The sequence below is a fragment of the Chiloscyllium plagiosum genome, unplaced genomic scaffold, assembly GCF_037043375.1.
Source record: "Chiloscyllium plagiosum isolate Xiang-an unplaced genomic scaffold, Cpla_swu_hap1 HiC_scaffold_2, whole genome shotgun sequence".
Taxonomy (NCBI): Eukaryota; Metazoa; Chordata; class Chondrichthyes; order Orectolobiformes; family Hemiscylliidae; genus Chiloscyllium; species Chiloscyllium plagiosum.
This window is the reverse complement of record NW_028270140.1, coordinates 43,758,883-43,830,971: the sequence shown is the minus strand read 5'-3', so window position 1 is coordinate 43,830,971 and position 72,089 is coordinate 43,758,883. Positions and strand designations below refer to the sequence as shown.

Genomic DNA, 72,089 nt, shown 5'->3' with positions numbered 1-72,089 from the left:
CCCACACTCACACATGCACCCCCTCACAGACTTAAGACACTCTGCACTCGCTACACACACACACATACACTTTCTCACACTCACAACCCCCAACCCAGACTGACACACACACACACACACACAGACAAAGACCCACATACACACATATATTTTGTGGGGTGAATTTGTACTTGTAGGGTTACATTTTACTTTGCTCAAACACTGCATGCATTCATGTAGAACTCTGAGCTCAAAGACTGCATGAATTTATGTAAAACTCCGTTATCTCACTTTTTAGATTGGAATCAATCTAAACATCATGGCATAGACAGAGAACACACGGGGCCAACACCTTCAACATATTGTCTAGCTATCACCATTGTTAACAGCTAACCCGAGAATGCAACTTTTTAAAAAAAAAGGTTTTGTGATTTACACATGAAAGAAGTGAAACTATCACTGTATTCTAACAGATGAAAGGCTTAACAGACAATCAATTTTTCAATGTATAATTTCAGTTATATCACACTGTAAATTTTTGCTATAAATTCTGTGTGTTAGGATTGAGCCCTCCACTACCACCTGACGAAGGAGTGACACTCCGAAAGCTAGTGTGCTTCCAATTAAACCTGTTGGACTATAACCTTTTGTCATGTGATTTTTAAATTTGTACACCCCAGTCCAACACCAGCATCTCCAAATCATGAATTCTTTGAGGATGTGACAAAACACATTGATGAAGTTAGAGCAGTAGATGTGGTGTACATGGATTTTAGCAAGGTGTTTAATAAGGTTCCCCATGAAAGGCTCATTCACAAAGTAAGGTGACATGGGATACAGGGAAATATGGCTGTCTGGATACAGAATTGGCTGACCCATAGAAGACAGAGGGTGGTGGTAGATGGAAAGTACTCAGCATGGTGCTTGGTGACCAGTGGTGTTCTGCAGGCATCGGTTCTGGGACCTCTGCTCTTTGTGATTTTTATAAATGACTTGGATGAGGAAGTGGAAGAGTGGGTTAGTAAGTGTGTTGATGACACAAAGGTTGATGGAGTGGTGGAGTGTGGGGGGCTGTTGTAGGTTGCAACAGGACATTGACAGGATGCAAAACTGGGCTGATAGGCGGCAGATGAAGTTCAACTTGGAAAAGTGTGAAATGATTCATTTTGCAAGGTCGAATTTGAGTACAGGTTACAGGGTTAAAGGCAGGATTCTTGGCAGTGTGGAGGAACAGAGGGATCTTGGGGTCCATGTCCATAGATCCCTCAAAGTGGCCACCCAAGTTGAAAGGGTTGTTAAAAAGACGTATGGTGTGTTGGCTTTCATTAGCGGGGGATTGATTTTAAGAGCCCTGAGGTTATGCTGCAGCTCTATAGAGGTCTATAGAGTTCTGGTCACCTCATAGGAAGAACGTGGAAGTTTTAAAGAGGGTGCAGAGGAGACTTACCAGGATGCTGCCTGAACTGGAAGGCATGTCTTATGAAGAAAGGTTGAGGGAGCTAGGGCTTTTCTCACTGGAGCAAAGAAGGATGCGAGGTGACTTGATAGAGTTATTCAGAATGATGAGAGGCATCGAAAGAGTGAATAGTGAGCAACTTTTTCCAAGGTCAGAAATGGCTATCACAAGGGGCCATAATTTTAAGGTGATTAGAGGAAGGTTTAGGAAAGATGTCAGAGGTCAGTTCTTTACACAGAGAATGGTGGGTGCATTGAATGCACTGCCAGCAGTGGTTGTAGAGTCAGATACATTAGGAACATTTAAGCGACTCCTATATAGGCACAGGGATGATAGTAAAATGAAAAGTATGTAGGATAGTTTGATCTTAGAGTAGGATAAAAGGTCAGCACAACATCGAGGGCCAAAGGGCCTGTACAGTGCCATGTTCTATATTCTATGTTCTATGTTGTGTAGTATTATCACCATGCTAAATGTAGTAAACTTCAAATAGATTCAGTATTTCAAAACTGGGCATCAATGAGGCACTGTGGGCCATCAGCAGCAGCAGAATTGTACTCCAATGCAATCAAAACCTTATGGCCTGGCATATCCTTCACTCTCTCAGTACCATCAAGCCAAGAGAGTCACCCTGCTACAATGAAGAGTACTGGAGGGAATGGTAGAAGCAACACCAGGCATACCTAAAAATGAGCTGTCAACCTGATGAAACTACAAAACAAGACTATTTGTGTGCCAAACAGCATAAGCAGCAAGTTTGCGACAGAGCTAATTAATTCCACAATCAGTGGATCAGTTCTGCAGCCCTGCAACATCCTGTTGTGAATGGTGGTGAACAATAAAAAAAAAACCTCTGGAGGAGAAGCTGCACAACTATCTCCATCTTCAATAATTGAGGCACCTAGCACATAGGTACAAAAGATAAGATTGAAGCTTATACAACAATCTTCAGCCAGAAGTGCTGAGTGGATGATCCATCTTGGCCTCCTTCTGAGTTCTCTGACATCACAGATGCTAGTCTTCAGGAAATTCAGTTTACTCCATGTGATATCAAGAAGTGGCATTGGATCAGTAAAGGCTACAGACCCTAACAACATTCTGGAAACAGTACCTAAAGCTTGTGCTTCAGAACTTGCCACACTTCTTGCCTAGCTGTTCCACGAATCCAATTTTGTTAGGACTCTTCCATGCCACATTCAGACAAATGCAGCCTTGATGTAAACTCATGTCTATAATAATGCTGACAAGAAAGTACAAGAAATCCAATCTGGCCAATTAGTAAAATGATAGGGTGTGTCATCACAGTGTTATAAAGCAACCCTTGTTTTGTAACAACCTGCTCTCTGATATTCAGTTTAGATTCCTGTAGGGCCATTCAGTTGTTGACCTCATTACTACCTTGGTTCAGACATGGACAAAATAGCTGAATTTCAGAGGTGACTTTACATCAAGGCCGCATTTGACTGAATGTGGCATGAAAGAGACCATCCGCTCTGCGACTCCCTCATCAGGTCCCCCCCCCCCCCACTAGCCCACACCCCACTTCTGGCACCTTTCCCTGCCACCGCAGGAAGTGCAAAACCCGCGCCAACACTACTACCCTCACCTCCATCCAAGGCCCCAAGGGATCCTTCCACATCTGTCAGAAATTTACCTGTACCTCTACCAATGTCATCTTCTGCATCCTTTGCACCAATGTGTCTCCTCCACATCAGGGTGACAGCATGCCTTCTTGCACCCACCAATCCCACCACCCCATGGCTGAACATTTCAACTTCCCCTCCCACTCTGTCAAGGACATGCAGGTCCTGGGCCTCCTCCACTGCCAATCCGTTACCACCCGATGCCTGGAGGAAGAACACCTCATATTCCACCTTGGGACCCTGCAACTATATGGGATAAATTAAGATTTTTAATAGCTTCTTCATTTCCCCTCCCCCCACAATATCCCAGTCCCAAGCCTCCAACTCTGCACCGCCCTCCAGACCTGTCCATCACTCCCCCTTCTGACCTATCACCTTCTCCCTCACCTTCATGCTCCTATCGCTTTCTCAGCTACCTTCTCACAAACCCCACCCCCTTCCATTTATCTCTCAGCCCCGACCCTCAAGCTTCATTCCTGATGAAGGGCTTATGTTTGAAACATTGATTCTCCTGCTCCTCTGATGCTGCCTGACATGCTGTACTTTTCCATCACCGCACTCTTGACCATGAAAGAGTCCTAGCAAAATTGAAGTCAGTGAGAATTGGAAGAAAACTCTTCATTGACTGGAGTGACATCTGGAACAAAGGAAGATGGCTTTGATCATGACAGACCAGTCTTCTAAACTTCGAGAAATCTCTTCAAGTTTCCTGATCATTGCGTCCTCGGCTTAACTATCTTCAGCTGCTTCACAAATGACCTTCCTCTATTATAAGTTCAAAGGTATTTTGCTGATGTTTGCAACTCTTCCGATACTGAAACAGTCACATCCAAGTACAGCAAATCCTGGACAATAGTCAGGTTTGGTGGACAAATATGCCATACAAGTACTAGGCAATGACCATCTCCAACAAGAGCGAATTGAATTATTGCCCCTTGTCAGTCACGACATTACCATCACTACATTTCTCATTATTAACATCCTGGGTGTTATCATTGGCCAGAAATTGAAATGGACTAGCCATGTAAATACTGTGGCTACAAGTGTGAGTCAGATGCTTGGAATCCTGCAATGTATAACTCATTCTTAATTCCTCAGAGCCTGTCCAACATCTACAAGGCACAAGTCACACGAGTGCTGGAATACGTCCCACTTGCCTGGATGGTTACAACTCCAATAACGTACAAGAAGCTCAACACCATCCAGAGCAAAATAACTTACTAAATTGGTACCACCCCCACAAGCATCCATTCCCTCAGTAACTGTGCACAATTTTAGGTATCTGCTGATAATGTTGAAAATACCTTTGTGAACTCCAAATTGTGTACATTTGTCACAAGAGCACAGGAACACTTTCAAAATCTCATAGCCAGTGAGTTATGAACCAAGAAAAAGAGAAAGAAACAAACAAAAAAGAAAAAAAGAGACAAGTAAAGTTAAAGGTGAGAAAGACAATGAGAAGATAAAAAGCTGAGGAGACTGCACTAGTATTTCTTGACTGTCTTTTGTGACCCATATAATGAACACTACCTTTAAATAGATTTATCCTTTTAGCAATGAGGTGATGTCTTCAGACTTTCACTTAGGAATAAAAGTTTCATACTTCATCATGACAATTTGTCACAGTTCTGTGATAACACAAGAAATACAATCAGGGTGAGGAAGTTCTGAGTATTCACATCACTTCAAGGTTAATTTCAGGCCAAGCAAATCAAACATTTTGTGCAAAGAAGCAGGGAAAAATATCCTTAATCAGTTTTCTACTCTATTTAAACTATAAAGCAATAATAAAAAAGGAAGTAGCTTGAGCACAGAAAGGGCTGGTTTTGCAAACCTTTGCTCTCGAACATGGAGCCTTGCTCGACAGGAATGCAGTTTGAGTAACACTCGTAGTGTTCTTGGTATTCCCAAAATTGGTCACTCGCCAGGTTCTCCAGTTCAAGGTCCCCACAGAATAAAGCTCCAAGTTGGGAGCCAGCCAGAGGGTGAAATATTCCCAGCATCTGAAAGTCATGCATAATGGTGAGAAATTTGGGAAAATATGGCAAGAATGAAAAATTAAGATTCTTGGCATCAAGAAAAAGAAGATTCTGAATTTCTACTTTAGCCTTCAATGGTTAGATGAGGCTCTTGCTGAAAACCAGAGAAGGCTCTCACCTAATGCTCTTGTTATTTCCCAAATTCACCTACTTTATACACAAACTGCTATTTTCACAGGTACAGATGAAAAACTAGATTACAGTTCCCAACATGAAAGTAAGAATGGCAACTAAAGAAAGAAAGTAGAGCTAACCTTTTGAGTCCATTGACTTCATCAATACTTCCTGCTTCCTTGGGAAAGCAACCAACATAATCAAAGGCCTCTCCCTCCCTAGTTATATTCTCTTCCACCCTCTTCTATTGGGGAGAAAATATAAAAGTTTGAATACACTACAAACAAATTCAAGAACAGCTTCTTCCCCGCTGTTATCAGGCTTGTGAACGGACTTCTCAAATGTTAATTCTCATCTCGCGCCTTCTGTACCCTCACTGTGGCTGTAAAACTGTATTCTGCACTCTGTTCTGCCACCCTGATGCACTTTATATGGTATGATCTACCTGTATAGTACGCAAAACAACATTTTTCGCCTTATATCAGTACATGTGACACCAATAAATCAAACACAAACTCAAACCCTTCTTCAGAATTGTTAGTAGCTGGAAAATATGGTATATGTGCTGAAGACATGGGGTGGAGGAAGGGGTGTGGAAGGAGTGAGTGGATAAAGGAGATGGAGAGAGAGAGAGAACATCTGTTAGGCAGACAAAGAGACAGACAATGCCAATTTGTGCTCTCAAATTCAACCCTGACTTTGTAATCATGCCTGCTAACAAGGGTGGCAGCACAAGGAAATTGTTGTCTTGTGTATTGACCTTTACATTACAAAAGCTAAGCACCAGCTTCCTATCTCCCCTGACAACCACAGAACATCTGGCTATTGTGTCCACAACGGTCATTAATCTCATCTTATCTGGGGATTGGTCCAATGCAACTTCCAAGCTCATAGTCCACACAATGGCCTCTTCTACCTCCTCCTAAACATCCACAAACAGGATTGCCTGGGCAGACCCAATGTTTTTGCTTGTTCCTGCTCCATGAAATTTATCTCTCCCTATCTGGACTCCATTGTTTTCTCCCCTTGTGCAGTTCTTTCTCACTTGCATCTGCAATTCTTCTGATGCTTTATATCAGTTTCAGAATTTCCGGTTCGTGGGCAGCAGCTGCCTCCACTTCACAACGGATCTGTATTCCCTTTACACGCACATCCCCCATCAGGATGGTCTTAGGGCTCTCTGCTTCTTCCTGGAAAAAAGTCTCCATTCACCACCACCCTCCTTCCACTTGGCTGAGCTCATCCTCATTGACGTCAACTCCTCTTTACCTCCTCTCATTTTCTTCAAAACAAAGGTGTGGCCATGGGCCCCAATTATAACTGGTTGTCCTTGTTCCGATCTTACTCAGTCACTCCCCACAATTCTTTTTCCAGTGCATCGATTACATTATTGGTGCTGATTCCCTCGCTCATTCGGAATTGGAAAAATTTCTCGATTGTTTCCAATTTCTACCCTGCTCTCACCTTTAGCTGGTTCATCTCAGACTCTTCTCTTCTCTTTCTTTCTGTTTCTGTTTCTGCAGTTAGGTGGGGCATGGATATCCATTGCAAACCCACCAACTCCCACAGATACCTCGACTATACAGCCTCATACCCAGCTCCTTTTTCTCCCAGTTTCTCTGTCTCTGTTGCATCTGATGATGCCACCTTCTGCAGGGGGCCTCAGAAATGACCACTTTATTCTGCACTCAATGATTCACCACGACCATGAATTGCAATGCCCTTAATCATGTTTGAACCATTTCTTGCACTTCTACCCTCACCCTTCCTCTTTCGTCCCACAATATAGATAGGGCAGTCCTCACTTTAAACCCCACCAGCATCTACATACAAAAAGCATAAGGTGCCATTTGTGCCAGCTCCAATGGGATACCACACCAGATACATATTCCCTTCCCCGTCCTTGTCAGCATTCCAGGACACACCTCCTCACACCTATGTTCTGTCTGCAAAAATGATCCTGTGATTCCAGTTGCCTGCCTCTTCAATACATCCCCATGTTCCCTCACCAACATCTCTGTCTCCGACTTGCTGCAGTGCTCCAGTGTGCCTCAGCACAAGCTAGAAGAACAGCATCTCAGCATCTCATTTTCTGCTTGGCGACCCCACAGTCTTCAGGAGTCAATATTGAGTTGAATAATTTTAGAGACTGAACATGTCCTTCCATGTCCTTTACTACCCCCACACTCCAGGCCCTATCATGACATGGACAACTTTTTGCACAAAGAGTGTGGTGCTGGAAAAGCACAGCTGGTCAGGCAGTATCTGAGGAGCAGGAGAGTCAACGTTTTGAGCGTAAGCTCTTCATCATTCCAGCACCACACTTTTTGACTCTGATCTCCACCACCTGCAGTCCTCACTTTCTCTAATTTTTTGCACAGCCAACTTATTGTCATCTACTGATGGTCCCCATTATCATATATTCTTTCTCCCTGACATACCATCATCTATCCCTTTGCCTGCCGAACTCTTTCTCCTTCGGGATTCCATCTCAGCTTATCCGCTAACTCTTAGCTACTTTCAGTTTGAAGAAGGGACACTGGACTTGAAACGTGAACTCTTGTTTTCTCTCCATAGATGCTACCAGACCTGCTGAGTTTCTCCAGCAATTTCTTTTTGTGTTTCAGATTGCTAGCATCCAAGATTCTTTGTTTTATGAAAGTAAGAGTTGTAACTTGGTGGCTGGTGTGTACTCGAGGTATTTATCTTGGTCAGGACCCTCTGTCCTTGGACATCAGAGTCAGCAAAGCACCAGCCTTACTACATCATCATGGCACATCTCTGACTAACTTATAATACAATTCAACACTTCAATACTGCATTCTGGAGTTCACTGACACCTTATATTGCAATGATGCTGCCAGGCTGCTTCGCGCACAGGAACATGCATCTATCTTATGCACTGGATAAGGATCCATCTCAGGACTCTTGATTTGCTTTCTTAGCATTCACTTATATTGTGCTAACTTGGACACGAAATTCTTTGCTATGCTTTTTAATGCACTGTTATTTCATTCAAAGTACACAGGCTGACAGTACTTCCATCTTAACTTGCCTTTTAGTGCGGACAGAAAATCAGACAACTTGTCATGTTTACCAACACTAAACAGACAAGGAGGTGGACATATTGCTGTATAGCTCCATACTATGTCAATGTCAAACCTGCAGCACGTGCCCACTACTTACATTGCAAACACACTGTATATGTTTCAACCACATGGCTATGTCTCAAAGTCCAAGGTGAGTGGTGCTTAATCCAGCCAAGGGGGCTATTTTAGTCAGCAGGCGCTGCCACAGTTAGTTAGATTTTCTGATCTCAGCCCAGGGCATGGCACCACAGATAGTCAAGCACTTGGTGAGATCAGGGTCCAGGGATCTGTGTCCTTAGGTATTAGGCCAAATCAGTCCTGGGGGTTGAGTCCAAACAATGCGGGGTTTATGGGTAAACCAGTCAAGGAACTGCATAGAAACTGCAGAGAGCCGGTCCAACCTCAGTTGGGGATGTCCTCTCATGTCAATCCTGCAATGGGCCACGGTCAATTCCTCAGAGCTGCACACATCAAGGAGGGTTTCCTGGGAGTGGGATGTTAGGAAAGTGCAGTCATATTTCCAAGAATTTAGGGAAGTCAAGTGTGAGAATTGGAAGCAGCATGCTGGGATGCTGAGAAGGGAATCACTATGAAGTAGGGCTGGGGCAGCAACTCTATATATAAAGGCAGAAGCCAACATAACAATTGGAGGGCACACGGTCATTTGGGAGGGGAGAATATTTATTGAAGGTCACCATCAACTTAGAGGAACAGTACTATGTGGTACGCCTAGGTTTCAGAGTTAAATTAGAGACCTCAATAGTTGAGGAAAAGAGTTGTCTGGAAATGTGGGAGTTCAAAGCTGATGAGGTTGACAGGGACTGCAAGGCAAGAGCAACATTAAATGGTTGGGGGGGGGGGGGCGGTGGGGGACATCCAGTATAACTGGTGGAGACTGCTGTTTCACTCTCTGGGGCTCACACTGGAAAGCCTTATGTTCTCAATTCTCAACTGTGCAATGCAAATGAAAAATAGCTGACTGCACATACAGAGTGAATGAACTAAACTATGTTTGTTTTGGTTGGTCTGCAGGAGTGTTTCCATTTGTGGGTGATATGAGGCCCTTCAAGGGCAAATTGCAATAAACAGGCTGTCAGAGAATTGAAGTTCAACACATCTACATTCACAAAACACTGTATGTGCAGCTCATGCATTGGCCAATTATGTATGTTACAAAATCCTGGGCTATAAGCAACTGAAGGATGAAATAAATTAAAATAAAAAAAAACAAGAACAACCTTAGCACTATAAGGATAGCAAGGATGTAAAGTTTTATAAAAAAAAACCATAGTGTGGAAGATTATTGAGAGTCTATACACACACATTATGACAGATGTCCAGGAGCAATAAATGGAAGATACAAAGTATTGCACTGCCCCCTTCCTCACCCACCGTTATTGAGAAACTGCTGAGACCTGTCTTCAGCTGAGAAATGCATCTATTAGCTATGAAGGGGAGAAAACCGCAAGGTTTAGGTCAGTATCTTTGAGATAACAGATAGATGAAGCCCAGAGTATAATGAAGTCTTTATGGCACCCAATGGGTAACAAAGGAGGACCTGTGCACAGTTTGGGCAGATAATTCAAACTGTTTGGAGCCAGCCAGCAGGCCCTTTGGAGACAAACTAGGGCACATCACCAGGGTAACCTGAAGTCAGGATTGGGATTGAACCTTCTGACCAATTAGGACATTACATGTCATTTTGTAATAGTTAATGAGAAAGTTAGGCACTTATCCTGATGAAGGATGGAACTACAATATGGTACTATTAGGAAAATATGTCAACCTTTTATTATCTTGAGGGAGTATATATTTAGTTTTGAATGAATTTATCCCACTTAACTGTTATAAGATTGTGTTTTGGGTTAAGGCTTAAATAAAACAAAGAACCTGGAAATTTGAAACAAAAATAGAAATTGCTGGAGACCCTTAAAGGTCACTGGATTTAAATATTAACTCTGTTCTCTCTACAGATACTGCAAAACCTGCTGAATTTCTTCAGCAATTTCTGTTTTTGCTTTGTTTAAGTCTGTCTGAATTGTGAACAATCATACTCAAACACTAAGTGAGCAGTTAGAATATGCGACATATACTATAAAGCTAGTGATGAGTAGGTTGTTTGTCTGAAATGGTGTGTAACTGTATTTTGTGTATAAAGACCATGCATATGTGCATGTGTAACTCAATGGACAGTCTTTGAACTGCTCCCTGCATGCATGTGAATAAACCATATGTATCTTGGATTTGGACTGCTCAGTGACACTTCTATTATTTAATATTATTTCATTGATCATCACAAATTAATCCTAGTATTCCCTGTGAAACCTTTAAAGCGTCATGCATGATCTACAGTTCGCAAACACCTTCCAAGGCATCATAGGCTGCCCAAGGGTATGGAGTTTCTTTTCTCTTACATTGCACCAGATGTCAGAAAACATATAGTTATATGAAATGTTTCATTTCTTGGGTGATGTAGTGATTGGGATGGGACAAGGTTTCAGTAATCCTTTGGCATTTATCATCTCTGACTACATGTGCACAACATGGCTAGTGCTCCACACATCTGAATAAAGTCTAATGATTAGATTCCTACAGTGTGGACACAAGCCCTTCGATCCAACAAGTCCACACCAACCCTCCAAAGAGTAACCCACCCAGACCCATTTCCCTCTCACTAATGCACCTAACACTATTGGCAATTTAGCATGGCCAATTCACCTAGCCTGCACATCTTTGGACTGTGGGAGAAACCGGAGCACCTGGAGGAAACCCATGCAGACACAGGAAGAATGTGCAAACTCCACACAGACAGTTACCCAACTCTGGAATTGAATTTGGGATCCTGGTGCTGTGAGGCAACAGTGCTAACCATTAAGCTACTGTGCCATCCATATGTCAAGGCATCCAGTTAGGGGCATCCCAGTGCCCTTTTCAGGAACTTTTTTGTTTCTGAAATTCTCCAGTGGGATAATGGGAACAATCCCCAATCCAGCAATATCAGGTACTATCATTGGTCTGGTAGCTGTGCAGCAAGCCCAACACCATTCACTACTGGCTTCCAAACAGTCTCTACATGAAGGAGGTCCAGCTGAAGTTCCCCTCAGGATGTAAAGGAGGTACAGGAGGCTCAGAGTCTGTTGTCCTCACTGTCATTTCCTGTAGATGAGTGAGGCACAGGATTGCAACATTCTGCGGATATTCTAGGCCACTACCACTTAGGAGTTGATAGCTATCCAATTCCAGTGGCTGTCAAGGTGGCACTTAATTTTTATATTACTGATTGCTTTTAAAGATCCAATGGGAACTTGTGTGGGACCTTTCAATCCTCAACCCATAAATGTATCAAGGCTGTTTCCAATGCAATTTGTGCAGGATGACACTGCTTCAGTTCATTTCCCTGTGATGAGGTCAGTGCTGTAGCCCGGGCAGTATGGTTTGCTAATAGCTAGCTTCCGCTAAGTGCAGGGTGCTATAGACTGTAAACATGTCCCATTGAGAGTGCTATATTATTAAAATCAGCTTATATTATATTAGTACAAAAGAGCAGCAACTGGTCAATGTGCAAGTCTCCTGTGATCATCATGACCACATTTTGAAGTCTGTCCCAGACTTGGGCAGATGGCGTCGGGGGGTGTTTGTGGCTGGAGGGTGCAGACATGCATAGATTGTCCCTGCCAGATGCAGGCTTTGACTCAGCCTCAACTACAAGAGGCTGGGACTCACAGGCTGGATCAAAGTGAAAGGACCAGCACCACGGAGTCTCCTGGGAGGAAACTTTTGGGGGGTAGGGCCCTGTGCGTGGTTCATCTTCTACCTGGGTGTTTACATTGTCTCCTTGAGGGCGAAAGGTGCCAGGAATGTGGTTGAGGTCCCTTATGTCCGTCTCACCTTGCTGTTGATGCAGAGCCCCAGTGATTACAGCAATGGAATTCAGATCTGTCTGCATCTCCTTCAGCCACTGATTATTCTGCTGGGCATGGCCACTGCCAACTTTTCATGGAGACATTAAGGTGTCTCACATCAGAGTCATCATGGTACTTGACGCCTCTAATCTTCAGTACAGTTTCCCAAGGGTCTCAGACAAACCTGCCTGTGCCATTGTGATCAGCTGTACATTTGCACAAAGTTACTAATGGCTGACACCAAGGGGTCCTCTCCTCCTGGGGCTGAGCAATGCTTGGAATGTCAATGACTGGGGCATTTCTCCCTTGGCCTGCTGCAGTGATGTGCTGAGCAAAATGTGCTCCAGAGTTGAATCTGACTAATGTTCCCACTGAGGTGAAAGTATCTGAGCTAATGGAGAGTACAGGAGAGAATCTTGATGGCGCATCCTCTGAAGAATCTTTCCAGCCATATTGTGGTTCATGTTCTTCTGTGATGAGAGAAAAGGAGTGATTGAGTGAGATGCAAGTAGCTGGTATAACTGATAGTGTTGGTGCAGATTGTGGGGAGGGGTGAAACAGAGGAATGGGAGATGGCGAGGCGTTCAGTGTGATTCAGAAACAAGAAGGGCATGAAGTATTAATAGTTCAGGAGCACTGGGTGGGTGAGAGTCATTGAGGAAAGATGTTGTATGTAATAATGAGAATGGTAAACCATGAGCCTTGAAAAGGTTGGCTGCAGTGTGATTGCAAAGTATCAGAAGTAAGATGGTGGCACTTAAACTTGCAGAGTACAAAACATCATGCACATTCTAGTGGAATTGATGCACACCCTCCATCAAATGTGGCATCCACATTTACTTCCTGGCAAGTTTGGACCATGCTGCCAGGATCTGATGCTGTGGTCTCCTGAAGAAAGACATCCCTCTTCTCCTCCTCCATCCACCAGAAACTCCTTGTCCATGTAGGCAAAATGGGGTATAAATTTGCCCCTCTTAGAAGAGCAATGTGAAGTACTGAACCTGACGTATAGTGGTGAAAATAGTGTACAACTGGGGTTTAAATATGATGGGTGCCTGCAGGTTGAATTCCAGAAAGTGCCGGTACTGGTGAGCACTACCACTGCTGCTCAGTGTAAAATTACATGGAGAGGTGCCTTGGGGCCAGATGCCGTACTTAGTGAGGTGGAAACTAATGTGAGAAAAATCACCAGGGTAATTCAAAACGCCCAAAATTAACACAAACTAGGAGAAAATTCAGCCGGAGTTCCTATTTGAGGCTGCCAGATCACTGTGGGTTTGTCTTGTCAGATGGAATGGCTGTATATGGCTTCTCTTCAATGATATTCATTTCCTCAACCGATCCCCATTGTGCACTATGGGTACTATTTGTATCAAATTTTTGAATGTTTTAATTTAGCAATCACATATGTATTCAAAGTGGAAAGGAAATTTGAATACCTTGGTTCATTCTATTTACATGTATTGTGGTTTGTTGAGGATGAGAAATGAGAAAAAAACCCACTTGCTCTGTTCCAAATTACAGAAAATATCTGCATCGCTGGTCCAGTGGGATATGTGTGCACAAATCATAAATTGGTGTGACAGATAAGCAGCCAAGTCAATTAGAGTCATTCTGACAATTTCAGAAAAAAGAGGTGACGGTTTTTCACATTAATGCTATGCTTCAGCATTCTGACTACTCAGTAATCCTGTGAGGCTTGCTCTGCCTGTCCTCTGTTATTTTCACTTTCCTTAATACACATCTCTGCTGGCTTGTGTGGAGACAAACACTGGCACCAAGTGGATAGCTAAATGCACATCTTTCTCATGCCAGTGGATTTAATAAAGGAAAAGCTGGAAGGATTTCTGCAGACAAGAAGTAAAAAGATACTTGTAGTTACATACACTTTACATGATGTGCATGTCTGCTTAAAAAAAAGATCACAAAGAAAAACATACGGGGAAGCACTGATTTTGTGCATTCATAACAGGAATGAGCTTGAGCTAACAAAATGAATGCGTGAATGAGTTAGGATTTTACAAGCATTCAAGAACATTTATTTAAAAGTATATTATTTCACGACAGATGTTCAATGTTATTCTGGATCCGTGCATTGGTGCGTTGGTCCATATTTTCAAATGAATAGATTGAAAACAGCTGAGGCAAAGACCACACACCTTTGCGCTGAATATGGACAAAACATAGAGAAAGGAGCTGAATTCCCCTCCACAGTCCAAAGATTTGCAGGTTAGGTGAATCGGCCATTCTAAATTGCCCATAATGTTAGGTGCATTAGTCAGAGGGAAATGGGTATGGGTGGGTTACTCTTCGGAAGGTCGGTGTGGACTTGTTGGGCTGAAGGGCCTGTTCCCACACTGTAGGAAATCTAATCTCATCGAAACTTCAGAGAGGAGGTGAGAGTGACTGCCCTTGGTAGCAAGTTCACATTCGTCTGAATGTGGCATCAAGCAGGCCTAGGAAAACTGAAGTCAATGGACATCAGGGCAAAATTTCTTCATTGGTGTCACATCTGGTAAAAAAAGATGGTTGTACTGTTGGAGGTCAGTCATATCAGTTCCAGGGCATCTCTACAGAAGTTCCACAGGGTAGTGCCCTAAGCCCAATCACCTTCACATGACCTACCTTCAATGACCTACCTTCCAACAGAAGGTCAGAAGTGGGGATTTTAGTTGATGATTGCACAATGTTCAGCACCATACATGACTCTTTAGCTACTAAAGCTGACCATTTCCATCACATTTCAAATGTTTGTGTATTGAAATACCTCGGTTCAGTAATGACATAAATATACAGATAAAGTAGAGGTGCAGTAGGCAATCAGGTCAATGAGAATTGACAGAAATAAGTACTTAATGCCCTCTGACAATCCCAAAATACAAGGTCCACACAATTAAAAAGGCCATTTATTTCCAAAACAGTATATCAGCGACCCATTTTTCCCCCATGGACAGCCCCATAATAGATAAGCTGTTGGTGGAAATTGTGACTGCCCGATCATTCGAAATCTTCAAGATCCATCTTTGGAATATATCCACTTGAAAATTAGCACCATGAGGTCAAGTGTCTTATGTCTGACGTAGACATATTCATCTGTGATAGTGATATAGCTAAAGCAGATGCAAGAAGACATGTTGGTCTTTATTGTAAGACAATTAGAGTATAAGGATTATATAAGGATTGGTGAGTACCATGCACACTTTTGATCTCCATATGTGAAAAAGAGCATACTTGCTGTGGAGGCAGTCTGACGAGGGGTCACTGGGAAGTATCACCCTATCAGGAAAACCTGATTGCAACAGATTTCCATTCTCTAGCACTATTAGAATAAGAAGTGATCCAACTGAAACAGACAAGATTCTCAAGGGACTGCACAGGGTTGATGCTGAAAGGCTGTTTCCCTTAGCCAGGGAATCTAGAAACTGGTGTAAAGTCATAGCACAAGAGGTAAACCATTTATGACAGATAAGGATAGATGGATACACTTGGGCTTGTATCATGGGATTCTTTACCTTAGATGATTGCGATGCTTCATTGTTGAATGTTTTCAAAGTTGAAATAAATAGTTTTCAATCATCTGGGAATAAGTGAAATGGGGAGCAGGCAAGCAAGTGTCATTCAGGCAAAGATCAACCATGATACGTACTTAATAAAAGAGCAAGCTCAAGGGTCAGTATAGTCTACTCCTGCTGTTATTTCCTGTATTCTTGTTTTCTTATCCTTTGTTTATTCTCCTTTTTAACTTCTCAACACATGAATTGAAAATTCATTGAATAACATAATATTTTGTTAATATTGGTAGTAGTAATATAAAATCTGCATTTAAAAACATATTTTCCGTCAGGGCTGAATGTAACTGGCTCTCAATGTCCATGTTATATGCCAGAATAAGTAGACCACGTGAAACAGGCATTAGCAGGTAATACGTGAAATTCTATGCAAGTTGCATTAGATACAATTGTGTGCGCTAATTAAAATCTCACACTCCAGGCCCCTCAGGAAACGACATGATTTATGAATACAAAGGGGAGTCAACAAATTATGGTCCTGTGCCATTTCCTGTGCCCCCAGAGATCAAATCTGGATGGTGACTGTGAAACAGAAGAATGAAAGCTGAATGGTGCAGAAGTAACAGTCCTTTCTAGTTGAAGGAAAAGTTTTGGTATTTCTGCATTTGTGATGTTCACATTTACCAATAAGATTTATGTTTAAATAAAAGGGCGATTTCTCTATGAAATAAGACTTTCAGATAACTTTACAAAAGGTAACATTTGTTCAAATATTTAATATATGTACATGCAAATATTGTGGCTTTTCAATAACATCAATTACTCCTTTTTTTCTCTGTTGACAGTACTATACACTCAGATTTTAATTTTGTATGAGCTCCTGACCAAACAAAGACATTTGACATTGAAAAACTGGCCTTAGTGAATTTGTGCGGAACATACCTGCAACCTGAGGATTGTAGTTAAAAAAAAGTCTGTAGATAAATTGGGAGCAATAAACCAATGTACATGGAACCCAGAATCTTAATAGAGCATAAGTTCATCTCAGTGTGGTATTGCAACATATGTCTGGAAACTCCCAGGTTTGATCGTTAGCATTTGCTGATTTAATCTGTTTGAATGAGGTTCTTGTAAACAACAGTTCAAGTGTGTCTCATGATATTAGAGACAGATCCAATGTTGGTAAGAGTAGAATAATCTGATACGAAAATATGTTGCTGGAAAAGCGCAGCAGGTCAGGCAGCATCCAAGGAGCAGGAGAATCGACGTTTCGGGCATGAACTCTTCTTCAGGAAGAAGGGCTCATGCCCGAAACGTCGATTCTCCTGCTCCTTGGGTGCTGCCTGACCTGCTGCGCTTTTCCAGCAACACATTTTCAGCTCTGATCTCCAGCATCTGCAGTCCTCACTTTCTTCTAGAAGAATCTAACAGTTAATTTAGAGGAAGGTTCTGAACATGTTCACTCACACATGGAGTTTTGAAAATGAAACTTTTATTGATGTTTGACGTCCATTGTCTCAGTGAGTCATAATGTATTCTATACAGTTTCACAAGTTTCTAGCAAATATCTGCTGCACTCATGGTTACAATAGTGTGGAATTGTAAACACATTTGGACCTACCAAGCTTCTAATGTGATTTCATTGGGAAGCTGAATTTGTAAAAGCAGCAGTGGTTCTACAAAATGCAAACAAACAAGCAATTCAATGGCACAAATAAAGTTACAAAGCATGAATTGCACACAACACCTGGATCAAAGGGGCATATACATATGCAGCCCACAAAGCTTCCACCCCAAAAATTTGTCAATTAAGTTTGCATGAAGCCAATATCTTAATCCAAGTTAATTGACTCGAACAGATCATTAGATGTAAAATTTCTTGCTGTAGGATTGATAGCGTGAGTTAGAGAAGAATGACAATTGCTACAACATAATTTGCCATCAGAACTTTCTATTTGCTTTTTGTTGTATTTATCCCTATTAATCTGGCAATATTTGAATCAAGTATAATGCTAATCAAATAATAGCAGGCACTCAAACCACTAAGTGCTGTACTCCAATAATATTCAATTTTTAAACAAGAATAAGTCAAATCTGTTGCTTTTGGATTTGTGGCAAATTGGTTTTACCCTAACTCTATTGAAAAAAAAATCTAGAGAGGGCAATGATATCTGTTCCATTAGCATTTCAAACGAGCATACAGCCTTGTTTAAATTTAATGATCACTGGCATCATACAAGCTCCAAGGTTGCAATTCACTTTCACTGAGTATCTGTAAAGTCCACAGGTTTGGATGACTCTCATTTTCATTACCTTTTAAGTTTGGAAAATCATGCAAGGAAAAACAATTATTCCGCATCAGAGAATGTATTTGGTGGGATGTGATTTTGAAATAAAGGTTGAAGATAGAGTCCTAATGTGCCAATTACACACACAAGCACAAATATCCACAAAAACAGACGATCGATTACCATAGCAACATACTTCCAGTCTTCAATGACCTGAAAAATAAAGAATAATTAATGTAGAAATGCAGTTCACTATAATGTTGAAAAAATATTACTAATAATTTACTGATAGTGAAATTTTTCCTTGGTCCTTTTTATAGCAGTGATGTCCACCCCAAAATCCAGACTTTCCACTCATTATTATCTGTCATGTTTGAAAAACCATGTTGAGGAGAAGCCGATGTAGGACTGGGGTAGACAAAGTTAAAAATCACACAACACCAGGTTTTAGTCCAACAGGTTTATTTGGAAGCACAAGCTTTCGGAGTGCTGCTCCTTCATCAGGTAGCTGTGGAACAGGATCATAAGACATGGAATTTATAGCAAAAGATTACAGTGTCATGCAACTGCAATAATATATTGAACACACCTAGATTGCTGTTAAGTTTTACATCTTTCAGCATGGATTGCAGGTTTCAGTTCATTAATATGTAAATCCCAGAATTTCCTTTAAGTCACATTCTTAAGATAACCTAAGATTTTATTTTAAAAAAGTGACATCTCAGCTCAGACAATGCATTAAAGGTGTGAGGTTAGAGTCTGTCTGTATATTAATCTTGTGTCAGACTGGTTCTATTTCCAAATTAGGAATTTATAAAATATTACATGGATTGGCTGCCTGCTGATTCTGTGCTTTTTGCGCAAAATAGAATGTATCGGCAAATATAATTCTGCAAATGCTAATTCACCCCACACACTTGTATGAATGTGTGTGTGCATGACAGAGAGAGAGTGTGAGTGAGTACATGTGGTAAGGCACGGATAAGGAAAATTTTACATCCTACTGGAATTACCCCCTCAGTTTATTATGTAATCCCAATTTCTTAATGTGTTATTTGCTATCTATTACTCCAAGTAAATTACACCAATACCAGTTGTTAGATCGCAAACAATCAGAAATTCCAGCCCAGTATTAAAATGTGTGCTGCTATTTTTGATGAAAAATTAAATGGTGGCTCACTATGCTCTCGCAGGGATATGTAAAAGACTCTTAGTCCTACTTTGTAGAAGAGCAGGGTGAGTCATCACTAGTGTCCTGCTTAAAACATTTATCTTTGAACAAAATCACTTGAGCAGATTTTTTTGGTCGCTATCACCATGTTTTTTGTGGGTTCTTGCTGTGCACAAACTGCTGTGCTAACTTCTTTACATTTTCAAAAATATTTACACTTCAAAGCACTCCTTTGGTCGTAAGATCCTGTGGACATAAAAATTGCTTTCAAATGCATCTTACTTCTTTCTTAAGTAAAGAATTACAATTTAAATGAATTTTTTCAAAATTTAAAATGGGATACTGATGTAATTATCCTTTTTATATGTCACTTATTAATTTATATGCAATTTTTAATGAACGAGAAAAAGTACTCTCAATGAATTTCTGAACGGGCAATAACATTTGAATTAAATTGATATGACTCCTCAGAGACTTACATTATTCAGGGCTAGGATTCCTTTAAGTACAACTTACTTATTTTTTGCATCTTACTTTGTTGCACTGGTCAGGGTACAATGTGCATGCAGACATCATTTAAAGAAGAGGATTTAACTCAGGTTTCATGTGCATGCAGACATCATTTAAAGAAGAGGATTTAACTCAGGTTTCATGTGCATGCAGACATCATTTAAAGAAAAGGATCTGACTCAGGCTCAGGATTTTTATTATCATATTTAAAAGATTTCTGCATTTGTTGCAGGTGTTACAATTAGACCTCAGATGAGGCTCCCCAATTTAAGATCCTGGATGAGGAAAATGACAAGCACCCCTTTTCTATTCATGCACCCCAATAGTTGGCTGCAAGAATGTTGATTTACAAGTATTTTGCTCCCTTCTCAATACCTTTTTTCCAGATTCAAATGAACTTATGTTTTAGTCAGGCTTTCTTGAATTAACAAAAGCAGTGGATTTATTCATTCCTACTTCCATACTAACAGAACACACATAAACTGAGATTAGAGATACAAAGTGAGTCGAAAAAAAAGATAAAAGTTTAAAAAAATAGATTTGCGGATCAGTCTCTGAATTGTTCACAGAGTGTACAGTTCAACATTGTGACCATTACAATGGAGGTTATCAGTAGCAATGACAATGTTGGTTGAACAATTTATTTGAATAATTTATCTTGGTTTGGAGGCTGGTGAAGTTCCTTTGTCTTGATGGCTCTTTTTTAACTGGTTTGCAGCACTCAGAATATATGAGGATCGTTACCTGTAACTTAGGGGTAACTAGGCAATAATTCTTTTATGGTGACCTTCACAGCATGCTAAAGCTCAGACTCAATCTGGTATACACACAAATACTCAGTCACATTAGTCTACCCCTCTAGAGTTGCAAATGTCTTTGTAAACCCTACTGTTGTGTATTCTTCCAGAGGGAAATACAAAAAAGTGCCTCCAGTTGTTGCGCGGGGGATTGTCATCTTTGTCATCACAGGAAATCACTGCCAGTTTCGAGTTTCTTTGACATATTCAAGTCTCATCAGTCCTACAGAATGTTTATTACATCTGCAGTAATCTTATCTCTGTGGAATCTTCTTAATAACACATTTTGGAATTGAGAGCTAAAAAAATGCTAGTAGTGTTTTTGGATTCCAGCCCATCACTGTAACCTAAGGAATCGCTCTTCAACACTCAAGAGGAGTGTGGCCTCATGTGGTACTGGGCTTCTTTGTGCCAATTCTGTATCACAAAGTCATGTAAGCCATCCAGAGTTTTCCCTTACAAACACAATGGTATAATAGAACATTTTTTTCTATCACTATGTGTCTGCCTAACTAAGTTCCACTGAACTTCAGTCCGCTGTCATAACCTACTGTCTGTTCCATCCGAAATTTCGAAGATAAGATCAGTCATGTGACGGGTTTAGCTTGTGAAACCAGCCAGGAAAATGAAACTGTTCCAAAGTGAGTTCTGGATTTATGATGACCTTTGACAAAGTGGTCATAAACTAAAGTATGCCAGGAAAGGAAAGCCACCTTGACTAAAATGATGCCAATAAGCATCATACAGAACTCAAATAGGCTTCAGCTGCCCACAGACAGTCTGCAAACAAACCTGATAGTTGCAGACCCTGCAATACACACTTGAAGTTGGATTTGAATGGGGCAATGGGACAACTGGCAGCATTGAGTCATTCGCTAGGCACCCTTATTTGGAGGACGTTATGTGCACCCAATACCTAACATAATGCACACCTAAGGGCTACCCTGCCCTCAACATGCCATCACTTGTTTGGGTTTGATCGATCAGGGTAATTGAACTTGATCAATCCATTGGCAGATCCTCAAGACCCTCCCAAAAGGGTGTGAAGTCTTTGAAGGATAAGAATCACTGCAAAACCCTGCTCAGTGTGGTAATTCAAGAATAACACCTGAAAGAGAAGACATCCCTGAGATCCTTGGAAGAAAACCAGATGACATCACCATGGGGAGCCGGCCAAGCTCTCATGTGGTACTATACGATCATACAAAGTGAAGCTAAAGCATCAGGTAGTTTGTAGTGTTTATTGTTAATTTATAGTATACTTTATTGTTCTAATATTATTTGTGTCAAATAAACAAATATTATTGTTTTACTATTATTAAGAATCAACTCACAATTCTTTGCTATGTATAAGAGTTCAAATAAACTGTGTGGCAGACATAGCACCTTCAAAATGCTCTAATATTCCTGCAGCTATGAAACATTCATTGCGTTGATTATATGCCTTGGCAAATTATGCTGGGGGGGGGGGTCCTGTTCAAGGTCCTCAAATGAATGCATGGTCACTCTCCATGGTCTGCATAGCATGGGACTATTTCCAGATACAATTCGGCTTTTGGGAGGCTGTAGATGGGGATCTAGACGAGGATCTGAATGAAACAGGCACCAACATCTGCTGTCCAGAACTCCCGCAACATTATGGGGTTTAGAGCTTTATAGGACTGTGAAAGAAATGGTGAAGTGGAAATAAAAAGACAGCCAATAAAATAGGAATATTAAGCCGCCTGGGAACTAATGAAAACCTGTATTCTAAGCAAAGATTGAAAAAGGTTGTCCAAATACAGGTGATTAGTTATCTCATCGTTTATGTGAATAACCGATACACCACTACAGAGTGAGAACCTCCAGGAAATTCTGGTGGCACTGAATTGACTTTTGGTTTCACCTCACACACCATGATATTGAACATTCATAAACAATGCGACTGAAATATCACTTGAGCTCTGAGGACAGAACCCCAACTCAACCAACCAGAAAACATCCTGCTGCGCACTTAGGATATAAATTAAAAATGGCATAGAAATTGGCAATTTGGAAAAAAAAGGCACAACGACAAGAAAAAAAGATGAATAGAGAATATAGTGAGGTGAGACTGACAGCTCTTGACATCAAGCCGCATTTGTCTCAGTATGGCATCAAAGAACCTTACAAAACTGGACCCATGGAAATCACAGACAAACTCTCTGCTGCATAGAGTCTGGAATATACGAAGTTGGTTTTGGTTGTTGGCTGTTGGTTGTCAGGCAACTCAGTTCCAGGATATCACTGCAGGAGTTCATCAGGGTGGTGTCCTAGACCTAACCATTTTCAGCTGCTTCATCAAATACCTTCCATCAAAAAGTCGGAAGTGGAGATGTTTGCCTCTGATTGCACAATGTTCAGCACCACTCATGATTCCTCAGACACTGAAGCAGCCCATGTTTAAATGCAACAAGACCTGGTTAATATCTAACCTTGGGTGACAGGTGGCAAGTAACATTCACACCACACAAATACCAGGCACTGACCAGCTCTAATAACAGACAATCTAAACACCAATCCTTGAAAAGTTCAAGGGTGTTACCATCACTATATATCCCACTATCAATATCAATTGACCAGAAACGGAACTGGACTGGTTATATCTGTACAGTGGCCACAAGAGCAGGTCTGAAGTCAGGAATACTGCAACAAGTATCTCACCTCCTGACTCACCAAAGCCTGTCCACCATCTCGGCAGCTATTTGGATGAGTTGCCTCTGCAGGCACCTCAGCCATTTTATAAAGCCAAAGGCTAGGTTGCTTAAATTAAGGCACAAATCAGCACTGTGATGGAATACTCCCCACTTGCCTGGATGAGTCCAACAGCACTGAAGAAGCTTGACACTACCCAGGACAAAGCATCTACTTGATTGGCACCCTATCCACAAATATTCACTCCCTCCACCACTGCACATTCAGTAGCTGCAATGTGTAGAAGATGCACTGCAGAAATCTGCCAAGATCCTTGGACAAAATCTTATAAACTAAGACCACTTCCATCCAGAAGGATAAGGTCAGCAGATACATGGGAACACTGCTACTCGCAAGTTTCCTCCAAGCCACTCTCCACCCTGATTTAGACATATATTGTCATCCCTTCTCTGTTGCTGGGTCAAAATCCTGGAATTTCATCCCAAAAGGCATGTAGGTCAACCCACAGCAGGACTGGAGCTGTTCAAGGAGGCAGTGACGACCACTTTGCCAAGAGCAACTAGGGATGGCCAATAAAATTCTGACCAGCCAATGGTGCCCATCGCCAATGAGTGAAAAAAGTTGTCAAAACAAAATTGTTTCGACAACTTGGGCTGCCAAACATTTAAAATAAAACATTTCTCTTTAGTGCGTGCAGGACCTCATTGCACAGAGCTGGTTACCACCTAAAACAGCCATTAATATTCACAAATGGTGTCGCTGGAGTGTTTTAGGAGGCTGCAATGAATTTAGATTGCCCTGATTGGAGAAAATAGCCAGCAGCAGATAAATATTGTAGATTACATTACATTACATTACATTACATTATGATTAGATTACATTACATTACAGTGTGGAAACAGGCCCTTCGGCCCAACAAGTCCACACCGACCCGCCGAAGCGAAACCCACCCATACCCCTACATTTACCCCTTACCTAACACTACGGGCAATTTAGCATGGCCAATTCACCTGACCCTGCACATCTTTTGGACTGTGGGAGGAAACCGGAGCACCCGGAGGAAACCCACGCAGACACGGGGAGAACGTGCAAACACCACACAGTCAGTCGCCTGAGGCGGGAATTGAACCCGGGTCTCAGGCGCTGTGAGGCAGCAGTGCTAACCACTGTGCCACCGTGCCGCCCACCATCTTCTTCTTAAACTTAAAAAGGAAATGTTGGAGAAACTTGGCAGATCAGACAGTATCTTTGGAGAGGGAAACATAGTTAACCATTCAAGTCCAATATCATTCTTCTTCATATTGGAGTCATACTGGACTCAAAGGGTTAACTCTGTTTCTCTCCCCACAGATACTGCCAGGCGTGCTGAGTTTCTCCAGCATTCTGTGTTTGGTGCAGATTTCCATGAATCAGCAGTATTTTGCTTTTAACATCTCCTGACGTTTTGATGTGCAACCATTAGGAAATGGAGGAATTCTTCTTTGGATCCATCACACTCTCACATGTCAACTTTGCCTGTGCAATCAACCTCTCTCCTACTCTTTCCGCCTGCCTCCCAGGATGTCTTTTCATGGGTATTTAAGCAGCCTAGCATTTGACTTTGCCTGTGGGGGCAATTCATTCAAATAGCTGCCGAGATCCAGATTATATTCTCATCATTGGACCAGGTTCTTTCCACTGTTGCTCCTCCTCTTTTCGCCATGGGGCATTTGGCAGACCAACAGAAAGTGCATTACACAAGGTCCACTGCTGAAATAATGGGGTGGATGTTTTCTTTTGGCTGGTTTCAAGGTTGGAATAAACTACACAGAAATATGATTTGGATAAGTAACTGAAGATAAAACAATTTCAGGGGACTAGGGGAGTAGCTGCATTGCTCTGGAGGAAAAGCCAGCACAGACCTGATGGGTTCAATGGCCTCCTTCTGTGCTGTGACAAATTCATGATTCTATAATCCCAGTCAAATTGCTTCTCAACAATCTTTGAAACTATTCAGGGACTTGATATCCGCATTCAGAGTTCTTATCAACAGTGGATAATTTGGTTGGGATCATTCAAGTGAAACCTTTGGACTTAATGGTCAGAATCTTCTCAGTGTCCTCAGGGAACCTACATCAGCGGTAACTTAACAAAGTGGGAAGTGAAAATTCAGATTCTCAGCGTCGGGTAAAAGTTTTGGTGTGAAATTGGTAAGAATTTCTCAGACCTTGCTGGCTATAATGATCAGGAATGTCTTTTACATTCATTTGCATGCCATGAATACTCAGTAACACCCCAACCAATGAGAATTACATTCACTGCTGTAGGCTGGTTAGACAAAAGCGAGATAAACATTTGTTCTGAAAGATCTGGTGAGTACACACTTCTTCAGTTGGAAGGGTCTCCTTCACAAACAAGGCATTTCTTTGCTTAAACTGTTTCAGTGCAAGGGTTGCAGACTACCTGATCCATCCAGCTCAGAGGAAGTCTCCTTCACAACTGTTGCCTTGTTGCTGTCTACCATTAACAATGTAAGAGAAGTAGACTGCACGGCCCAACCAGCCTCCTCAGGTGAGGCAACCAAGTGAGCGTATATCAATGCATTTGATCAGGTCATGAGGAGCTCAAAACTCCTCATGAGCTCTAAACTTAGGTGGCATGGTGGCTCAGTGGTTAGCACGGCTGCCTCACAGCACCACGGACTCAGGTTCGATTCCGGCCTCGGGTAACTGTCTGTGTGGAGTTTGCACATTCTCCCCGTGGTCTGCGTGGGTTTTCTCCAGGTGATCTGGTTTCCTCCCACAGTCCAAAGATATGCAGGTCAGGGGAATAGGCCATGCTAAAATGTCCAAAGTGTTAGGTACATTAGTCAGAAGGAAATGGGTCTGGGTGTGTTACTCTTCGGAGGGTCAGTGTGGACTTGTTGGGCTGAAGAGCCTGTTTCCACACTGTTGGGAATCTAATCTAATCTAAAACAAAAGGGACTCAACAAAAAAGGGGCTGCACAGAAGAAGGGAACAACATAACTGTGATAGATAAAGATGGGAAAGTCTGGCAGGGAGCTAAAATTGCAGGGTGTGGTTGTTGAGGTCCCAGAGGGTCCTGGGGACTGGAGGTAGACAATAGAGAGACAGAAGCAGTTTGTGTCAATGCATTTGTGATAAGAGAACAAGGAGGGTGGGAGCTGCATGTTGAGAGTGGGGAACACAATGGGGTAATGGGATATGGGGAGCGGGGAGAGGGAGAAGGTGCAGGTACATTGAGTAAGGGTGGTGTAAAACTAAAGGTAGACAGAGGAGCTGAATGAGAATGTGAGCTCATGGGAAGCTTGGAAGGTCAAGGGAAATGGTGCTTGGGAGCACAGTTACAGTGGGAGGTTGAAGGTACAAGGATAGGTGCTGGACAGCTCAAACACCGAAGGAGTGCACAATGAAACAGAAACCAAAAAAGATATTTCATGAGAACTCACTTAAGAATTTTACAGTGAAATGAAGCACTCACAGCAGCATTGGGATTAACAAACTCCAACCACTCACAACTCACAACCAGGTCACACAATGCACTGAACTCTGAGCAGAAGAGCAACCTGCACTCATCAATATTGTTGGTTGTGGTAGGGGTTGTTGATCTAAGTGAAATTGTGCAGGGGCTCCACTGGTCTGAGGATGTGAACCTTAAGAACATAGGAATGAAACTGAAATACGTGCTGCTACTTCCATGTTTTCAGGGCTGTCTCAGAGGGGATTATGTCGGCCACCAAGTGTCAGAGTGAGTTACATGCCAAATGCTTGGAATGCATTATAATGCTCAATGTTGTAAATTGCTTGCACATGGCTCCATGAGGAAGAGGCCAGCAGTCATAGGTGATGCAGGATGGGCCTCAGCACAGGGCAAAGTTTCACTTTAGAATCAGCCTGGTAAGGACCTAATCGCTTGACTACGACAAGATCTCAAAATAAAATCAAACATACTAATTCTTCACAAATTCTTACTTCAGTGAGCGACTAGTTAAACCCAGCAGCTGTACAGGTTTTGCCCAACAGAGAAGGAGGATAAAGAGATGAAAGAAAGTCCAGTGCCAAGAGGCCCAGAGCCACAAAGCTCGGGGCTTCCAGCTGAGGAGCATCAGGCAGTGGCTGGAGAGGCTAAACGGGTCCTCAACTCTGTCAAGCAGTGGACTGCAAAAGGATCTACTGAAGGTTTTGCACGCAACTGCAGAGGAGTGAATGTCAAAGCCATAGGTACCTTCACATGGCTCCTGTCACCTATGTCTGCCACCTCCTGCAGGAAGATTGGCAGTTAGGGGGCTCAGGAGAAAGTCTGTGGTGTTAAAGATCATAACTGGATTGAACTTCCTCATTGCTGGCTCCTTTTAAACTTTAACTTGGGGTGTGTGTGGCATCTCCCAGTGGGCCACAACACCAACTAGTCCATGAGCACATGGTAACCTTTCTCAGGACATCACATGACTTTGTCTAATTCACTTTGGCTAAAGCGTCAACTGCCCAAGCCATCAGAAAAGCAGTCCTTGATGGGCTCCCTTGTGTCATAGCTACAGTACCGAACAAGGCTCTTTGGCCCATCAAGTGTACACTGGTCAAAAACAATCATCTATTTTAATCCCATTTTCTAGCACTTGGTCCCTAGCTTTGCATGCCTTGACATAGCAAGTACACATCAATGTACTTCTAATATACTATGAGGATTTCTGTCGCTATCAGATTTCCACCATCATCTGGCTAATTTTTTTTCTCACATCCTTCCGAAATCTCTTGCTCCTCACCTTAAATCTATGCCCCTAGACAATGATCCCTTTAACAAGTGTAGAAGTTCCTCCTGTATACCTTGTCTATGCCCCTCAAATTCACACCCCACAATTATGTCTCCCCTCAGTCTTCTCTGCTCCAAGGAAACAGCCCCAGTTTTCTAATCTCTCTCTTCATAACTAAAACTCGCCAGACCTGGCAATATCCTGTTATACCTCCTCTGCAGATTCACCAGTGCAATTATATCCCTTCTGGAATGTAGATTTCAGAACTGCACACAATATTCTCACTGCTTTATGCAGTTCCAGCACAATCTCCCTCTTCTTAATTTTTGTGCCTTGTCTAATAAAGACAAGTAACCCCCATGATTTCTTAACCACTTTCTCCAGCTGTCCCCCTACTAAATGACCAGTGAACATGCAACCAAGGTCCCTCTGATCCTTGGTGCTTTCCAGAGTTCTATTGTTTATCATGTATTTCCTTGTCTTATTTGTCCTCCCCAAGGACATCACCTTACACTTATTTGGATTGAACTGCATTTACTACTGATCAGCTCATCTCGCCAGTCTGTGCATATCCTCCAGTAATCTAAGGCTATCAACCTCTCTGTTTACCACCCCACCAATTTTGTATCATCCATGAACTTACTGATCAACCTTCTGGCATTCAAGTAAAAATCATTGCACCATTAAGAGCAAGGGGCCCAATACTGATCGTAGTGGAACCCCAGAGCATTCCCTGGCATCAACTAGCTGGATTCCCAAACAGGGGGGAATTTACTGGCACAAGGTGCAGATTGTTTGTCACCACAGGTAGCAATTTCTACAGGTGAACACCCGCTCTCCACAATGTTTACATTCAGCACAACTCGCAGGTTCCTCAAATGTTCAGTTTGTTGCTCATCATCTCCAGGGCTGGCCAATGGATGATAAAGGGGCGTTTCCAGATGGCATGGATAATGACCCCAATGCGCAATAATCAGATATTGATTAGTGCTTCAAAGTTGCCCATGCCTCCATTAAAATAACATTTGGTGTTCTGAAGATGTGCTTCCTTTGCTGGGGAACATTGGAACACTCAAGAGAAGCTGTCCTGTATTCACTGGACAGAATCTCCAGAATAGTGATTGTTTAATGTATCCCTGTGCAACCAAACCTCACAAGATGGCAGCTTAGAAGAGGTACAAGGACATGGACTGTAGGACTAGGAAGGAAAGGAGTCGACAGAGAGAGGTGAAGCTGATGATGCTGCTGTAGAAGCCAGTGCAGCAAAGAGATGAGGCAGACAGACCTGACATGGTCTGATGCTGCCTGGATTTGAGACTGAATGATTTTGGATTATCATATGTGAATACTCAGTGCTTGGAGACAAATCTGATTGAGAGGTGTTCCTGCTCTGAAATGAATATTTGATATCTAACACTAAAAATATTTGCTTCTTTGTTTGTCATTCAATTAGAGTTATTTTATTAGTTTTGCCCCAATGAACTCCTGCTCGGTTTCTAGGTCAGAGCATCATTTCGGAGTTATGCTGGAATAGACGGGCATTTTTGTCTACTGTCGAGATGAAGATGGCCAAGATGGCTGTGTTGCTCTCTCCAAACTCATATATCTAGCTTATGGTAATGCTTCCTGGAGGTCAAGTTCCTCCCAAAGTGCAGCAGAGACCAGTCGCTATAGTTGTCTGGGTACTGCTCCACATGTTGTACATGTGATCATCTACAGCTTTACATTTGGCTATAGGAGTAACAGAACTAATCAGAAGCCTTCATAGTTAGAAAAGGACTACAATAATCCCATACAAAGTGTTATATTTGTGAACAGTGCTTGGTTCTACATATCACTAAAACTCATGCAATCCACAGAGGTTCTTTAATCTTGCTTTTCCTACTGCCACATCTGGATGTTTACCTTGATATTCACAGCTGACCTCAAGAAGACGTGCTGACTGTTTAGCCAACTTGCCTCAGATAGTGCATGGCATCTGACAGTCCTGGACCCAGAGTGCTCCTGCCTGCCTGCTGGGTATCTCCTGCACGGACAGAAATGCAAACTCCTTGGCCAGATCTACAATAGACAATTGTGCTCCTGTCAGAAAGAAGATGGTGAGGCAGGGCAAGTGGGTACCTCTCTGTGATTCCTCCTTTCACTATCAGTGCACAATAGCACCCTCCTCATCCTGTTAGGGGATGGGGTACCTACAGGGAGGTCAAGGTGTCTTGGACCACTCCAAACAAACCAGGAAATGAATGAAACCATGACTCCAGCAATGGAGTGAAAGACCTAAGATATATTCAACAAATACATATTGCTCTTCTCGACATGGCTCTTCACACTAACTCCTGATGAAGGGCTTATGCCCAAAACATCGATTCTCCTGCTCCTTGGACATTGCCTGTGCTGCTGTGCTTTTTTAGCATTACACTTTCGACTCTGATCTCCAGCATCTGCAGTGTTCACTTTCTCCTCTTCACACTGACTGCCTTTCCCTCCATTTCAAAACACACACCACACCGGGTTATAGTCCAACAGATTTATTTGGAGGCAGCTTTGTGCTCACATGCTGGAATGACAACTTTATTCAGAGCTCAGGCTGCTTTCCAATTTGAGCATGATCTTTGGCACCTCTTGCAGATGTTCCATTGGCTTGTCAATACATTTCTGTCATCTCATCAATGGCTGAGTCCAAATTCCCATCATTTATCATCTGCATGTAGCTCAGCAAGGACCAGTTCTGCAGCAATCCTCCCCAACTTCAGAGATCTCATTTGTAACTTTCTCCTCTAACTATGGGTCCCTATCAGTGCTGTACTCAGCAAAATGAGACCTCAGACCTGTTCTGGATAGATTATCCATCAAAGTGAATGCTCTGGAGGAGGATGGGGAAGAACTTCTTGACAGTGTCATCAGCTGAGGGTCCTGACACTTTCTCATCAGATGGGGCACTTGAGGTGAGCTGGGAGATGGGGTTCTTTTCCCTTCTCTCCGGATGTGAGAAAGGAAAATGAAGGCTGCATAGAAAAACATAAAGATCTGTTGGTTTTGCAAGGCACCACCCTCACTCAAATGTTTTTTTAAGACATTTATGCTTCATGTGCAGCTGGAATTAGCAAAGTGTAGGCTTTCTCAAGCTGGATGGATATAGCTGGTCTGACCTTTGATACAGTCACCATTCCTTTGCCCCCCTGCCAGTTTCACTGTGCGTTCCTCAAAATGGCAGGCACATTTATGTCAGGCATTTACCCCTTGCATGTCTATGCATGTTTGCTCTGGTTGTGTACATGTTTTTCCCATAGGAGGGAAGCATTGGAGATATTATCACAGGCGCGTGAGTACATTCCCTGCATTTACACTTACAGATTAAGATGTCAGTTCCTGAACTGTGGATGTGTTTTTTAGTGATAACAGGAAGAAGAATGTGGAAGCGACATCTGAGGAGTGAAAGATTCTAAGCAAACGGGTGCTTCTGTTTGGTCAAAGGATTAGAGTAGGTGAAAGACAATGAAGCATGAGATAATGTGTGTAACTAAAATAACTTTGAAGTGTTTTGCCTGAAGCCACATTTTGTGGCTGTATCCTTGTTTCAGCAAGCACTGATGAAATGTATCATGTATATATTCTCTTACTTGTGATGAAAGATCAGTAAGCTGATGGTGCCGAAGCTGCTGAACGTTGCAATTCTTTTTATGATTTAGGCATGAGGTCTGGCAGGTAGATGTCAGCCAGTAACACTGAGGTGCATGTAAGTGCAACATTGGCAGCTCTTGATAATTGGGACAGTTTCATGAGTCACCTGATGGAAATGCCCGATGCCCAAATTTGCATGTGACTCTTCTGTAGTGTCAAACATACAATGATAACTCATACTCAGAGTTATGAAGTATTGAACAGACAGGGATATTTACCCTGGTGGTGCACAGCAGATCATTCATCCTCTTGTGGCACTGGATCCAGGTTTGCTTGAGTCACTCAAGTTGCCCTTGTCGATCAAGAAGACCTCTTGTCAAACAGTACTTCTCTTGTCTACCAGATGGCTTGTAGGTGGTGTTACTGAAGCATGCAGCCACATTCTGTCTGGTCTCAGATATCTCCAATAGCAGATAACCAGTAAAAGTTAAGTGATGATCCTTTTAAAAGGTGCTGTCTGCATGCTCTTGAAATATAGCACCTGAAAGTTGAAGCACAGGAGATCCCAGCGGCCTCAGAACTTCCTGCCCTCAAGATTCAGCCTTCTACAAAACCAACAAGCTGAGAGGAATGCAAAGTGCAACAACATGACTGGGCAACAGTCTCCAAATACAAAGGTTCTGCTTCTTGTAGCAGGAGTGGCAAATGCTGGCAGTGACATTTTTAAAATTTGAGCTGGTGTTATAAGCCAGGGCAAGTCAGCCAGGCACATTGACCTGCGATTATTGCTGGGATTTAAACTCACTGTAAGAATATAACGGCAGTCTTTCATTTAGCATGCATTCACCAGGGATAATGAGATGCTTCATCTCTTTTACACAGCTGTTGATTCTCAGGGCTTGGCAGATGATAAGCAGGAAAAAAGAACAAATTTGCATTTATAAAGTACCTTTAAATTCCTTCGGGTATTGTAAAGTGCTCTGCAGCCAATTAATTACATTTGATGTGCTGTCAATATTTTGTAGGGAAACTCAGCAGCAGATTTGTACACAACAAGAGGAGGTGCAACAGGCTCCATTAAAGAGGCACTTAATTACCAGAAGCATAACATGACTAGGATTGCTGTAAGGAGCTCTGCAGTACAGGTGAAGAAAATTTCAAGGATGGCTAACCCATTGTTTTGCATTACCCAGTTTGAAACTCTCACAAAAGTTAACAACAAATGAGAAGAGATTTTGTAATTATTAGTGTTGATGATGAACTGCTTCTTTGCTGAACAATGCAACTTTATTTCCATTGTGTTAAGTCAAATTGCTTTTCAATCATATGGAAAATAAAGGATTCCCTTATATGAGTTGTATGATTAAACCAAAATCTGCTTCCAAAGTAACAAACGGAATCTTTATCAGTGATGTTTACTTTTCGCACATTTTAGATGTCAGTAACTTTCATGTTACAGACTAAATCAGCAGTTTACGTTCCCTGTTCCAGGTGTAACTCGGACCTACAAACAATTACAGGGAAATTAATCAGTTTTCTGTAATAATCCCAAATTCCTTTCAGCACACACGCTTATCGGAGCTGCACTGTGCATTGAGCTAGAGAAACGTCACACAAATGAGTAAGGAAGTCTTACTGTGTTAACCACAAGTAAAATCTTAATCACATATGAAAGCTTTCGCACAATCTTTGAAGGGAATGAATGGAAGGGAAGGAAATCTGTCACCTTCACTTGGTTTGCCCACGTGTGACTCCAGACCCACAGCAATGAGGTTGACTCTCAACTCCCCTGTTAAATGGCCTATCAAATCACTCAGTTGTATCAAGTGTTATGAAGTCTCAACAAAGAAATAAAGCCAGCTGGGCCACGCGGCATTGACCTCGGTATTGGAAAAGACAACGGCCCTGCAAAATTATTTTACTAACATTGGGGGCGAGTGCCAAAATTAGAAAAATTGTCTCACAGACTAGTTAAGCAACACCCTGACATAGTCATATGTGCAGACAATATCCCACACACCACTATCACTATTCCTGGATATGTCCTGCTGTCAAAGTCTCATGACTTAAGGTAAACATGGGCAACAAAACCTCTTGATTACCAATATCGGCCTCCCTTAGTTGATGAATCATTACTCCTCCATATTGAACAAGACTTGGAAGAAGCACTCAGGTTGGCAAAGGCACAAAATAAACTCTGGCTAGATGATTTCAATTTTTGTCACCAAGAATGGCTTGGTAACAGCATTATTGATAAGCCGGTCAGCTCCAAAACCACATAGCTGCTAGACTGGGTCTGTGGAAGGTGGTGAGGAAACCAATGGGATCTTACCAATTAAGTGGAAAAGTCCTGCCCTGATTTGCCTTTCCAAAATGCAGCACTTCACATTAAGTTAAATTAAAAACCATCTGCCACTCCTTGGCCCATTAGCCCCTCTCATGAGGACCCTGTTGTACTTTGAGGTATCCTGGGGAGAACTGTTGAACGAAAAGACCTTGGACTATTGGTTCATAGTTCCTTGAAAGTGGAGTTCCATGTAGACAGGATAATGAAGCAGTTTGGTATGCTTGTCTTTATTGATCAATGTATTGATTATAGAGTTGGGAGGTCATGTTGTGACTGTACAGGACATTGGTTAGGCCACTTTTGGAATATTGCATTCAATTCTGGTCTCCCGGTTATAGGAAGAATATCGCAAAACTTGAAAGGGTTCAGAAAAGATTTACAAGGACGTTGCCAGGGTTGGAAGGTATGAGCTACAGGGAGAGGCTGAATAGGCTGGAACTATTTCCCCTGAAGCGTTGGAGACTGAGGAGTGACTTATAGAGGTTTATAAAATTATGAGGGGTATAGATAGAGTGAATAGCCAAGGTCTTTTCCCCTGGGTGTGGGAGAGTCCCAAACCAGAGGGTATAGGTTTAAGGTGAGACAGGAAATATTTGAAAGGGATCTAAGGGGCAACTATTTCACATAGAGGGTGGTGCGTGTATGGAATGAGCTGCCAGAGGAAGTGGTGGGGCTGGTACAATTACAACATTTAACAGTGTAGATGCCCTAACTATAATTTTGCAAAATTCCCTTGGGTCCATTTTTTCCTATTAGAGAATTCCGTATGTCAGCCCACAATTTAAGAAAGATGACAGAGAGAAACCAGGCAATATTATGCCTAATGTATGCTAGAAAGTAATTGCCAAAGTGTATAATTCAAGACGAAATGACTGAATCCCATAAATTTTCAGCTGAATAGGGAGAGCCAGCATGGATTTGTAAAAGGTTGGTTATGCCTGACAAATCTGATTGATTTTTTTTTGAAGATGTGACTAAACTAGCAGACTGGAAAATGTCACAGAAATTATTGATGGGATTACAGAAAGCATTTGATGAAGTCCCTCATACCAGACTGTGTGCTAAGACTGAAGCTCATAAAATTATAAATAATCTATTGAGCTGGTTAGCAAGTTGACTGAGCAAATGGAGGCAGATGCAAGGGATAATGGAAAGCTATTCTAACTTGCAGGAGTTAGACAATTGATGTCCCATAGGGATCTTTGTTAGGGTCTCAGTTATGCATCATATTCATTAATGACTTTGGTAATGCGATAGAAAGCCACGTATCCAAATTTGATGATGACACAAAGAGAGGTCACAATGCAAACAGTTTAGATGAAAGTGCAAAATCATTAAGAAATATTGAAAATTCAATAGGCAAAACCATAGTAAATGATTTGAATGTAAGCAAATGTAAAGTTATCTACAAAAGACTTAAAAGATTTATAGAGAATTTTCTGAATAATGAATAACTCACAACAGTGGAGGTCCATGAAGACGTAGGGGCCCAGGTACACACAAAAATATCAAGGATGGAATAGTAAATAACCAAAACATTCTGGAATGCTCGCTGTTGGCATGAGAGGATTAGAGACAAAGTCAACATAGTGTTGTGAAAGGGAAATAATATTTAACTAAATTATAAGACTTTATTGAGGAAGTAACGAGAAAGGTTGTTAAAGTGGACACTCTGGATTTAGTTCACTTAAATTTTCAAAAAAAATCTTTTGATATACTTTAAAGGTAACTATACAAAATAATGAAACAACACAGATAAAGAACTGGTTAGCTGACAGAAAGTAGAAAGTAAGGATAAATTGACTTTTCAGGTTAGTGGGTTGTGGCTATTGAGTGCTATAGGGATCAAGGCTGAAGCATGCTAAGCAGCATAGCATTTAAATAGCTAGAGATGACAGAACTCATAAATACTGAAGGATCCAGTCAAATTAACCACCAAAAGTTAACATGCTGGTCAGCAAGTGATTATGAAGGCAAATGGAATGCTAATGCTTATTGAAAGGGGAATGGAATATAGAAGTAAGGAAGTTTTACTATAGCCGTCATACTGTGGTGAAAGCATATCTGGCGCACTGCACATAGTTTTTAGTGTCCGGATATTTTGCTTTTACTCTTTCAATCAGAACTGGCTTATAGTCTGCTTTAACATCTATTATAACACACAATTTTGGATCTATGGCTTCTCTATTCACAAAAACCTTTTGATATCTTTGATCTCTAAACTTCCTCAACCATCTTCCTACCCTCCTATTCTTTTTGCCCATCTTCTTCAAAAGCAAGAAATCTATCACTTTGCCACTTCACTTCAGTTCTGAGGAGAAGTCATATTAAACTCCAAATATTGGGTGGAATCTTATAGGGGGCTAAGCAATGTGGGCTTTGGTGAAATTTGTGACAGAATCAGATGAAAAGTCTGGTAAAGGTCAATGTCAATTTCTGAAGCATCTAGCCCCATCTTTTATGCTTTTGACCAGTGGTGTGGCAAGTTTCCTGCTAAGCAGCAGATAATTATCAATTAATAGAAACTTTAGCTTGTGAAATGCTTTAATAATGGCCCAACTCACCATCAATATTCGGCTTCCTATCCAATCAAATATGTCGAACAAGCTAGATGTCAAGAATTCCCAGCATGCAAGTCAGAGCAGATATTTAGCAATTGCAGCTTGCCTCTTGCACCAAAGGAATTCCATATTGTTCAACACCAAACAGTATCTCAGGGCATGATCAATGAGCACCAGCTGCATGCACCCCTTGTCCATAGATACTGGCATCTGGCATTTGCCAACACCTCAGCACCATCATGGAACTTCTCATGGCAGGACACTCAGACCTGGAATTGCAGGGTGCACTAACTAGTATTGAAAGGGTGCAACAGGGGCATTTGTGCTCAGAGGTAGGCACCCAGCACATGATTTAGACCAGACTGCATCTCAGGGCTGCTCACTTGAAGAGGCAATGGCCTAGTGTATTATCATTGGACCATTAATTCAGAGACCCAGGAATGTTCTGGGGACCCGGGTTGGAATCCTGCCACGGCAGATGGTTGAATTTGAATTCAACAACAAAAAAAATGGCATTAAGAGTGTAATGATGACTGCATTGCTGATTGTCAGGAAAATCCCAACTGGTTCACTGATGTCCTTTAGGGAAGGAAACCACCAACCTTACCTGGTCTGGCTCCAGACCCACAACAATGTGGTTGACTCTTAACTGCCATCTGGGTGATCAGCTAGCAATGGCCTCATCCCATGAATTAATTTTAAAAGAAGAAATTAAAAAACTTGGTTTCCATGCTTATTCACAGTGCCCACCTGCATGCCCCAGCATCCATTCCCTGACACAGTTAGTTGTTGGCACTTCAGCAAGAGCCTAAAGCTATCAGTACTGCTGTGTTCAGATGCTCTTTAACACAGATGGGCTGCTTGTCACGCTTTTCAGGAGGGATCTTCTGTGGGGGAATGTCTTCCTGTTAGGCACACTGAAGTGTCAATCTGCATTAACATGCAGTCTTCTGGATGGTGAAGGAGCAAAAACTTGAAGCAGGTCTTTGCAAAGCCCAGCTACATTTCATCTGCAATCATTTCATCCCCCATATCATATGCCTGTAGAGTGAAGGTGCTCAAGGGTCAGATGCTCGTCAAAGTTAATTTGCACCATGCTAAAAGGGATAAGATGCATTTGCATTTGATTTATTGTTGTCACAAGCATTAAGGTATATTGTTGTAAAAAGCATTGTTATGCGTGCTATACAGGCAGATCACATTATACAAAGTGAGGATACAGTGTTAGATAAGGTGGAGAGAAAGAAATCAACATTAACAATTGAGAGATCCGTTCTAAAGTCTAACAACAATGGGAAAGAAGCTGTTCTTGAAACTGTTCATAAGTGTATTCAAAATTTTATATCTTCTGGTCAACGGAAGAGGGTGGAAGAGAGTATGACTGGGGTGGGAGGGGTCTTTGATTTTACTGGTTGCTTTCCCAAGGCAGTGGAAGTACAAATGAAGTTAATATAAAAGGAAATAGCAAAGATTTTTTTCAGAAATATAAAAGGTGAGAGGCAACATTGGACTGCTGGAAAATGAGGCTGGGGAAGTAGTGAACAATGAAATGGGGGAAGAAAAGGCACTTTGCATCAGTCTTCCCAGGGGAAGACATCAAGACAGTCGGGGTAGATGTGAGAATAGTGGCCATCACTAGAGAGAAGATGCTGGGTAAGCTGAATGGTCTGCAGGTGGATAGGTCACCCGGACCTGATGGACTATACTCCATAAAGAAGATAACTGTAGATCCATTAGTGGTGGTCTTTCAGGTGTCACTGGAGCCAGGGAGAATTCCAGAGGACTTGAAAATGGCTAATATAACACTCCTGTTTAAGAAGGGAGGAAGGCAGAAGACAGGAAATTATAGGCCAGTTAGCCTGTCCTCAGTCGTTATTAAGATGTTCGATTCCATTATTCAGGATGAGGTTACAGAGTACTTAGAAGTGCACAGTAAATTGGGGCTGAGTCAGCATGGCTTCGCCAAAGGGAGGTGAGGCCTGAAAGATCTGTTGGAATTCTTTGAGGAAGTAATGAGCAAATTAGACAAAAAAGAGCCAGCGGACTTGATCTATTTGAATTTCCAGAAGGCCTTTCAGAACATTACGCACAGGAGGCTGCAAAATGGTGTTAGGGGCAAGATACTGGCATGGATAGAGGATTGCCTGATGTGCTGATGGAAGATATGCTGGCCTAGCAGGGGGTCCAGAGGAGGTTCACAAGATTGATCCTGGGGATGACAGGCTTGTTATATAAGGAGTGGTTGAGGACTCTGGGTTTGAACTCTGAGCAGAAATTAGGCCATTTGGCCCATTGAGTCTGCTGTACCATTTAACCATGGCTGATAGGCTTTTCAATTCCATTTTCTTGCTTTCTCCCCATAACCTTTGATCACCATGGCAATGAAGAACTTACCTCTCTCTGTTTTAAATATACTGAATAACCTGGCCTCCACAGCTTTCTGTGGCAATGAATTCCACAGATTCACCACCTCTCGAGTTCTGAGGGAGATGGTTGAAGAAATAGCAGAGGCGTTGCTTGTGATCTTTCAAAAATCACTGGAGTCAGGCAAAGTCCAGATGATTGGAAAAACGCTGTTGTAACCCCCTTGTTCAAGAAAGGATTAAGACAAAAGATGGAAAATTATAGGCTGATTAGCCTAACCTTGGTTGTAGTAAAATTCTAGAATCCATCATCAGGTGGATTGACCATGTTAAATTGCCCGTAGTGTTAGGTAATGGGTAAATGTAGGGGTATGGGTGGGTTACGTTTTGGCGGGTCGGTGTGGACTTGTTGGGCCGAAGGGCCTGTTTCCACACTGTAATGTAATGTAATCTAATCTAATCGTTAAGGATGAAATTTCTAAATTCTTGGATGTGCATGGTCGGATTAGAACAAGTCAGCATGGATTTAGTAAGGGGAGATTGTGCATGACAAACCTGTTAGGATTCTTTAAAAAGGTAACAAGTATGTTAGACCAGGGAAACCCAGTAGATATTATCTACCTAGACTTCCAAAATGCCTTTGATAAGTTGCCTCACGAGAGGCTGCTGAGTAAGGTGAGGGCCCATGGTGTTCAGGGTGAGCTACTGGTATGGATTGAGGATTGGCTGTCTGACAGAAGGCAAAAAGTTGGGATAAAAGGTTCTTTTTCAGAATGGCAAGTGACAAGTGGTGTCCCACAGGGTTCAGTGTTGGGGCTGCAGCTGTTGACTTTATACATTAATGATCTGGATGAAGGAATGGGGGCATTCTGGTTGACAGGCAGGTAGTTCTGAGGAGGTGGGGAGGCTACAGAAAGATTTAAACAGTTTAGGAGAATCATTTTCCAGCAGCCCAATATCCTCTTTTGCCCTTTATATATCTAAAGAAATTCTTGCAATCTTTCCTAATATTTCTGGCTAGCTTGCCCTCATATTTAATCTTCTCCCCCCTTATTTCTTTCTTCATTGTTCTCTGTTGGTCTTCTTGGCTTCTCAATCCTCTGGCTTCCCACTGCCCTTTAACACATTATATACCTTCTCTTTTGCTTTTATGCTATCTCTGACTTAACTGGTCAGCCACGGTTGCCTTTTCGTCCCTTTAGTATATTTTTTCCTCGGAATGAATTTTTGCTGTGTCTCTTGAATTACTCCAAAACCCTTGTCATTGCTGTTTCACTGTCTTTCCTGCTAGGGTCCTCTCCCAGTCAATTCTACCCAGCCACTCCCTTGTGTATCTGTAGTTACCTTTTTTCAACTGTAATACCGTTACATCTGATTCCACCTTCTCCCTCTCAAATTACAGAGTAAGTTCCATCATATTATGGTCACTGCCTCCTAAGGGTTCCCTTCATCTTAAGGGCTCCCTTATCAAGTCTAGGGGGAAATTGCATTTAAACTCACAGAATTTGAGAGGCCGAGATACAGTGGACATGGAGATAATGTTTTCACTAGTAGAGGAGACTAGGAACTGAAAGTACAGCCTCAGGGTAAACGGAGGACCCTTTCGAACTGTGATGAAGAGGGTGAGGTATTAATGGAAATCATTGGCGCAGAAGGCTGCGGAGGCCATGTCATTGGGTATATTTAAAACAGAGATAAATAGATTCTTCATTGGTAAAGGGACCTAAAGTTAAAGGGAGAAGGCAGGAGAATGGGGTTGAGAAACATGTCAGCCTTGATTGAATGGTAGAACAGAAAGAAATGAAGTCACTCTGCTTTTATATTTTATGATATTATAGTCTTGCAAATTGAACTTGGGAATCTCCAAGTGTAACAATGATCTGAACAGAATGGAGTGAGAAGTTGAATGTGGTTCTGGGTTGGCAAGGGGATCGGGGCACAGCTAGCACTCCCTTTTTGATGACATATGCTGGTCCCTCAGCTGGCACTTGATATTCAGCAAGATCCTGCATATTTTGAGACTGATGCTGAATGCATGGTTGACTCATAGCCCTCGTTATTAGAGTACTACATGTCTCACTATATAGAGAAATATGCTCAGCCCTCATCTGCAGTGTATGCCACGAGTGACTGTTCTGAGACCTCAGAGCCAATTTCAGTCATTATATTCACAGCATAGACCATTTCCACTGAGAGAGCTGCACCCTGCTGCTGGTGGGATGTTGGTCGCTGTGGCTGACTACCTAAGAAGGCAAAAACAGATGCAGGAGGATCAGAGTTTTTTGACTTCAACTCATTTTCCTGGAATGAGCCTATGACTTTATTTATCCTTGAACATGGTGATGGATCTGTGCCAGGTGCTGGAGAGAGACCTGACAGCTTCAGGAATGGGAGGTGATCCTCACCCAGTGGCTCTGAAGGTGACAGTCTGCTTGAAGCTCTGTGCAACTAGCTTCTTTCAGGGAGTGACAGGAGACCTGTGTGAAGTCTCTCAGTTGTGCTCTCGCAAATTGGTCAGTGCATTGTTCATTGGAGTTAGGAGCTCATGTTGCAGATATACAAGGCATTGGTTAGGCCACTTTTTGAATACTGCTTTCAATTCTGGTCTCCTTGGCATGGGAAAGATGTTGTTAAACTTGAAAGAGTATAGAAAAGATTTACAAAGTTTTTGCCAGAGTTGGAGGGTTTGAACTATACGAACCATCTGGGGCTATTTTCCCTGGTGTGTCAGAGGCCGAGGGTGACCATAGACACATTTATAATATCATGAGAAGTATGCATAGGGTAAAAAGCAAAGCCTTTTTCCCGGGGTGCGGGAGTCCAAAACCAGGGGGCATAGGTTTAAGGTAAGAGGGGAAAGATTTAAAAGAGACCTCAGGGGCAACGTTTTTACACAGAGGGTGGTGCAAGTATGCAATGAACTGCCAGAAAAAGTGGTGGAGGCTGGTATAATTACAACCTTTAAAATACACCTGGATAGATATATGAAGAGGAAGGGTTGAGAGGGATATGGGCAAAATGCTGGCAAATGGGACTAGATTAAGTTAGGATATCTGGTCTGCATGGACAAGTTGGACTGAAGTGTCTGTTTCATGCTATATATCTCTATGACTATTTACTAGAATGGCTGCATAATTTCACAGCAAGCAATTCAATGCTAACTGTGAAGCTGTTTCTTGTGACTATGAGTTCCTGCAATTTGCAGGTCTCTGGAGCCTGGGAGTTGTTTACAAGTGAACTGCTAGTTTGCAGTTAACTGAATGGATTGGAACTGGAAACAAATTACAGAGATAGACACACAGAGTGTGAGAGACATATAAGGATGTGCTCTTTTTCTCTGCATAGGACCTACCTGTTCTCTGCTGTAAAAAAAACTCAAATTAAACTTGAAGAAAGCGAGTTACTTTTCCTGCAGCAGTTGCTTGACCTGTAGTTTTTCAATTGAAATTTTAGAGTTTTAGTTGGTGTTATATGCCAATAGTTTATACGTTTATTTATAGTGTTTGTAATTGCTTTTAATAAATACCAAAACCTAAACTGTACTTTGTACCAAGCTTGGTCTGAACGTCAGGTAAATTGGGGTATTGCATGGACCTTCTGCAAAAACTTTAGCATGTGATATGACTTCAGGAATAGTGGGGCTTGATTTGCAGTATGCTATTGCAGTGGGTTGTAACAACTTTGCGGGATGGCAGCCAAAAATAAATACTTCTCAGGACACATAAGAGGCATGGCTAACACTTCAACGCAAATACAAATGCACAGTCATAAATCTGTTACTGATTAGGAACCAAGCCACACTGGTTCCTGTCCTTTGCACCATCCCATCTTGGAACCCTATCTCGATTGCTACTCTCTTCTCGAAGTCCAATGTAATCTAGCATTGTTTAATGTAGGACAATCCCATATTGAAAAGCATTTAAATAGTTGAAATCATTCACTTATATTCAGTATGAGTCAAAGCAAAGAACAAACAAATAAAAGGTGCATTTGCTTCTGCGAACAGACGGTTTGTCTGTGCTTTATTTCAAGCTTGGTTTGAAAGTCAGGTAAATTGGCGTCTTGTGTGGACCTTCAATAGAAATCTTTAGCTTGTGGTATGACTTCAGGGATAGTGGGGCTTGATTTGTAGTATGCTATTGCAATGGTTGTAACAACGTTGTAGCTGAGCAGCAACAAATTTACAGTCACATCAGTTGGAATTGGGATTAAATGATGCCCTATTTAGATTATTCTGCTTGATGCTGCAGCACTTTATTTTGCAGAAGGTGAAATTTCTCCTGATCCTGCTTGGAAAACTGTTGCTGCTCTCCCCTCCTCAGAACCCATTATATCACCTTGTTGCCTGTTGCCAAAGCCGAGCACAGCACATTCTGTCATGTAAGACTGGACAGTAAGCTCCCTCCCGGACTGATCCAGGTACTGGAACCTCACCTTCAGCAGACCTATCATATGCTCAACAATTCCTATATGGAGGAAAAGGCTGCACTCAGCCTCAGTCAGAGGTGGTGCAATAGAATCATCAATCCTGGCTGCATAAAGTAACTCTCATCTCCTAGTAACTACCCTTGTAAGCACCTAGCCTTTGAAATGAAGCAGGAACATGAGGGTTCGCAAGGTTGTAGACATTATGGCAGTTTCCAATGCTGATGATCACAGATGGAGCCATATTCTACTGATGATGCCAACTGTGTTATGGCATAGCACACGCATGAGATCTCATATAAATGCCTAGTGGCTCCATGGAGGCAGTCAGTGAATGTCACCTTGATGGCTTCCATGATAGGTAGCCACCCACTCTTCCATAGTAACTCAGAGCAGGATTAGGCCATTCAGCCCTTCAAGTCTGCTCTGCCTTTGTATAATCATGGCAGACCCTCTACCTCAACAACAAAATATTCCCACATTCTTCATACCCTTCGATGCTTTTAGCATCTAAAAAGTTTAATATCTCTTCTTTGAATATACTCAGTGACCTGACCTCAACAGCCCTTTGGGGTAGTGAATTCCACAGGTTGACCACCATCTTACTTAGAAATGTTTCCTCATCTCAGTCCTAAATGGCTTACTCTGTATCCTGAGACTATGACCCCTGATTCTAGGGGTAACCCAAACAAGGTAAACATATCCATACATCTCATCAGTCCATTAAGTGGGACAAGGAGGATGGCTGTGGAATGTCTCTACATGGTCCTTTGACAGAGGGTCCTTATTGTAATTAATACAACACAAACAATGTTGCACAGATAAAGTAGGATACTAGAAGTGCTGTATGATTCCTGATATCTTGTTCTCCCATCCCTGCACGGCCCAAGAAGGTCAACATTGTGTATTAGCACACATTGCTGTTTATGTACAATTCAAAGTGAGAGGATATCTGCTCTCTGCCTTCCTGTGGCCGATGAGATCTTAGACTGCATTTGTCAATTGTGACCTGCAAGTACAACTTTTGAGGTTGACTGTTATTAATTCTGCTTCACAGAGATGAGTATCTTTAATCTGCAGTCACTAACAACATGGTCAAGATTACTTGTGACCAGGATTTGTATCCCACCTTTATTAGACCCTCTTGGTCACATACGAGTGTTAGATTATATGTCATCAACCTGTACTGTATAAGTGCCTGGTTAATGCAATTACCCCTTGAAGGTTCTCACATAACTGACAAGTAGAGTGCTCAGCTAGAAATAAAACATTTACTCTGCCCACTCTGATTGTGGTCACAGCCACTGTCCATTTCCAGAATTTGGAGACTGGATCACCCGAGTAATGACTGTGGCTGTGGCCTAAAAATTGCTACTTTAATTTTAGTGAAAACAACAAATGCTGGCAATCATAATGGGTCAGACAGCACCCGTGGAGAGCGAGCAAGCTAATGTTTCATATCTAGATCACTCTTTGTCAGAGCTGAAGTGAAGTGTGGAGGGAACAGCATTTGTGCTATAGTTTGAGGTGTGTGTGTGAGAGAGGGGGGTGTCCTGGCAGGAGATACACCACTGTTCTGCCATTCTCACATTCTGATGACTTCAATCTGAACTATCAACATCTTCTCTCCACCAGCACCCTACAACCATTACTCCCACACCTACACCACCTCCCCCACCAAACTACAGCATAAATGCTGTTCCTTCCATACTTCACTTGAGCTCTGATGAAGTGTCATCTGGACTCAAAATGTTAGCTTGCTCTCTCTCCATGGATGCTGCCTGACCCACTGTGATCTCCAGAATTTTTTGTTTTCAGTTTTCTTGGCTCTTGTAAATGCCTATTGCTCGTTTGTCAAATTACTTGGCAAAACACTGTAAATTCAGTAGAATTTCTGCTGATTGTGATGCTGAAAATTAATCTTGAATTAAAACCCACATGTAATGGAACATTAACTTGCCTATTTTTCAATGTTCAGTAGTTTTATTTGCGTCCAGTGTTAAAACAAGAGGTAGAAAAAGATGAACTCACACTCTGATCATCATCTTCACTCTTCATATGTTCTGCTATGAATCTAACACCATCAACTGCCTCTTGAATGCTGGAATTGACCTTTGTTGATCCCTTCTTCCTTAGATCTTGATGGTCTGACAGATCTCCTAAATGCCAGCTGTATTCCTTTGTTGACTCTGGGTTGATGTAGCATGTTTGAACATCGGTGTGATCCTCCTGGCCATTTGGACAAGCTGATGTCTGCTCCCTGCTGATTCTGTCCTTCAGACTTCGAGTCTCTGGGCGCGTCATGAATAAGAGGGTGGGCAGCTTTTTGAGAAACATGTGCTTCACCCAATCGGGCATGGTGTGGGTACTGGGTGACCGATGGTGCACATTCAATACACAGACACTGGTAACTATTGAGAAGGTGACCAGCACCATGGTAAACATCAGGTATTTGCCTAACAGGGGCACATCCAGAGAGGTTGGAGGAACAATCTTGGAGATGAGCAGTAAGAAGACAGTTAATGCCAGCAGGACAGAAATGCAGAGCGTAATTTTCTCACCGCAATCTGAGGGCAAGTAGAACACCAGGATCGCAAGAGACGTTATCAGCACACAGGGGATGATCAGGTTAATGGTATAAAATAATGGCTTTCTCTTGATGATAAAATCATATGTAATATCAACATATGTTGGGTCAGTTGGTATCTCATTCCTTCTCCCTGGAAGGGAGACAATATCCCATTCCCCACTGGGTTTGAAGTCATCTCTGCTTGCAACGTCGCTGCTTAGGACTAAATCAATTTCAGTGCGATCGTATGTCCACGACCGAAATTTCAGGGTGCAGTTCTGCTGATCGAAAGGGAAGTGCTTCACTTCAATTCTGCAGGCGCTCTTATAGATGGCAGGAGGCAGCCAGAACACGTCTCCGTTGTTGTACACAATTGCATTCGTATAAAGCGACACTTCATAGGTTCCATCAGCACTGAAAGGAAAGAAAAAGGCCAAGAGAGCAGTTTATGACTAGGTTCTCAAAATAATTTGTGAGATTTAATCAATTCCTCGCCTCATCTGGCTGTAAGCTTCCATTGGTATGTCATCCTGACGGTATCACTACACCCCAAAGATTGCAATGGGTTCAAGAAGATGGTTCACCACTAAAATCAAAAGGGCAATTAGAAATGGGCAATAAATGATGGACTAACCAGCAATGACCACATTCAATTTTAAAAAAAGCACTCCCAGGATTTGGGCATGTGTGGGTGAGAAGGGGCGTAAGAGGGAGGGAAGAGTGGTCACATTTCAGGACCAATTAAAAACAGTATAGTTCACAAAGTCTTGTATGTCAGATGCTTTCCAATTAAAGCACTTGATTGTATGAACTCAAGAGAAAGGGTTAACCTTTCTAATTCAGCTGCAGACCTATTAATAAAAAAGAAAATTGATCATCGGGCATTTATTGCTATTTATTTAACGTTATTTAATTAATTACTTCTTACTGACTTTTGGGAGCTTTATATGGAAACACAGAAAGTGAGGGAGAGAGACCTTGAGGGCAAGAAGGACAAAAAATAACCCCACCAATCTTTCATCTAGAAATTCATTCCGCACTTTCTATGTTTCTTGATACCTTTCCTGAAAGTAATTTTCCCTAGTTTATAGATGTCTCATGTTGTTCTACTTCATTGTTTAACTTGTTTAACTTAACACTTGTTTAACTTAAAGTACCGTTCCTGACTGACTTCAGCAATCTTATTTGCCTCTATAGAATTATCTCTTGGAAGCCTGTTTCCAGGCTAAAGTGCTTAATTTTCTTTTCCTATCATTGAGACTTCAGGCACTAAGGATTGGTCTTGTAACCCCACTTTTTCTGTCCTACCTTCAGGTTGGGAAAGGAATTGGAGATCATGAATTGGACCAAAGCCGCTTGATTGCCTTGAAGATTTTCCACTGCTGGAGTCAACTATTAGTGGAAGAAGAGGATTATTCCCCAAATTTCTTCCTCCTTCATCTCCCAAAGAATCAAAGCCACAAGATGTAACGGAGTACTTTCTCACAAACCCGACACTCACAGCAGTTATTTGAGACATGGAGAAGTGTAGACAGGTGCCTCACCTTCAAAGCCCTCTTCCCATTGTCAGCTTGTAGTATTCAATTTATGAAGATGTGAAAATACTATGTAACAGTGGCCATATATTGAAACTATTTAAATGTTTAAATTGTGCTCATGAGGTCTGATTCTCATCATACACTACAATGCAGGGTAATTAGTGTAGCAATTAAATCAATAAACTGGCTCAGCAGTGCAAATAAAGATTAAAAATTCATTTAATATTGATATTACTGGTAGTAAAATAAAAATATGAAGTGCTTAGTTCTCAGCAAACATTTTAAAGTTCATGGATGATGCTGGGAAGGCCGTCACTGATTGTCCTTGATAGAGTAAGCCTCCTCTTTAACCATTATCAGCTTTGTAGTGAAGGCACCCAGCAGCGATGGTGAGTAAGGAATACCAGGATTTTAACCCAGCGACGACAAAAGAACAGCAATATAGGATATGACAATGGCACACTGGCGATATCACTGGACTGATAATCCAAAGCCCCAGGCTAATATACTGGGGATTCAACAGCGAAAGTGGAACTCAATAAACTCTGGAATAAAAGCCAATCTATTGGTGAACGTGTGCTGACTGCAAAACCCATCTTGTTCACTACTGTTGTATTAGGAAAGGACAGCAGCCATTTCATCTAGTCTGGCAGACATGTATTTCCAGGGCCTAAAGAATGCTGCTTATTCTTAACTGCCCACTGAAATGGCATGGAGAGTCAATTAGGGATGGGCATCAAATGCCAACCTTGTTAGAAGTGCCAACATCCCTTGCAAGAATGAACAAAAGAATTCTGAACTCAAAAGGCATCTTGAAGGTATCACTTTTCCTTGAACCTGCTACTCTTGCCCTTCTGGTTAGTAGAGGTCAGTGGTTTCAGAGTACATTTGAAGGAACTTTGGCAAGTTGCTTGTGAGCACTGCAGGTATGTTGCATTGATGATGGAGGAAGGGAATCCTTAAGGTGAATTTTAAGATCCATCAGCATTAGAACTTGGGATAACAAGTCAAGTCTAAATTGTAATCTGAAAAATCCTGAGGTACACTTCCAGAAAATAGCATTCCCCACTGGGAGAGAGTAAAATATGTGACTCTTCAGAGCCACTGGATTGATAAAGCACAGAAGCTCTTATCTGGTGCCAATCTTCTGCATTTTCCCCAATTTCTATTCAAATAATCATCCAATGCCCTCTTGAATGCCTCAATTCACGCAACTTCAAAGATTCTCTGCATTTACAATTACTCTTTTTATAATGTGGAGGTGCCAGTGTTGGACTGGGGTGGATAAAGTTAAAAATTACCCAACACCAGGTTATAATCCAGCAGGTTTATTTGGAAGCAATAGGAAGCTACTGTTATTTTTAACTGTTTTTATGATGAGATATTTTAGTCACCTCTTAAATATATTTTTATAGATAAATTTTAATGAACCTGTTCAGACATGTTATACCTCTAAGACTTGAACCCAAGCCTGCTGGTTCAGAGGTAGGGACCCTACCATTCCTACACAACAGCCCAAAGCTGCTCTTGCTGATGGTTGAACTCACATCCTGAGCATTTCATTCACCTCTATACTGTCACTATAATATCATGAATTTACCAAACTTGCCACTCCAGTCAGACATTTTGCACATTATGGTCTGAGTATAGTACATAATTGCCAGGTAACACAAAAGGGCCATCAAATCAAGAGGGGCAAAATGACAAAATAGTGACTTACTTGTTATATAACACTATATCAGGGAGCCAAAGATGTCGAGAAGATATTCTGAGTTTATCGATCCCTTCATAGTTTGCAGGATCCCATCTTAGTCTATAGTCATTCCATTCCTATTTGAACAATTATACATCATGAATGATTAAAAGGTAAATTTTACATTTTTGTTAAATACCATTATGGCAATAGATCAGGTAGGAGTTCAATAAGAGTGTTTCAATATTGGTCTTTTCAAAGACAGGTGATGAAGCATCTAAACATTTAATTGAAGAATGATGGCCAATGAAAAATCTGCTGTATCAAATTGAATGCGTTAACTATGGTGCAATTCCCATTCTTCAAAAATGAGATTCTTCACATTTTGTCTGTTGCACATGATGTTTAAGGGCAGCACAGTGGTTTGCATTGCTACCTCACAGTACTCTGGATTTGAGTTCAATTCCAGTGGAAAACAATGAGAAATTATGAAACAAAGGGCTGAGTATTGCTCATTTTGGCCAATTTGGAGTTGCATTGCATTTTCTTTTAGACAATTTCTTTGACAGTTTTATCAAACTTGCTACATTAATTACCTACTGTACCCTTATGGCATCTGTCATGTCCAATTTACAATTCCATTTTACCATGCACTGTTCCCAGAGCAACTTTTCACTCAGCCGATATTTGCCCAAAGACCAGCACTCCTTGCATTCACAACATCTTTTAAAGGCTGCTGTACAATAGGACAACTGGAAAGAACCAGGCACATTGAGGTTCAACAGCTGTCAGCTTCACAGTTACCAGGAAAGGATGGCCTTCCACTACTAGAGCCCTCAGGTCCTGTTCTAGCACAGTTCCATCACAGTGTCCTGACACATGTGAAGCCTGCATCTGTATTGTGCCTCACATCCCCAGGAAAAGGATTTGGGAGTGAGAAAACTCTGGGCCTCCTGCACACCCCATACATTGTGAGGGGCCCTGTAGCATCGACTGCTCCCTGAGCTGGGTGCTATTGGCTCAACGGGAGTCTGCTACTGCTCCTGGGCTTGCCATTGACCCTGTTCCTGCTTCAAATGTGAGGACTGCAGATGCAAAGTCTGGATTAGAGTGGTGCTGAAAAAGCACAGCAGGCCAGGCAGCATCCGAGGAGCAGGAAAATCGACATTTCGGGCAAAAGCGCTTCATCAGGAATGAAGGCAGGGAGCCTCAGAGGTGGAGAGATAAATGAGAGGGAGGTGGGCTGGGGAGAAGGTAGCAAAGAGTACAATAGGTGGACAGGGGTGGGGATGATGGCGATAGGTCAGAGAGGAGGGTAGAGCGGATAGGTGGGAAGGAAGATTGGCAGGTCTGGAGGAAGTGGGAGGATTTGAAGGAGAAATTGTTAAGAGTGAGAACCAGTTCAGCCAAACGAATGAGAGTGTCAGTGGAAGGGTATTGTTGGGGATGTCGGGAGAGGAAGAAATGGAGCCATGGGCACTCGCATGGGCCCCAGCTATGCCTGTCTCTTTGTCAGCTACGTAGAATAGTCCATCTTCCGTAGTTACACTGGCACCACTCCCCACCTCTTCCTCTGCTACATTGATGACTGCATCGGCGCCACCTCGTGCTCCCGTGAGGTTGAGCAGTTCATTAACTTCACCAACACATTCCAACCTGACCTCCCCTTCCTGGACCTCTCCATCTCCATCAATGACAACCGACTTGACACTGACATTTTTTACAAGCCTACCGACTCCCATTGCTACCTGGGTTACACCTCTTCCCACCCTACCTCCTGCAAAAATGCTATCCCGTATTCCCAATTCCTCCGCCTCCGCCGTATCTGCTCCCAGGAGGACTAGTTCCACCACAGAACACACCAGATGGCCTCCTTCTTTAAAGATCGCAATTTCCCTTCCCACATGGTTGAAGATGCCCTCCAATACATCTCACCCACATCCCGCACCTCCGCCCTCAAACCCAACCCCTCCAACCATAACAAGGATAGAACCCCCCTGGTCTTCACCTTCCACCATACCAACCTTCACATAAACCGCATATCCACCGACATTTCAGCCACCTCCAAACGGACCTCACCACCAGGGATATATTTCACTCCCCACCCCTTTCACTTTCCGCAAAGACCATTCCCTCTATGACAACCTGGCCAGGTCCACGCCCCCCAACAACCCACCCTCCCATCCTGGCACCTTCCCCTGCCACCGCAGGAATTGCAAAACCTGCGCCCACACCTCCCCCCTTGCCTCCATCCAAGGCCCCAAAGGAGCCTTCCACATCCATCAAAGTTTCACCTGCACATCCACCAATGTCATTTACTGTATCCGTTGCTCCTGATGCGGTCTCCTCCACATTGGCGAGACTGGACGCCTTCTTGCAGAGCGCTTTAGGGAACATCTCCTGGACACCTGCACCAATCAAACCCACCGCCCTGTGGATCAACAGTTCAACTCCCCCTGCCACTCTGCCGAGGGAATGCAGGTCCTGGGTCTCCTCCACTGCCACTCCCTCACCACCCAACGCCTGGAGGAAGAACGCCTCATCTTCCGCCTCGGAACACTTCAACTCCAGGGCATCAATGTGGACTTCACGTTTCCTCATTTCCCCTCCCCCCACCTTACCCCAGTTCCAACCTTCCAGCTCAGCACTGTCCTCATGACCTGTCCTACCTGGCAATCTTCCTTCCCACCTATCTGCTCCACCCTCCTCTCTGACCTATCACTGTCATCCCTACCCCCATCCACCTATTGTACTCTTTGCTACTTTCTCCCCAGCCCCACCCCCCTCCCATTTATCTCTCCACCCCAGAAATCTATGCCTTCATTCCTGATGAAGAGCTTTTGCCTGAAATTTCGATCTTCCTGCTCCTCTGATGCTGCCTGACCTGCTGTGCTTCTCCAGCACCACTCTAGTCCAGACCCTGTTCCTGCTGCATCTGCTTTCATTTTCTCAGGTAGTCAGTCACAGTCACCAACAGTCGAGAGTGTAGTGCTGGAAAAGCACAGCAGGTCAGGCAGCATCTGAGGAGCAGGAGAATTGACGTTTCGGACAAAAGCCCTTCATCAGGAATGACATGTGCCCGAAATGACTATTCTACTGCTCCTCGGATGCTGTCTGACCTGCTGTGCTTTTCCAGCACGACACTTTCGACTCTGAGGTCCACCATCTGCAGTCCTCACTTTCTCCACAGTCACCAACATCCCAACAGTGGGGGGGTCCAGCACTCTCAGAGGAGAAGGCATGAGTTTCTCTGATCTCAGTGGAGTCATCAGTGGCATACCCTGTAGATGAGGCTGAGCACACTTCACCACGTACTGAAACACGCTGCACTCCTCGAATAAGAGACACGTGTCCATCGATGCAGCATTCCCTCTCATTGTCTTACTGGCTATGTGGGCCTCTGACACCCTTGTGTAACAGCAACTTCCAGACCAAAAGTCGTTGCCAAGATCGGTGTACTGATGTCAACTACCAAGTGTAGAACATTGAAGTGGCTGTATGTGTTTACAGCCACACAGCTTCGAGGGAATATTGCTTGGGCGGAACAGTCTAGGGACTGTGCTTGTGAGTAATGTTACTGGGGCTCACTGCCAATAGCAACCTCTCCTCGACTGCACTGAGCACTAAACCTCACCCAGTTTTCGACATGGCCATGCTTAAATTAACGTGCAAGGTCTTTGCTGTACAAGAAGCTGGTACATGCTGTAGGTGTTAACAGCAAGATGTTCCCCATCCCACAGATACCAACTAAGAAGGTGGCTGTGTGTGTGGCTATGCAAAAGACAGCGCTGATAAACTTTGGCTCTGGTTGTAGCGCTAATGCACTAAAAACTATGGCAGGGAAGGCAATGTGAGGCATGAATGCTGTGATCATGAAGATAGATACTAATCGTGTGAGTATTAAGACAGGAAGCAAGGAGCCTTGTAAAACAGCCTTGTCCAATCTGTGAGCTGGATTCTGGCCCCGTATGTAAAATATCCCTAAGTAGCTTTCCAATGCTCAATGCCAATGCATTCTGCAATGAAAAGCAATATCCTGTAGGTTTTGTGCTTTGTGAACAACCTGCCTGGAGAGGTGCCACAATATGTTGGCAGATTCTGGAAGCCAATGTCTGTGGAGAAGGTGCGCATTTGGCTGGTTTCTGGGGACAAAGGGTGCATGTGACTGGTGAAGGTGGTTTCAGAGCCAGCAGCGAGGTGAATTCCTCAGGTCCCTGCTCTTGTTTCCATGTGATTTACCCAATGTCTAGACTTTTGAAAGAATTTGGTAAGATAGAAAGCTGAATATTGAAGAGGTGAATTGTATTGTCAACAAGGCATTTAGCAAGTAACAATCCCCTTAACTGGCAACTTGTTGTTGCCTGGTGACGAGCTCACCACACTACATATGAAAACCATAAAAGATGGAATGAGTTGCTCCCACCATTGAGATAGGCCTCACTGGGCTTCTCATCAAATTCACATCTGATTCACATATCTTGCTACAGCCCATATTGCTTAGACCCCTTCAAGATTCCACCCATAAGGATAAAAAAAAGCTAATTAAATAAATTCCATTTTTAGCTAAATAAAAGAAAATACTGCAGAATAATCAGAATGGAAATTCAACTTTTGAAGAAGTCATATCAGATTCAAAACATTAACTCTGTTTCTCTTTCTATAGGTGGCTGCCAGATTGGCTGCGTTTTTCTCGCACTTTCTGTTATTATTCCATTTCGAGTTGTCTGTTACAATTTAATCTACAGTTGTGCCATCATGTGACTCTTTGTTGACAGTTTGCTGATTGTCATTAACAGGAGCTCCCACTGACTTATATGTTGAAACCTATGCCCAAGCTGCATTGTTGGTAGTGATGTCTTTTGGATGAAATATAAAATCAGGCCTCTCTTGTACTTGTGGGCGGGCACAAAAGATCCCATAACACTACTTTGAAGAAGCATGGGTGAGTATTTCATCGTGCTATGACCAATAACACTCAACTAACACAGCAAAAACAGATGATCACATTGCTGTTTGTGGGAGCTCACTGCATATACATAGGCTGCTGCATTTCCTATATCATAACAGTGACTGCACTTCAAAAGTACTTCACTGGCAGTAAAATGCTTTGGGATGTCCTGTGCATATCAATAGTACTATACAAATAAAAGTCTTTCTTTTCTCTATCACATTCTAGACATCTGCAAAATAAGACACTTAAGACAGAAGCACCTTTCGATAAAAAAATTCTACCATAAATGTAATAAAATAGTACAGTTGTGAATATGACACTCACACACAGTCCATAACAGCCAGTTTTCTGTGTCATATTTGGAGTTAGGTGGTTCAGATTCAAATTCTGTTTAGATAACTTTGAGGAAAGTGGCAAAGATATCGAATGAAATTTGTCTGTCCTACTTCACATTATTGCACAATCTGCAGCATTCCTCTTTCATTATGTACGTTCTCCATCACTACAGATATTTATCATTGTCGATGCATGCTCCCAACCACTTTAATGATCTGATGAAAGACTTTCTTCTGCTTGCTAGATAATGTTACAGAGATGAAACAGGTCATCAATGGGATAATGAGCACTGGTGTCAGAAAATGAAAGTGGGGTCATCTAGGAGACCAGAGTTCTGAAGAGTCTGCTTCAATTTTGGGGAAAGACAATGTTAATGGTCCCAATTTCTGACTAAGGTAAATTTACGACTGGTTCTGAACTGGATTTTGAACAAGGTAACAACAGATGGCAGTGAAAGAGTTAAGAATGGCTTTGGAAAGGTCGGTGTCATTAGCATATATATGGAACCTGATCCCAGAACTTTGGATTATGGTGTCAAGGTACAGTTTAAAGGCTTTAGTAAGGTAAAGTGACAATGGATAAACCTTTAACCAATTTTAGATGGGATATTGATGATGCCGTCGAAGGAGATGCCAGAATGAAAGATGTTTTGGTGAACTAATAACAGCCATTTCCGAGATCTGGCTAAAGGGGAAATGTTTACGATGGATGATGTGGCCCAACATGTGGATGGATGTATAACTCAAGAAGAACAATGAGGGACACTACAATATGATCACACTCCCACTGAATGTAATTTGTGGCCTTGGTTTGAAGGCCATATTCAGAAATAGCATGAGGACAGGGAATGAATGAGAAACAAATTCTGTGTTAGGGCAGATTGGGATCGTGGAGGAAGGATTAGAATGGTGGCCAGGAAGTGGGCCTTCAGTAGAAGTAACTTATAGGAAAAAGTGACAAAGAAGCTGATAAGTTCCTGGCACTTGTTGGATGTTAAGTCAGAGTAAGCAAGAAAGAGTGATTTAAGGAGTTGTTTCTTTGTGGGAAAAGAGGTCACACATCATCTCTACATGTATTTGGAAAAGTGAATATTCAGTCTGTGCTCTTGATGATTCTATATCCTGAAGCAAGAGTCTAAGTTGGCTTCCTTTCAATGCAATTCATTTTAATACAGGTTGTTCTGCTCTAACATGACAGTTGTGTTCCTTTGCAACCTCGTGCTTTGGAAAACCACTATTGAAAATTGCACTGTTATTTGCTTCTTGCATATGAGATTATTATTCAGATGTAGTATGAAGAATATATGTTAACGTAAGCAACAGTCATCTTCTGAACCAAAATACAAGGCCTCATTCAAATAGGTTGATAGAATTCTTAATTAAGTATAGATTCAAATTACACATTTGGCTCATCATGGTTCCAATATTTCAAACGTGTGATTGAGCACATTCAGGATAAATCATACAAACCTGGGTGAGCCAGGCATTTGTTGTCATTATCTGTTCCCTCTCATTCTGGAGAAAAATAAAAATCACATAAAAATATCTTCAGAAATCACTGCAAATCGTACACGCAAAGGCATATTCATGTACATCAGCAAAGTGTTATGATATAATTAAAATTGAAAACATGAGCAAAATATCATTCAACAGATGAATAGACTGTCATCATTTAAAGTGTTACATCAGGAAAACCCCACATCTGTGGTTTCTCTTTGATTTTCACTGTTCCTTTCAGTGCAATACCATTACAATGGCTCTATAAATTGTGGAATTTTAAGCACAAATGACATTCAGTACCAAGAGAGTTACTGCAATCATTTGCATTGGTTTTACAATCATCACATGAGAAGCAGGCCCTATTCATAAAATTTACCACATCCCTAAGGGTGAGTTAATTATCAGTGCAGGTTTAAGCTACTTGTCCTCATTTAATGGACATTGTTCGACTCCCCTCCCACCCCAACCCAACCCCTACAACAGGCTTGCAACTAAAGATGTAAATACACAGCGAACCATGAGTCATGGCTTTGCATCAATGCCTCTTCAGTGGACCTGGCATGTGTTAGACTGGTTTCATTCAAACTGACTCCTCTGGTGCTGTCTTTCCTGCCAAGACAGTTATATTGGCAATGAAATCCAGAATAGAGGGATATCCTGACTCTGAAGTACCCTATTGAGCATGGAATTATCACCAGCTGGACTGGCATGGAGATCATCAAGTATTACATCTTCCAGAGTTGCCACTGAAGAATAACTAGCCCTGCCCATAGAAGCACCATGAATTCCAAAACCAACAGAGGATAAATGACATAGGTTGTGTTCGAGACCTTCTGTGGCCCTTCCAGGTTAGGTTGCCACCTGTTCGACTATGTGAATGGTGGAACTATGAGTATAATATTGGCGTGGGGATGCTGTCACCAACCCATTCCATTGCAAAGTTTGTGCCCTGCAACCTTCCCCCTATCTGGGTTGTCCAATGTCATGACCTGACCCATCTCATGAAGTATTTGACAGAAAAAGGCTAGACTTTCATCACCAGACTTGAGAGAGAAATTAGCTGTGATATCAAGGAGAAGCTCTGCTATGTCACAATGGACTTTGAACAGGAGATGGCTACTGCTGTTTCCTTCTGCTCATTTGAAAAGAACCAAGATCTAACTATGTGATAGACAGGTAATTAGCATTATCAATGAGCAATTCAAACACCTTCTCTCAAACACTTTTCTTCCATCTGGAATTCTATGGTAGACCTGAAATTACATCCAACTCCATCAGAAAGCATGACATTGATATCAGAAAGAATCAATAAACAAACCTTTCTTGTCCAGAGCTACCACTGTGTATCACCGTACTGGAGCTATGGCATGCCAAAGGAGATAACAACTCTCTCTCCAAGAACATGAAAATCTAGATTATTTCCTGACCTCATTGTAAATACTCAGTCTAGACTGAAAGGCCCTATCCTGGCTTTTCTCTCCAGCTTCCAGCAGATGTGAATTAGCAAGCAGGAATATAATAAATCACATTTCATGGTGCAGCTTAATTGCTTCTAAATGGACTGTCATGATGATTGCATGGGATAAACTGGTAGGGCTTTAGTGCTAGTCTCATGGATAAAAATAGAATTGAGAAAATGTTGGTGGTACTTTTGGCAAGAAGCAACCAAGACATACTGCAATGCGTTCAAGGACTAAATTGTACATGTAGTTCTTCCAAATATTAATATAAAGGATCGTATTTTCTAAGTTTCTTAAATTCTTTGCAAAGCCTGCCCAAAAGTGGCGTAAATCCTTAGCTTTGCATAATATTGCCTGGATGTAAATCATTCAACCACAAAAATGTCTTGTTTCATACTTTCCATTTTAAACAGTCAATCCTTTTTGATTTCTGGACGTAAAGACTAATCTTTACATAATCATAAGTGAGGTTTGCATCACCTGTAAAGAAGATAGACCAGTTGAAACCTGCTGATGCCAATTTGTGGCACACTATAAAATAAATAAAGAAGGATACTAATGGACATGTCTAAAAGTTCTGAACTTAAGTTTCCTGCAAAACACAGAAACTGACTCTTGTACTTACATGTAACTAGAAAATATGTATGCATATTTAAACAAAATCACTAATTTAACATTACAGTAGCAGTCACCATAGTCCCACTCTCTCATTAGAAAGACAGATGACAACTAGTGGTGAGTTTCACCTGAGGGTCACCATGCCTCAGGGAAGGAGAGAGGATGAGCAGGCAGGGCTTTCACTGTAAACTCAGTTGGTATAAAAAGCCATGAACATAATGAATCTGATTTCCCCATCAAATCTCAAGGGCAGGGATTGTCAAATATTGATTAAGGAAGTCTCCTGGATGTATTTTAAGAATTCCCCAACTTCCCCAAATCTTTTACACAAATTATCCCAGGTAATCTTACATGTTTTAAGAAGATGACATCTCATTTTTTCAACTGCGAGGATCGAGAAGTTGAATGCATTTTTTTTTCTCCCTCAAGGCAACCCTATCATCTCAGAAATCAATTTCAATGCAGCAACTTTAAGTTAAAGATATTCTTCTTTACGTAAAATAGAGCTGCAGTCTCACCAAGGTACAATGCAATTACAGCAAGATTTTCTTGCCTTTATATCTCATAATCCTTGCAATAAATAATAATGATTCCTGAAGAAGGGCCTGTGCCCGAAACGTCGAATCTCCTGTTCCCTGGATGCTGCCTGACCTGCTGTGCTGTTCCAGCAATAAAGTTTCAACTTTGATCTCCAGCATCTGCAGACCTCACTTTCTCCCCATAAATAATAACATACCACTTTTCCTGTTGCACTGAGGATACAGTACCAGTATGAATTGATCTCATTGAATATTCCAGCCATGTTGTTAATCAATATTGCATTTTGCAATACATTCTTATAAAGTTGTGTTAATTTATGCATCACAGTAGCATTGTTTCAACTGAAACTGTATCCACTTACCACACTTATTAGCTGTGACAAGGACACTTTTATTGCAATGGTGACTATCTCGCTGCTGTTTTTTGCAGGTCTGATGAGTCTATTATAGCGATCCGGATGTAAAAGGTAGTTAGCTAGCCGCTCTTCTGCATTTTGAGGCAGGGCACCTATAAGATGAGAAAGTAAATTGATTTGAACAACATTGTTATGTATTTGATTTTTTATAACATGTCAATAATAGTGCAGAATTTCAAAATTGACAATTTAGAAGTTCTTCTAGCTTTAACTTCATTCCTATTTCAACTGTAGCAGGGTAACTGCATGATCTTAAAGAGTTCATGTGCAAAAAAACTCAACTATTTGAATTGGCATTTCAGGGTTACACTCATCAATGTGCCCAATGATATTTTTGGTTCACATAACATTGATGCTTACAGTGAGAGTCTGTTATGAGGCTACTGCTCAATTCTTCTTGTGCATTACTTGAATTTTCTGATTACAGGTTTCTGGAGAGTTTTAATTCCAGCCTTTATTTGTTGATGGAAGATAATAAAACCATAAATAATCAGCAAAATTTAGTAGTCTTAACATCATTATCAGGGTTTCAAACAGCCATGTTTTCGACATGGCTGAGTTATACAGCCGATGCCCATGTATTTGCTGTTAGCTACAGATATGTGTACATCAGTTAGTCACAATTCCTAAGGTTTTGTAAGAAGCGTAATTTTATTTTGTGCCTTTAAAAACTGTGGGCTGCAAGGAGAGCCAGCTGTTTTTAAAATGGGGATTTACCAGGACTGCTGCAAAAATTCACAGCAGAAAACCTAAAACTGATTGTGAAATTACTATTGCGGTTATAGGTTCCTGCATTGTGCAGATGATTGGGAGCTGAGCATTTATTTACAAGGGAAACTGACTGGCTTCAGCTAACTGGGCAGGTCAGAAATGGAAAGAAGTTACAGAGTCATAGACACTCAAAGTAGAAAAGATACAGAAGGATGTGCTGCAGTTCTTCCCAGCAGAAGTTGGCTGTTCTCTGCAGTACAAAAATATTAAAACTTGAAGAAAACCAGTTACCTTTCGTGCAGCAGGTATTGTGAGCTGTGACTTTTGAATTGACAAATCAAAGACATTTTGCAAATGAATCAGTCACTCTGTGCTTCTTACAAACCAGTGGAAGCTTTCAGAGAAAGATAACTGAACCCCATGGGCTTGGTGAGCTTAAATAGAATCATCCCTATAGCTGAATTGTGATGCAAGGGCCACTGAACTAACTGTCCAGTTTTTTTCTACCTCCGCCAATAATTTATTTTCTTTATTTGCTTGTGTGTGTGTGTGTCTGAATAACAGGGAGTCTATGAGGGCATTAGAGTTTCAGCTAGTGCTATTATATGGCAATGGTTTATAACTGTTTATCTGCAGCTATAGTCTAACAATACTTACAATAAAAATTTTTATTTAGTACAGATACCTGGTCCACGTTTCCATTAAATGTGGTCTAAAAGTCAGGGAAATTGGGACTCAGTGTGTACCTTAGAACAAAACTACCATGTGATACAACTCTAAGAATAGTGTGACTCAATTTTACAGTGCAAAACCCTACTGGATTGTAACAGTCTCCCAAACATTGGTTCACCACTCCATGCAACATTCAATAAGCTTCTCAAAGCACCAACATCCTAATCCTCAAACCATTCACATTTGCAGTCACTCTGAATGAGAACAGGCAGTCTGCTACATGATTGTGCATATTGCTGACCAAGTAAAAGGTCCTCAAATTGACTTCACATAAAGTCTTCATAGCAGAGGTTAAAAATCATTGCCCTCCCCATTATGGAATGGCTTGATATGAATTGTTGAGAAACAAATATCTGGTACCCTTTGACAATGACAATACACACTGCAGCCATCCACACAAACCACAAGACTATTTGTTTCCAATATAGTGTATGAATAATTTTTTTTCCAAAGGTTCACACCCACAGAGTAAGAAAAAGCTTCCATCACAGAAATATTCAAGTTCCATTTTATATTATTTCTATTTGATAGCATTCATCATCAGGACTACTTTACGAGGTCATGCCTGGTTCACATGTTGTGGAGGTGCCGATGTTGGACTGGGGTGGACAAAGTTAAAAATCACACACAACACCAGGTTATAGTCCAACAGGTTTATTTGGAAGCACTAGTTTTCAGAGTGCTGCTTCTTCACAAGGTAACAAGTGGGGCAAGATCATAACACACAGAATTTATAGCAAAAGATCAGCGTTGTGCAACTGAAATGATCTGGTACTGCACTGAAAAATGTGTCACACTATTCCTAGAGTTGTACCAAGTGGTAAAGTTTTGTCCAATATATCGTTTTAATTGCATTACACCGTGATCTTTTGCTCTCAATACTGTATCTTATGATCCTGCCCCACTAGTTACCTGATGAAGGAACAGAGCTCTGAAAACTAGAAATTCCAAATAAACGTTTGGGCTATAACCTGGTGTTGTGTGATTTTTAACTATGCTGGCTTAGTTAGTGCTGTCCTTATAAGTCTTGATGGTGTTTGAATATTAGTCTGTGATACTGACACAACTTAAGCAGGAGCAGATTCCACAGGTAGCAGTAAAGGTGCTAAATCATTGCATAACCCATTCTTCCACTCATGTTTCAGTCAGAATGCTTTGTACAAGGATGAACAGGAGACCGTAAACCTTGCGGCGAATTTGCTTTTATCATAATTTTGCCAAAGTGGTAAACCACTCTTTCAGAGTCCCTGATCAGTTTGACATAGATTTTGGAATTACCAGTAAATGGTGAATTAGTCATAGCTACAGAGGTTGTGAATCGCAATTGATAGTATTTCCATCAGAATCAGAGGCTGCGAGCTTGAGGGGTCTGAGAATGTAATACAGTGTAGCACTGAAACCTAAAGGAAGCAATTGACAAAATGATAATGTCGATAGACAGTCCAAGGATGTCTCTCTGTTCTGGAAAGCTAACAGCTTTATTAAGATTGAAAAGGGGATTGAACAATGACCATCCATGACTTCTGATACAACTGAATGAAAAGTCTGCATAACCATTTTAAAAGAAGCAACTTAAACACTGAGAACATTATTCCAAGGTGGCAATAGAGTAGGGCTCCTGAACTAAAGCTCTGACCAGTTTTCTTTCTTCTTTTCTCACTTTTTTTCTTCAGTTTTTTATAATGTTTATTTTCTCGCTTCTTACCTTCTGGAGGGAGCTCGGTCGTGAGGGCAGCAGCAACAATAGCAGCAGCGAGGGGACTTTGCCAGTTGGCCATGAGGTAGTTGATGCTCCCAAGCAGAAATCAGGTGGTCGGTGGCAACATGGAAGTGGCTGGCGGCCTGGAGTGGCACCAGAGTGGGACTCTGGCGATCTGTGGTGAGATGGCAGCATGGAGGCATGGGAATCGAGAGATCAAGCCAAACACAGGAGAGAGATCAAGCCCTTTTGGGGACCACCAAACATGGAGGGACTGCAGGCCCATGGCTAAAGAAGGACTGTAATTTGGAACTTTTAACTTTATTTCTTCTTTACTACTTTATGCTGACAAGAACTGTGACATTGAACTTTTAACTTGTTTCATTATTTTTCAAATCTTTTTGTAAGATTTTGATTCTCGGTACCTTGTACCTAAGATGGCGCCATGAATGGCGACATGGTAAACTTTTCACTGTGCTCCTGTATCCCTGTAGTTGATTACAAGTGACATTAAAACCCAATTTGTATTCAAAGTTAATGAATGTCAGATGTAGATAATATTAACTTTTCGAGCAAGAGGCCCAGAGCAATTTTGTACTGTGCAATGATTCTTCCAAATAACTCAAACAGACACTACACCATCTGTAATTGCAGTGAAAATGTTCTACATTTCACTGCAAATAGCTCTTTAACTGACAAAAATACATTTGTAATTATCAGGAACTACATGGGCATCAGTTGTATAAGTGGTTGCCTTCAGCCACATGGAAAGTATGCTCATTAGAAAGTTTGATAATGATGTAATGAGTACTGAATTTTGATTGTTATTTATGAATTTATTATCCATTGTCAATGAATAAGGATTGAGATTAAAGCTTTCCAAGAACTTGTATTTAGAGGGGTCAAGTGCCACGTGAAAAGGATTGAGCAGCAGATTCATCAAATTATAACTGTAAGGTTCAATGTTAATGTAAGTACATTGACCTTCAAATGCTAATTCAAATAATTAAGCTTTATTGTATCTCTTTAAAATCATATTTCCCTCAGATTCTGTTGGTAGAACTCTTACCCTTGGTTCAGAAATTTTTTGGTTCAAGTCTCACCCCAGGTCCTATGTGTATTAATCCAGAATAATAGCCCAGGACACTGCAGAGAGGAGACTGCACCATCAGAGCAGTCACCTTTTGGATGAGATTGCAGATATTTTCTAATCAACCTACTTAGACCTCTGGAACAGGTGGGACTTAAGCCCAAGCGACCAGGCTCAGAGGCAGGAACACTACCATTGTAGCACAAGAACTCTCTTGGAGGAAGTTATAAACTAAGGCTCTCAGGAATCATAATCTCTTGGGGGGGGGGGGGGGGGGGGGGGCATAAGAGATACAAAGGCATTCTTTCAACAAATAATGGGGAAATTATGCCTAGTGTGGATGCTGAGATTCATCCCAGAATATTATAAAAACAGTTCATTTTGATCATTATCACACTGCTCTTTGTGGGAGCTGGCAGTGTACAAATTGGCAGTGTATTTCCTACTATACAACATGACTGTGCTTTAAAACAGTGGTTCTTGACTGTCAAGCACTTTGGAACATCATGATAGGAACTATATAAATGTAAACCTTTCTTTGTTTTACAAACCAACTATCATCATTTATGCAGTGCAGTTGGAAGTTGCTCACTGGGACCATGTGGAATCCCCAGTGTAGCTCCAATGAAATTGCTTAGAGATTGAATATCCCACCAAACAAGTGCACTACTTTTGGAACCTTTCTTATGTCTCCATTTAAATCAGAGAATTCAGATGATTCTGCTTCAATTAAATAAATAGTTACCTCGGAAATGTTAGACAATTTAAAACCTAGTCTAACCCATGAGTAACTACTCAAGTGATCATCCATCACCTTCCCGTGCCAACCCCCCCAACCTCCCAATTTAACACACAAAACCCGAATAACATCTACCCTAACAATCTTGACCTGACAAACATCATCCTCTTCCACAGGAGCTAACATCTCCCCCTTCTCCAGGACCCGGCACTCCCAGAGATCTGACATCCACCCACCTTTTTGCAGGGCCAACGACTCCTCTCTTCTTTGGATCCAACACCCTACATTCCACCTCCCGCCTCCCCAAAAGGAACCTGACACTTTCCCCCCAGTGCAGGACATTACACACTGCCACCCCTCACCCTCAATATTCAGTAACCCTCCCTTTCCAGGATCTGACACCCGCTTCTTCCCACCTGATGAAGGAGCAGCGCTCTGAAAGCTGGTGTTTACAATTAAACCTGTTAGCCTATAACCTGGCGTTGTGTGATTTTTAATTTCTCTGCCCAAGAATTGACACACCCTATCTTAAGAACTGACAGCCCCCAGCCCCTGTTCCTGGATACAAATTCCCTCTCCATCCCATTGGGATGTGAAAACCCCCACACCCTGGAACCTGACAAACCCTTCCCCCCGGGTTCCAAAGCAAACATACTTCCAACACTGGAAACGATATGCTGACCCACACTGACCTATCCTAAACACTTCAATGTCTGCCTGCTGCCTTCCCACCTAGTACCATGGCAGTCTACTCATCTGGCAGCATATGTATCTGGCACCTGAACCATCTGAGAGTCTTTGTACCTGGTACGCTGCCCGTTTGACACCTTACCCAACTAGCACCCTGACCTACTGGTACAATACCCTTCTGGCACTGTAACCTCACACTTAGCTTACTTACTGACCTTTCACAGCAGCTGACACAGAGGCTTTCTGTGAAGCTGAATATGTAAAGCACAGAATATGACAACTACGGCTTCAAAAATGGGTGACTGCTTTTATTTCCCTGAACTGTTCTGCATTAAAAGTATGCTCCACATTTCCAAAGTAACCCTGATCACTTGAATGACACCACATCCACAAGTACTGACTCCCTCCAACAATGATACTCAGTAGCAGCAGTGTGGATTATTCACCAGATGCACTGCAGAAATTCAAAGCTCCTTAGATAACATCTTCCAAACCCAAGACCATTGCTATGAATAAGAATTTCTGGGTGAGGTTTTGTGCCAAAAGGGCTAAACTGTAAAGTTTACCCTATCCTGAAAGAAAATGTATTATGTTGCTTTTAAAATTATTTATTTCTTAATGTGAAAAGTAAAATGTAAATGTCAATGATTACTTTTATTTGTTATTTTAACAAAGGAACTTATTATTTCTGTAAACATTTTAAAGGCTGAGTTGACACATTGAGTTATATATCAAACTTAAATTTATTCTCAAGTTTCATTCAATTGAATTTTTTAATCTTAGTTTTCACAGTCCTTTCAGATCTTTACCAAGATTACATTCATACAATGTAAAGATTTCACCAGATGGCTCAGGTCATTAACAATAAAAACTTGCTTTTATATTGTGTCTTTACCATATAACAAATCCCAAACTCCAGAGGAATACTGTCAAACAAAATTTAACGCATAAGGAGGCATTAGGACAAGTTTGGTCAATGAGGTAGATTTTAAGCAGGGTCAAAAAGCAAAGATGGGGAGACAGGAAGGGAATTCCAATGCTTAGAGTTAGGTAGCTGAAGACTCAACAAGAAAATTGGGCAAACAAGATCAGATTTGGGGGGCACAACAATCCCAGGGTTGTCGGAACTCGAGGAGGTTACAGAGGAAGTGAACGTCAGTGTAATGGAGATATTTGAAATAAAAAAGTAAGCATTATAAACTTGAAGCATTAAATAAAACCAAAAGAAAAGATATACTCAATAACAGTCACAGAAAAGTTGTGGTCCAATCTGCGATCTGCTCAGAGTTGATCTTTGCCAGATTGGTGGGAGGATACTGTAATAGACTGTAGGCTGTCTGGATGTGTAAGGAGAAAATTGGCAAAGGTTGCCTCTCATAGTCGCTGTCCAATGACACCTACTGGTCAATCAATGTGAGAACAGGAGCAGATCATCCTGCAATATTGTTAAGCACCATTTCTGCAGTGACCGCCCTGACTACAAATGTTGATTGGTCAACTAATTATGGTCAGGAGGATTACTGTTGGATATAAGTGCTTTAATCAATACCTTGAGAGGGGTTGTTGAAATGAGAGGAAGGAATTCATGGGAGAAGGAGATTTTTATTTCAAGAAGTAGGGCCTCCACAATCATGGCAATATATTAAAAACTAGATTCACCAGCAATATGCCCAATTAAAGCTAGACTGCTTCCAAGATTTGCCATATGCTGTTATCAAAATTGAAAGGATCCTCGAAATAACAACTTTGACCCTCAGTATACTTTGTGCAATGGTGTAACTTTGCACAAATTGCACCTTAACCACACTCCAAATGCCTAGAGCTTGAATTGAAATACAAAACATTGATTTGAAAAGAGAACTACAATTGGTATTAATTGGCATTTAAATTTAATGACGTAAATCAAAACTACATTTAAATATTTATTTTGAGTAATAGATTAAAGCAAAGTGGTGCATATATTATGAACAAATGAATACTAACATTTTTAGCTGAAAATTTTCACTGTTATTTTAAGAGGTGTCAGGTCGTTCAATATAAATGGGTAAACATCTCCATTATGTTTTCTATCTCAGCTTGTAACTACTCCTACCAGGAGACCTGCTGTCATGGTACCATGCTTCTCTGTTCTGTGCCAACCTTACTCATCGACTGTAGCTTATCTACAATCATCCGTGTGATGCCCATCATTCAGAACTTAAAACAGAGCATGTTCATTTTCACTGACACACTGGAAATATACTGAAGACAATGCTGTGTCAAACAAACACCAACTTTTCAGTAAATCTATTAAATGCTGCATTACTGCACCACTATAAACATCAGCTGGAGAGATTGTGACACACTAGATAATGTCCTTTGCATTTGATCCAGAAGGTCCCACTCTCACACTTGAAGGTCAAGGAAGGTGTGCCCATAATGTTGCCAAACATGTTGAGCATCAACTTGTAAATCCTTTCACCCTACATCAATGTCAGCCAGAAAGAATGAGAAAGATCTCATGTGACAGAAATTAATTAATGCTTCAACCATCAATATGCACAAGTCCAGAATGCAACATAAAGTCTATCTGGTTACAGCAACTTGGAGTCCATGTGGGCCAGATGGCTTATTTGGCTGGATTGATTGATGTGGATCAGTTTGGTACCAGCAGGACAGGGTTCAATCCCTGTTCTGGTTGGGCTGGTTTCTGGACCTTCCCCCTTGCCCTACTTGTGATAGATATGTTGAGTGTTGTGGGTTGGACCTGCCTTCAGGCCGAAAACTCAAAATGTTTGGTCTCATCTGGATGCTGTGTAGACCTCCACTACATTAATTATCTAGTTACATTATTGAATCATTCTCTCTAAATGTGTGCACATATATACACTGAACCGAAGGATATGCTATACAGCGTGACAAGGAGACATGACTGAGATTGAGAAGATAGCACAAAGTGGAAAGGAAGTGCTAAGTATATGATTAAAACCAAAAAGCAACATCAAACATAGCTATATTCAGCATAACTAATTAAACCTGAAGGAATTTACTTGAAACAAAAACTATGGGATAACTTAGACCTATTTTGTGTAATTTCTGTACAACGTAAGAATGCCAGGTTGCTTCATATATCCTGGATAGCCAAATATGCAAGAATTGCCTCAATTTACTTGAACCTGAGTTTATGGAGAATGACACAGCAGAGACAATGAGTTACTGACAACTTCTAGGAGCATGTTTCCAGGGGGTCATCACCCCACAATCACAGAGTTTAGGAAGATAGTAAGTCTCAGAAACCATCTGGTGAAATAGCAAGAGTTAGACAGCAATCCTCTGAGAGAGTCACAAAATGGATTTTAGCACTGAATACTAGTGAGGGTACAGACATCTCTGGGGGATGCACTCTAGAGCATTTCCAAGGTGCTAACAGGCAAACGATCACAGAGAAAAACATAGTGAACCATTGTCATACTGGAGATATAGGGATTCAGTACTCATAGGGTCATTTCGCAGTACATGTAAATCTTACATAAATTGTTGCTGTAGGGGCCAAGGTAAACAACATCAGAGTGTACAGAAAGTTTTGAAAGAAAAAGGGGAATAGCCAGAAATTGTGATCCACGTGGGACAAATGACACTGGAAGGAATAGGGTTGAAGTCCTGATGCTGTACCTTCAGAGATTTCAGAGGTTAAAAAGTCTCTCGACTTTTCCCAGTGACACAGGCTAGTGAATATAAGAATCGTATGGTCACAAACAGGTTAATGTGCAACTGCAAAAGAAAAGGTGCAAAAGGGTTTCAAGATTCCTAGGACATAGAGTTTAGTTCTAAAGCAGGATGGACCAGATCAAGGTGATTGACCTTAATGGAGGTGAAATCCATTGTTGTTCTGGCACTGCAGAAGAGTGCTTAAACTCATTTCGCAGAGCTTTGGCGCCACAATAGAATAGCAACAGTAATAACTTATATCATATGCAAACACACAAATTAGAAGGGGGGTGCAGGCCATTCGGGCCCTCCAACTTACTCTGGCATTCAATAAAATTAGGACTGATCTGACAATGGCTTAACTTCACATTCTCACCCACACTGACTCTTCTTTGACTCTTCTTTGATTAACAGCAGTTAATCATTGACTCTTCTTAATCAAGAATCTATCTGCATCTGTCTTAAAAATATTATATTACCCCACTATTTGCAATTTCTGGGGAATACACTTTTAAAAATTCATGACCATCCAAGAGAAAAAAGTCTTACCTAACTATGCTCTCTCGGTTTTGCCTCTCCAATAATCTTAGCATCCATTTTGGCAAGTTCTCTCAGGAATCTTAAATGTTACAATCAGATCACCTCTCATTTTTCTAAACTGGAAGGGATAGAGCCTGTCCAACCTTTCTTTGTAAGATTACTCCTTCATTCTAGGAATCTATCAACCTTCTCAGAACTGCCTTGAACACATATACATTATTCCTTTAATAAAGAGACCAAAGCTTGGACAGATGTAACCTCAATATTGCTCTGTAAAATTGGTGCAAAACATTCACAGGCAGTGACCCTAGTTGGGAATGGGTTTGTTTTTGAATCTGCACAAAGTCAATTTGTACGCAAATTGGAAGGGACTTGAGGTTATCAAACTTTTGTTAGCCTAGAAGAAAAAATACCAAAAGCTGAAAATCTGAAGTAATGACACAAAATGTTGGAAAGACTCAGGAGGTTAGGCAGCATCTGCAGAGAGAGAAATAATTATGTTACCTATCATCGGAACTGGGAGAAGTTTGAAAGAAACAGGTTTTGAGAATGTGATGTGTGGAATGTGAGGCGAACAAAGGGAATATATATCATATGGTGGAGGATATTAGAAAAGGTTTCGAATGAAACAGCAGTTAATTTGCATTTCTTTCAATTTATAGTACTGCATTCTATCGTGATGTGTTCCTCTACATTAGAAAAGTCAAGTGTAACCTGGATGACTACTTTAGAAGACACGTCCATTTGGATCACAAGTATGATACGTATCTTTCAATCATCTGTCATTTTACACTTTCTACTTATCTGTGTTTGATTAAACGCCAGTCATTTCTCTGCAGGCATAACTTTTTTTTAAGTAGCTGGCACTAGCACAGGTACGTGTCAACATTTACTGGAAGTTCCTGGGAGTGTGGGAGATTCCTGGAATGTGTATCCATATGCATGTGGATTCCTGAAATTAAATGAAAACATACAGAAGGATCCTGGGAATGTATGATATAAGTAGGAGCTCCCGGGAGTCTTATGTTCAGGCAATCCCTCAGGATTGAGGATGATCTGCATGTTCTTCGGTTCCATGGGTGCTGAGATAGCTGATGAACCTAATTTATGCTGTGCAGCCCATATCACATGCAGGACAGGTGTTGCTCAAAGGATCAGGCAGATTAGATTTTTTGGATTTTTTTTTGCAATCTTTTTGACACCTCACTGAACTTGCAAATTTGCAATGATATTTCTCGATGTGCTCATTGCTTTTCTGAATCAATCATCTCCTTTCCGGTCATAGGCCCCAGATCCCCATGGCTCAGTGGAGTGTTGATCTCTTGAAGGATGCTTTGAGGGCATCCCGGAGGAGTGTCTGCTGTCTTCCTGGGAATCTCCTGCTGCCCTCAAGTTTTGAGTAGAACAACGGTTTCAGGAGTCACATGTTAAGCCCCACTCACAGCAGCTGGTTTTAAAGCAATTAGTATCTAGTTACTGGACATGTTGGCTTGGGAGAGGATATTTATGTTGGACCACCTTCCTAGCCACTGAGTTTGGAAAATCTTGTGAAAGTGTCACTGGTGCTACTTCTCCAGGGTTTTGAGGTGCCTGCTATAAGTTGGTCAAGTCTGTGCTGTATATAGCAGTGGGAGAATCACTGCTGTCTAAGGAACCCTTAGTTCAGCTTTCATACTCTGGTCTTCAAATATGCTGAACCCCTACCTGGAACATTGGAAGCGATTAAGTTTTTCCCAAATGGGGGATGGGGTGGTTCAGAAGCATATATCAATAAACTGCAGCACCTGAGATTTACCCAACACTTAGAAGATTCCCATGTTAACAAATGCAGGAGTGCTGAAGGTTCAGCTTGTTTCTGGAAAGGGAACAACACATGCAGGAATTCATGGCAATGCGTCAACACTATCAGCTGGTTCTCCCGCCGAGGACAGTATGAAACCTCCTGGATTGTTGCTGACATATGCGAAATATTTTTACACTGTTCCAGACAGTCTGACTGGGAAAACTCTAATACCCAGTCATGCAAAATGAGTCGGTGGGAAGTGGGAGAGTGGGGAGAGCTGTGTTCTTGCAAAACACGTGCTCCATTTCTAAACCTCAAGTTGGTCTCATTGCGTCAGTTCCCGCATTCGCCGATGCATCGCCCCAAATAAAACAGGGAGATGGCAACAAGACAATCTCCGCCAACTCGTTCGTCGCAACTGACCCAGACACGGAGCAAACGCGAGAAAGCTATTCTTTTGAAACAAACAGCGAGCAGCGCATGGACTGCAAGGACTCGCAGGATGGTGCTTTCCCACTAACCTGCCGCAAAGTAAATATTTGTACAACGCTCAGTGTGAAACAACAACGATCCCAGCTCCCATTCCCACCCACCCCCTTCTCTCTCTCCTTCCCTGTTTATTTCTGTCAATAGGCACCTCGCTTACATCTGGGAGGCTGAGTCTGGGTAATGGGAGAGAAGCGTTTTGCACTTACTTTCGCCAGCGAGAAACAGAGAGGAGACCGTCAGCGTGAATGCCATCATCATCATCTTGCTGTTGTCTCCTTGCTACACGGACACTGGGCTGGGAAAGCACGATGCGGTTCACTCAAGACCCTTCCCCGCCGGCACCTGCACCGATCTGCTCACACAGAGTGAATGTGAACCGCTGCCGAATCCTGGAACGCGCCGTGGGGGCGGGATAGGGGAGACGGGCGATTTGGAGGGCAAGGGGAGGGGCTGGAGAAGGGTCATTTGGGCAGGCAGGGGGAAAAGGAGGGTCTGGCAAAGCGAAGTGTATCCCTCTTCCCCATTGACTGGAAGCCCCTTAGTCACTTAGCACCAGTTCGTTGGCACTTGGAAGCCCTGACTGACACCCTAATCCTCGGGGTTTAAAGCGCCTCAGAGCCTCCATCACCACTCTAACAGCAGCAATCCAAGTCCTCTCCCAACTCATCTAATCTGCTGCACAAATCCTCATCCATGACCCTTGTTACCTCCAGTTCGGACGATTCTAATGCTCTTGTGGTTTTATTTCCACCTTCCACCCCTCACCAGAAAGTTGAGCTTATCTAACATTCTGCTATACTCTTGCTAGTTCCGTTGGCCTTTTATTCACCGAGTTGTACTGGCTCCTAGTCCAACAGCATCACAATTGTACTACATGCATCCTTGTTTTCAAATCTGTCACTCCGTACAGTTCTGAAACTTCTGGTCAACTCTCAGAGCTCTGTGCTCCTCCAATTCTGGCCTCGTACACATTTCCGGTTTTGATTGCTGAAACATTGGAGGAAATGTTTTCACAGTTTTTAATTCATTCACAGAATGAGATCCTCAATGGCTAGGCCAGCATTTATTGCCCA

The 72,089-nt window shown here is 41.8% G+C and overlaps 1 protein-coding gene across 2 annotated transcripts; it reads right to left on the bottom strand.

Moving 5' to 3' along the window:
• Positions 1 to 17,105: 17,105 nt before the first annotated feature.
• Positions 17,106 to 71,507, bottom strand: LOC122562507 (neuronal acetylcholine receptor subunit beta-4-like). 2 transcript variants are annotated; one of them, XM_043715358.2, is made up of 6 exons: positions 71,223 to 71,507; positions 58,803 to 58,948; positions 55,794 to 55,838; positions 49,065 to 49,174; positions 45,269 to 46,220; positions 17,106 to 18,232 (listed from the first exon to the last, which is right to left on the bottom strand). In XM_043715358.2, exons 1-6 carry the CDS (start codon positions 71,275 to 71,277, stop codon positions 18,080 to 18,082), a joined length of 1,461 nt encoding a protein of 486 aa, XP_043571293.2. In that variant the 5' UTR covers positions 71,278 to 71,507; the 3' UTR covers positions 17,106 to 18,079. The 2 variants fall into 2 exon arrangements, with proteins under 2 accessions (XP_043571293.2, XP_043571302.2); XM_043715367.2 differs by lacking the exon at positions 55,794 to 55,838.
• Between the last annotated feature and the right edge of the window lie 582 nt (positions 71,508 to 72,089).

Coding starts and splice junctions, on each gene's coding strand:
- LOC122562507 (XM_043715358.2), bottom strand. CDS start 71,277: ATGATGATGATGGCATTCACGCTGACGGTCTCCTCTCTGTTTCTCGCT. Junction 58,949..71,222: donor TCTGTTTCTCGCTGGCGAAA/GTAAGTGCAAAA, acceptor CTCATCTTATAG/GTGCCCTGCCTCAAAATGCA. Junction 46,221..49,064: donor GATATAGTGTTATATAACAA/GTAAGTCACTAT, acceptor CTTTCCTTTCAG/TGCTGATGGAACCTATGAAG.